The sequence below is a fragment of the Hyla sarda genome, chromosome 6, assembly GCF_029499605.1.
Source record: "Hyla sarda isolate aHylSar1 chromosome 6, aHylSar1.hap1, whole genome shotgun sequence".
In the NCBI taxonomy this organism is placed as follows: Eukaryota; Metazoa; Chordata; class Amphibia; order Anura; family Hylidae; genus Hyla; species Hyla sarda.
The window spans coordinates 127082697-127154785 of NC_079194.1; the positions used below are offsets into that span (position 1 = coordinate 127082697).

The 72089-nt window shown below is 44.3% G+C and overlaps 2 protein-coding genes across 5 annotated transcripts; both read right to left on the reverse strand.

Annotated features, from left to right (window-relative positions):
• Positions 1-5813: 5813 nt before the first annotated feature.
• On the reverse strand, positions 5814-12905 carry VHL (von Hippel-Lindau tumor suppressor). Its single transcript, XM_056524979.1, has 3 exons — positions 12656-12905; positions 11978-12100; positions 5814-9049 (listed from the first exon to the last, which is right to left on the reverse strand). Exons 1-3 carry the CDS (start codon positions 12846-12848, stop codon positions 8868-8870), a joined length of 498 nt encoding a protein of 165 aa, XP_056380954.1. The 5' UTR covers positions 12849-12905; the 3' UTR covers positions 5814-8867.
• Positions 12906-36606: 23701 nt separating this feature from the next.
• On the reverse strand, positions 36607-50860 carry THUMPD3 (THUMP domain containing 3). 4 transcript variants are annotated; one of them, XM_056524981.1, is made up of 10 exons: positions 50568-50860; positions 47538-47792; positions 47071-47148; positions 45771-46220; positions 45216-45346; positions 43669-43738; positions 40121-40236; positions 38681-38788; positions 38478-38601; positions 36607-37325 (listed from the first exon to the last, which is right to left on the reverse strand). In XM_056524981.1, exons 2-10 carry the CDS (start codon positions 47769-47771, stop codon positions 37146-37148), a joined length of 1491 nt encoding a protein of 496 aa, XP_056380956.1. In that variant the 5' UTR covers positions 47772-47792; positions 50568-50860; the 3' UTR covers positions 36607-37145. The 4 variants fall into 4 exon arrangements, with proteins under 4 accessions (XP_056380956.1, XP_056380959.1, XP_056380957.1 ...); XM_056524984.1 differs by lacking the exon at positions 50568-50860 and adding an exon at positions 50430-50532; XM_056524982.1 differs by lacking the exon at positions 50568-50860 and adding an exon at positions 50011-50145.
• Positions 50861-72089: the final 21229 nt, after the last annotated feature.

Below are 72089 nucleotides of genomic sequence, written 5' to 3' on the forward strand. Positions count from 1 at the left end.
CTAGCATAGTAGATTATACTTTTGAGTACTGCATTAAAAAAAATAAAAATAAATAAACATTCGGGAAACAGACCAAACATTGTGGCTAGTAGAGTATGTTTGGCCTATCAAGTTTAAGCCTATGTGCATGTCAATCATTATTCTACAGTATATTTCAGAATACCTTTACTTCTGTATCCCGTCGTATACTGGTGACTGGTAGCCCCAAAACTGTGATGCGAATGGGTCTGCAATGAATCAGTGTTAAGTGAAAGCGGAGTGACAAGCAACAAAGCTTTAGTTACTGCTCCAAATAAGTTGCCACCAAGCATTTCCTAGATAGCACATCTGCATAGCTATGTAGTAGTCTGGAAAAGCTAGGATCATATTACAAATAGGCGTTTCTGGAAAAATCAGGTGCCAGCTATTCCGGCTGGTAGAGATGAGCGAATTTACAGTAAATTCGATTCGTCACGAACTTCTCGGCTCGGCAGTTGATGGCTTATCCTGCATAAATTAGTTCAGCTTTCAGGTGCTCCGGTGGGCTGGAAAAGGTGGATACAGTCCTAGGAGACTCTTTCCTAGGACTGTATCCACCTTTTCCTGCCCAACAGAGCACCTGAAAGCTGAACTAATTTATGCAGGATAAGTCAGCAACTGCCGAGCCGAGAAGTTCGTGACGAATCGAATTTGCTGCAAGTTCGCTCATCTCTAATTCTTACCCTTACAACAATGCAGTTTGTGCTTCACCCATACATTAATATATATATATATATATATATATATATATATCATCAGGAATAACACATAAAATCCCCACAATTGCAAAAAACCTTGTAGGTATGTCCATTTTACAGGGGCGCTCTGTACGTACCTGAAAGTGCTAGAGATCTGACACTGTGAAAAGTTTGTTAATATCCTGTTCCAGAAGTCTCGCACTGTAGTCTGTCACTGCAAAATCCAAGTGATTCATTATTGTGTCTGGTCCATGGTGCTGCAGGAGTCCTGCTTTATGTAATAGGAGGAGGTGAATCATTTAGGGGCCAAGCCTATGCTACCACCCCCAAACTACGCAGACATCCCCCTAGTTCCTTCCTGTTTAGATACCTGCCGGCATATATAAGTCATACAAGGCAGAACAACAAGTAGTCAACACCAAGAACTTCCTTATAGTAACTAGTGTATGTGGGGGAAGGTGAGGTTGAATGTGATACAACCAGTAGAACAGGAAGTGCTGCTTCCAGTAAAATCCCTGAACTGGAGGGAAAGTCAGTGATAAGGTGAGGTAGGTCGCCTACTGACAAGCTTTCCCATAAATATGGCTCCTCTCATCTGATGTTACTAAAGCTTAAAGGGTTACTCCGCTCCCCAGCATAAGATTAAAGGGTTTCTCCACTCCCCAGTGTCCGCATAATTCCACGTCACACCGGAACATTGAGTTTCTGAACGCTGTGTGCGGGCTTCCGTGTTCACGACAGCCCCCTCGTTATGTCACGCCCCGTCATGTGACATCACATCCCGCCCCCTCAATGCAAGTCTACGGGAGGGGGCGTGACGGCCGTCACGCCCCCTTCCCATAGACTTTCATTGATGGGGCAGGCCGTGACATCACAAGGGGGCGGGCCTGAACACGGAAGCCCGCACACAGCGTCCAGGAACTCAATGTTCCGGTGTGACGTGGAATTTTGCGGACACTGGGGAGTGGAGAAACCCTTTAATCTTAATCTTTCTCATTTACTTAGGGCATTTCATATGCTTCAACAAAACTGTCACCCAGCTTTCCCAGTCTCACAAATATGCCTAGTTATGCTGTATTTCTGCCGCAAGACTCTGGCTGATGACCAAAAATGTTTCATAATTCAGCTCCATCTAATACTTTAGCTCAACATCACTGACATTTGACATCTGAACCAGTTTTCATAGATCTATGACTTCCAAACCACATTAGGCGGCACAGCATCAGCGCTTAGTGGTCAGCACTATTGCCCTGCAGTGCTGGGGGCCTAGGTTCAAGTCCCACCAAGGACAATGTCTGCAAGGAGTTTGTAGGTTCTTCCCATTATGTAAAAGCACAGTGAAATATGTTGGTGTTACATAGTATTAAAAAATAAATAAAGAATTGTTTCTGAAAAAGCTAGAGCTGACTCATACATAGGAAATCCTTCATGTTACGGGCTGATAAAGCTGTAATGTATTTCTTTTGGCATGAAAGGTTTGTCATCCACATGATGCCTAGAAATTCTCCTACAAAAGGGGATTTCTGATCATAGCGCATGAGAGATTAACCCTATAGAGAGATGGTTCCTTGTAATGGGCTGGAGAAATCTTGGTAGACACTTTCTCAGTTTTCGGAAAGTTTATGAAGGAAGTTGTGTATTATGTTTTCTTACATCATCCGCTGAGGTTTGAAAAGGCCTGGGAAGGCTACAAGAATGACAAGACCCCCTACAAAACATGCAACACGATTATATCAGACCAGTGGTGCGTAATCTGTGACTACTGGAGACCTGCAAATACCTGCAGCAGCTATTAGGACCTTCTCTGACATGCGGGATCGCGATCATATCCCTGGCAGTGCCTTTTTCCAGTATCTCCAGCTTAGGCATGCAGTTCAGTTTGGCTCCCTGATGGTTACTCCTGTTTTTTTCCCGAGGTGGAGCTTCTCCTGGGTATCATGGACCTCTCTAAGCCCCTCACTCAGGCGTATGCTCTTCTACTAGCCCCTTTGAGTTGGTCTTTGTTAAGAGGGTGGAGAATATTCCTGATTTATCTGAGGACCAGTGGCGGGAGGTTGAGAGGACATACTAGTCTACTGTGGTCAGTGCTAGAGATAAGCTGATCCAGTCTAGGATTGTACTACGCCTTTATTATACTCCAGAGAAATGGAAGCGTATTGCTGTATCTATCTCCGATGTCTGCTTCCGTTGTTCCTCAGAGGTGGGGACTCTGCATGGGGTTTGGACTTGTTCTAGTGTGGCTCCTTTTTGGAGACAGGTAATACGGTTTTTAGCTGATAAGGCTGGGTTCACATCACATTTTTACCAATACAGGACAGCATACGGCTTGGGAGAGCTAAAACCTTGCGCTCCCGTATCCCTGCCATATGCAATTCATTTCAATGAGCCGACCGGAGTGAAACGCTGGCTCCGGTCGGATCATTTTTGCCCCGTATGCGATTTTCCCACCGCACCTAAAACTGTAGTTGACCACAGTTTGAGGTGCGGTGGAAAACCGCATACCGGGCAAAAATGAGCCGCCTGGAGTCAGCGTTTCACTCCGGTCGGCTCATTGAAATGAATTGCATACAGCAGGGATACAGGAGCGCAAGGTTTTAGCTCTCCCAAGCCGTATGCGCTCCCGTATTGGTAAAAATGTGATGTGAACCCAGCCTCACTTGGAATTCCCCTTTCTTTTCACTCCTCAGGTGCCTCTTGGGCATTATTAATGATGTATCTGGTTCCCATAGACGCCTAATGATTCCTTTTCTCCTTTTTTGTGCCCGTGAAGTGTTTGTGATGTTTCGGAAGGATAATTCACCTCCTCCTCTGTCTAGGTGGCTTAGCTTGGTGAATAAATATGTTCCCCTCTGTCATGCCTTGTATGTGAGTCACAAATGCACAAAGAAATTTGATAAGGTGTGGACACCTTGGCTTCTTCTTGATAGTTCTACTGATCCTCCAAATCGTTTGTCCCAGTTGGACTGATTTGATATGGTTATTGCTTCTTCAGTAGCAGTGTGGAGGAGGAGAGTGCTGGGGTGTGTATGGTGTGTGACTGTTTGTGAGTTTTTTTTTTTTTTTCACTCCTGGGGTTCTGGGTATCTGCCCCTTCTGTTCTGTGGGTGGTTCATAGCTGCTGTCTATTACCCTGAGAGAAGTGTCTGATCCCAATTGCTATACTTCCCCTGTTTAAAGGGGTACTCTGGCGCTAAGACATCTTAGGATAGGATAGGGAATAAGATGCCTGATCGCGGGGGTCCTGCCGCTGGGGACCCCCGTGATCTCACACGCAGCACCCGTTATAATCCGTGCCCCCACCCATAGGCTTGCATTGAGGGGACATCCCAATGCTCCGGCCCCGTGATCGCCAGTAATCAGACCCGGAGCAAACATGCTCCGGGGACTGATTATAACAGGGTACAGCGTGCAAGATCGCGGGGATCCCCAGCGGCGGGATCCCCGCGATCAGGCATCTTATCCCCTATCCTTTGGATAGGGGATAAGATGTCTTAGTGCCGGAGTACCCCTTTAATCTGACAAATCCAATCCCAGAGGCTCATGGAGTGAATTGTTTGTTTTTGTATAGTTTTTCTTTTCCTTCTTGTAAAATGTTATAAATAAATACTAAAAAATAAAAAAGCAGCTATTAGGACAATGCTGCAAGTTGTATTTCCCCAACATTAGACAGGTTGCTGGAAGATGTAGCTTCCAGACAGCCGAAGCCTCAGGTTTCAGACTGCTAGGAAGGTACAATTGGGGAAAGTTATCAAAACTTGTGTAGAGGTAGAGTGGTGCAGTTGCCAATAGCAACCAGATTGCTTCACAGTTGTCAACACTATTAGAGATATACTAAGACCAGTGTTTCACACACCAGGTACTTCGGTGTAAAACAATTTTTTATTTTTTTTATCAACTGGTGCCAGAAAGTTATACAGATTTGTAAATTACTTCTATTTAAAATCTTAATCCTTCCAGTACTTATCAGCTGCTGTGTGCTCTCCAGAAAGTTGTATTTCTTTCTGAAGTTCTTTTCTGTTTGACCACAGTGCTCGCTGCTGACACTGCTGTCCATGTCAGGAACTGTCCAGAGCAGGAAAGGTTTGCTATGGGGATTTGCTTTGGATAGGGGATAAGATGTCTAGGTTCAGAGTACCCATTTAAGTTAACCCTTTCCAATGTATTCCTGCACTGGATTTTTTAAGAGGTATACAACTTAACATAAATCCAATTGGCTGTCCCATGCACTCTACAAAATCTATATCAGCTCCGAGCTGGTGTAGATTTCCAATACAATTTATACATATACAAATTAAACTAAAGTAACTTTGCATATATTTACAAATTATAATCTACTAGGTGTGCGGGCAGCTATGTCTAGTGAGTAACAGCTGCGGTGCACATGACTGTATGCTACGCAGGGTATTGTAGTGAAATGCTGTTCTAGCTTCAATTTATAGCACTAAAAGTTTAGCCCTGGTCTTCTAGGGTAGGGTCACACATACAGCATTCACAGTTTATTTTGCTGCTGGTTTTCCTACCCATTGACTTCAGCAACATCTGATGTCTTCGGTTGTCGCTCCGGTGTACAGCAGCGGATGTCTTCGGCTAGTGTTAGGCTATGTTCACACGCCAGAACTTCTGCATGAATTTATAGCCAATACACTTCAATGGGATCCCTGAAGCAGATATTCTGCAGTAGAAATTCTGATGTGTGAATTGGACAGCAGAATCCCATTGAAGTGTATTGGCTATAACTTGCAGAATTTTCACGCAGAATTCAGTGCAGAAATTCTGCCGTGTGAATGCGGCCCTAAGATAGTTCTTTTTAAATGACAGAACACAAATCCATGCACCTGACGCAAAATTTCTCTCATTGCTATGGAGGTATGGGACTGATTTTCTGTGGCAGAAATTTCTGCAATGAGTGAACATGGTAGTGAATCTGCCCTTTAAATGGACATAACATATATAATAACCATTTTCACTTTTATACAGGCTCAGTGACTTCTTAAAAGGATTAAACAATCCATTTTATAAAAAAGAATTTTTTATTTTATTTTATACACACACATTATATATATATATATATATATATATATATATATATATATATATATATATATACACTGGATAGAAATAAATTTCAACATATAAAATGAAGAAATCTGTACAAATAATACAAAATAAATGCATAGAACTAGCAGAGCTAATAGATTCTCATCACCGAATGACGTCCAACCTCACAGTATCGGCCACTGGAATGTATAGAGTTGTATAATGTGTGTATCCCTTAGCGCCAAATTTACAATATACAACAGAACCGAATCATCAAAAGGGGGAGATTTATCATAAGAAAATGAAAGATGGATTTCCCACTCTAACAAAGTTAGTGGTTTAGAACAGCGGTCTTCAAACTGTGGCCCTCCAGATGTTGCAAAAATACAACTCCCAGCATGCCCAGACAGCCAACGGCTGTCCGGGCATGCTGGGAATTGTAGTTTTGCAACATCTGGTGGGCCACAGTTTGAAGACCACTGGTTTAGAAAATGAGAGCAGGAATCCCACTGGTTGCTATGGGCAAATTATCCTCTAGCAGTTTATAATTAGCATTTTAGAATTACTGAGACACTTGCCCACACTTTTTCGATTGGAACTATCCATTGAAATACTGTGCAGGTAGCATGTGACTGCTTACATTCACTGACTAAACAATGTTGTGATATGCTAGCAAAATTGCTGAGCAATCATGGCTTCTTTTGAGCCCTTAACCCCTTAAGGACCCGGGGTTTTTCCGTTTTTGCATTTTTCTTTTTTTCCTCCTTACCTTTAAAAAATCATAACTCTTTCAATTTTGCACCTAAAAATCCATATGATGGCATATTTTTTGCACCACCAATTCTACTTTGTAATGACGTCAGTCATTTTACCCAAAAATCGACGGCGAAACTGAAAAAAAAAAAAAAAAATAATAATTGTGAGACAAATTTGAAAAAAAATAAAACGCCATTTTGTAACTTTTGGGGGCTTCCATTTCTACACAGTACATTTTTCGGTAAAAATTACACCTTATCATTATTCTGTAGGTCCATACGATTAAAATGATACCCTACTTACCGTATTTATCGGGGTATACCATGCACCCTCATTTTACCAAGGATATTTGGGTAAAAAAAAGTTTTTTACTCAAATATCCATGGTAAAATGAGGGTGCGTGTGTGCGCGTGTATACCCCGATACACCCCCAGGAAATTTTAGCCTAAAAAGTGCGTGTTATACGCCGATAAATACGGTATATAGGTTTGATTTTGTCGTACTTCTGAAAAAAATCATGAATACATGCAGGAAAATGTATACGTTTCAAATTGTCATCTTCTGACCCCCATAACTTTTTTTATTTTTCCGTGTATGGGGCGGTATGAGGGCTCATTTTTTGCGCCGTGATCTGAAGTTTTTAGCGGTACCATTTTTGCATTGATAGGACTTATTGATATAAAAAGTGACCAAAAATGCACTATTTTGGACTTTGGAATTTTTTTGCGCGTACGCCATTGACCGTGCGGTTTCATCAACAATATATTTTTATAATTTGGACATTTTCGCACGCGGTGATACCACATGTTTATTTTTATTTTCACAGTTTTCTTTTTTTAATGGGAAAAGGGGGGTGATTCAAACTTTTATTAGGGGAGGTGTTAATCGCCGCGGCGGTCCCGAACAGCTCCCTGAGCTAACGGGCATGGTTTCACTTTGAACGCCGCGTCTAAAGGGTTAATAGCGCGCGGAACCGCGATCACTGCCACGCGCTATTAGCCACGGGTCCCGGCAGTTGTGGCCCCGTGTTATAGAAAGGGAAAGAACTCAGGACGTAACGGTACATCCTTGGTCCTTAACAGGTTAAAGGACTCAGGGTTTTTTCATTTTTTCTCCTCACCTTCTAAAAATCATAACACTTTTAGTTTTCCACCTACAGACCAATATGAGGGCTTGTTTTTTTGCGCTACCAATTTTACTTTGTAATCTAATTATTACGTTTAATTGTCCTATTCTGACCCCCTATAACACTTTTTAAATCTTTCTGTATACAGGGATGTGTGAGGGCTCATTGTAGCGCTGTGATCTGTATTTTTTTTGTACCATTTTTGTTTTTGAGACTTTCGAATTTTTATCATTTTTTTAGGGTATAAAAAGGGACCAAAAATATGCAATTTTGGACTTTGGTATACGCCATTAACAGTGCGGTTTAATGAACGTTATATTTTTAAAGTTCAGACATTTATGCACACTGCAATACCACAAATGTTATATATATATATATTTTTTTTTTGGAATAGGGTGATTCCTTTTATTACGGAAGGGGGTAATTCACATTTGACGTAATGATGCAGGTTTAGAAGAGGAGCGGGCACAGGGCGTACAGGTATGCATCCTTAAGGAGTTAATACAACCAGCTTGTTTTTCTCTTTTCCCAAAAACAATGTACACTTCCTTTTTAAAAGGTCTTAGCGGCAGCTGACTCATGGTAGAGCTACAGCTCTGCTCCTTTCTTAGCGCCCAATCTCACATGATGACAATGTACATTACAAAGGGCCGCTGCCTGTAAAAACCTGGCACTTCTAATGCAACCGTGTTAATAGAGGAGCCGCAGATACCAGTCACAGTTATGTTTGTAGAGGCTCACAGCACAGGAGATATGTAAATGTGACATATCATGGGGGGCAGAAAGGTTTCTCTCCTTGAAATGAAGAAAACAGTTCTATAGTCAGCCACTGGCTGACAACAGGGAGCAATAGAACATATTAAACATATATAGAACATATGAATGGAAAATAGACTTCAAGGTTCAATTCCATTTAAGAAGCAAACATCTGCCGCTGCTTTTAAAAAAACCTGCAGCCAGTCATGGAGTTTTATAGCTACACATGATACTGGGATATATTGCATTTGGATCTTCCTGACCTGTCTCCCCCTCCAACCTCAGTCTCCTGCTCCATGTTACAGGTCAGTAATAGATGGCAGCATCTGTGCACAAGGTTTAGGCTGAGCTTTCACCTCTCCAGCCTCAGTCTTATATTCAGCCAAACGTCTTGGTCTGAGGAGTGGACCAGCGATGGGAAAATCTAGATTAGAAGTCGCCATCCAACTACATAAACCTCTTCGCCTATAAAAAGATTACACATTTTCTGGCATTATCCCATCTCTGAAGTGAATGGCCAGGCGGCGCAAATCCTTCTCGATGTTTGGACGGTTATCTAGATCATCGTAGAGTGAGGCTACGATTTCCAGTTTTCTGTAATCTTCCGGCTTCACCAGGTTCCTGATCACCTGAAGGCAGCAATCTTTCAAGGTAAAAACTATAACAGAAAAAAAACCAATTATTTAAAAGGATTTCTGTTTTATAATAATGTTCAGAGGATGACATGCTACAATAGTCACTTTTGTTTTTCTCCCCTGTTCAACATGAGGTAAACATATAGGTGATCAGCCCCCCCTAAGCTATCTACTGGGTACAGCAACACGAGTGACAACAGATCCTCTTTAATAAGCTCTGGTAAAATAAAGGCTGAGCTGTGATTTTTTTTTTTTTTTTTTTTTTTTATTAAGCCAAATTTTTTTTTATACTATTAAAGTAATAAACCCTTAAAAAAAAAAAGGGAGAGATATCGCCCCCAGCAACCAATCACAGCTTTCCTATTTTCATGAGCTGTGGTAAAGTGAAAGCTGAGCTGTGGTTGGTCGCTATGGATGAAATCTCTCCACTTTTTCGGTCACACATTTAGATAAATCAGAGCCAGGGTGTCACATGTACACCAGAATGGTGCTAATGAAAACATCAACTTGTCTTGCTAAAAGGTCTGGCAATTAGATATGTCGACAAAATATCCTACACAAAAAGAGGTCCCCAAAATTTACAAAGTGCTCCTTTATGTCTGAGGCCTGTCTCTGAGTCAAGTAGCGCACAAGGGCTAGGTATGGAGTGTTTCTAAAAACGTCAGAATTAGGCGGATAAATATTGCATTGCATTTCTCTGTCAACAGCTCAACAGCTGCCCCGACGATACCTGTTCCCTCTGGGTCTGGTCATTGGGCAGGGGTACGTTTGTGTGGTAGCCCTTCTGGCGGTCTAGGGGAGGTGTGTGGCCATTAGGTTCTGCACCTCCCTGCAGGGTACCGACTGTTTAACAGTTCTGTAGCCAGATACTTGGTTAACACCGGGAGCATTTGTGGTCTCTTAGTAGCTTCGGCAAAAAGGGACATTGATCCTGGAACCTCGCAGGTGCCTTCTGGGCCGGAGGGGAAGGGTAAGGTTTGTTGGGGGGCCTCTCTCCTTTCGGAGAAGGGCTTCCGATAGACTGCACCCTCTGTGCACGCTTTTTCAGTGTAACACGTTTGCACTTTTTCTTGCAGTTTGGGTAATTGAGAGAACATTCCTCAGCTCTTAAAGAACAAAAAAAATAAAATAAAAAAAAAAAAGCTGGTTTTAGGGCTTGTTCACATCCATACCACAGCAGTACACCAGGAGATGTGATTAAATGGTACCTAACATATGACATGATATACCCATAGACTTCCATTATGTAAAAGTTGGCAAAAGTATGTCAGTGTGGTCCTGTTTTTGTCCCCAGTACATTTGTGTAAAATTTCTGGGATAGAAAAGTTCTGCATGCACTACTTTTTTGTACCATGTCTTTATCCCCATCGAAGTATATTAGTGACGTTTTGTGTGATTTTGTGAGATTATATATTTATTAATATCTATAGGCATAGCACTGATCAGTATTATCGGCGATCTTCTCTGGTCTGCTCAATGCCAGACCAGAGAAAAAGACCCTGTGATGACGGTCAGAGCCATCTTGGATGATCCCATCCCCGCAGCATCTGAGGGGTTAATGGCGGACATCAGCGCGATAGCTGATGTCTGCCATTACCGTCGGGTCACTTGCTGCTGATAGCACCCGGGATCTACAGTGCATGATGCGAGCACCGTCCCTAAACATTATACATTATATAGTTACTGTACGAGTGTACAGCAGCACACTCCAGTAGGGTGAAAAAATTCAGGTCTTTATTCACACAAAGTGTGAATTGTGTGAATAAAGACCTCAATTTTTAATAACTCCAGACTGGGGAGGGGTTTGTGTGCACTATATAAAGAAAGAATTATACCAGTACAAATGGCCACAGGTGCCATTTAAAGTCCACCTCTACTTTGCGTTTATTTCTGTGAAACACCTAAAAGGTTAATAAACTTCCTAAAAGTCATTTTAAATACTTTGATAGGTGCAGTTTTTAAAATGGAGATTTTTAACAAGCAGGCTCCTCAAATGAACTGGTCCCAAAGAGAAAAAAAATAATATATATATATATATATATATATATATATATATATATAATTCTGGCTGTATGAAATGCTGGGAAAGATCAGAGATAATAGTAAAATAAGAAGAATGGGGGAGATTTAGGGACACCTGGTAAGAGGAAAAGTGGAGCAGTTACCCACAGCAATCAGATGGCTTATTTTTTATTTGGGCCTCTGAAAAATAAAAGTAGCAATCTAATTGGTTGCTATGGACAACTGCTACACTTTTCAGCTAGACAGGTTTTGACAAATCTCCCCCACTTGTACTACAGCACTTCCGGGTGCAGGTCCCGTGCATGAAAACGGAGCAAAGCAGCGCAAGTCGATTAATAGAAGCAGATTACACAGTATTATAACTCAATGGCTAAAGAAAAATTAAATTCTCCAAAACCTCTTTATGAGTATATTCACATGTACAGTATCCTGCACAAATTTGATGCGCCAAATTTGAAGCTGCAGATTTCAATGTAATCTAAATGACTGAACACAGCTTCAAATCCTGCGCAGTATACTGCAAGTGTGAACAGACCCTAGAACTGTAACGTGTAGGGATTTTGAGACCAGACATTACTGGTAGTTTTGTAAAACCTATGGCTCGTTTTACACTGTGTGAATAGTGACATAGTGACATAGGCAACCTTCGGCACTGCAAATGTTTTGGACTATATCTCCAATGATGCTTTGGCAGCAATTTGTCTGTACGTGCATAATGGGAGATGTAGTTCACAACATCTGCAGTGCTGAGGGCTGCCTACCGCTGCTCTAGATCTGTTTCCAGACCAGGGGGCCACCAGCTGTTGCACAACAACTACCAGCATGACAGGACAGTCAACGGTTGTCCTGGAATGCTGGGAATTGTAGTTTTGCAACAACTGGAGGCCCCCTGGTTTGGAAACAGTGATCTGATGTGCACGTGACGTTACCTGGCAGGCAGATCTTTACAATGGCAGGCTGTCCGTTCACATTCGGGGAGGGGATGTAGATCTCTTTCTTGTTGACGTTTAGCGCCACGTCTGTGTCCACTTCCCGAAACAACCAAATATGACCTGTGGGACCGGAGAGAAACAGAAAGAGTCTCAGACCAGATTGTGGAGTGACAAAGGTTCAGATCCCAGGTGACAATACAGAGCGCGGAGGGAAGGAGGCCCTGTTTGCTGTCAGTGAATTGACCCACTCCTGTTACGGGGTTTTATATACACTCTGCTTTGCAAGAAGCCAAAGAAATAGTCTGGGTATGTCAATGGGAAGGTTTTAACTCACTGACAGCAAGCAGAGATCCTGACAATGGTGAAACAAACAACATGAGAAAGTGGCAGAACTTTTCTCTATAAGTGTTTCCCAACCAGGGTGCCTCCAGCTGCTGCAAAACTACAACTCCCAGCATGCCCGGACAGCCAAAGGCTGTCCGGGCATGCTGAGAGTTGTAGTTTTGCAACAGCTGGAGGCACCCTGGCTAGGAAACACTGCTCTATACCATAATGAAGCTTTATTGTATAAAAACTGCAGGTCCCCACTATCAGGACAGGACAGAGCCGCACAGTGTGTACAGCATTCCATGCGTTACCACCAATCAGAACAGGAGAAGCCGAAAGCTCATATACCCAGGTAGGTGTTCATCCTGCGGCCGGTGCCGGGTGCCAGCACGGGATAGGGCTGCGGGTCTCCCTGGAAGTTCACCCAGATGGGCTGCACGGTCCGGGGGCTCCGGTTACAGAACACAACCTGGGTGAGCTGCCGGCTGTTAACGGACCGGAGCTGAGGGACGCCGTTCAGCTGCAGAACTTCTGGATGCATCCCGAGGATTCAAAACTCCAGCCAGGCCTCGACGTGTCACCATAGCAACTAGCAGCGACGTTACGCACGCCACCACGTAAGCCAGCCTGCACGTCGCTGCAAGGTGAACGGCATTGTGGGATTTGTAGTTTAGTGCAGGCGAATATTACAGCTGGCATACATTCATTTCATTCATTCCCCTCAGTCAGAGCTTCTTCTTTTTTATTTTATTTATTTATTTTTTGGGGAGCGAGCTTTGTGATCACTTTTAGAATTACCATGTTCACACACCCGAATACGGGCGGACATTTGGCACATTTGCTTGAGGCTAGGTTTACATAGGAATTTAGAAGGGGGAGATTTATCAAAACTTGTGTAGAAGAAAAGTTGACCAGTTGCCCATAGCAACGAATCAGATCGCTTCTTTCATTTTTCAGAGGCCTTTTAAAAACGAAAGAAGTGACCTGATTGGTTGCTATGAGCAACTTGTCAACTTTTCATCTGCATGGGTTTTGATAAATCTCCCCCTTTGGTTGGAAATTAACCAAAACAACAGACATTGCCATCTATGGGGACTGCAGTGTCCTAGCACTGGCCGCACTTGGAAACAACAGACATTGCCATCTATGGGGACTGCAGTGTCCTAGCGCTGGCCGCACTTGGATTAAACAGACATTGCCATCTATGGGGACTGCAGTGTCCTAGAGCTGGCCGCACTTGGAAACAACAGACATTGCCATCTATGGGGACTGCAGTGTCCTAGCACTGGCTGCATTTGGAAACAACAGACATTGCCATCTATGGGGACTGCAGTGTCCTAGAGCTGGCCGCACTTGGAAACAACAGACATTGCCATCTATGGGGACTGCAGTGTCCTAGCGCTGGCTGCATTTGGAAACAACAGACATTGCCATCTATGGGGACTGCAGTGTCCTAGCACTGGCCGCACTTGGAAACAACAGACATTGCCATCTATGGGGACTGCAGTGTCCTAGCGCTGGCTGCATTTGGAAACAACAGACATTGCCATCTATGGGGACTGCAGTGTCCTAGCACTGGCCGCACTTGGAAACAACAGACATTGCCATCTATGGGGACTGCAGTGTCCTAGAGCTGGCTGCACTTGGATTAAACAGACATTGCCATCTATGGGGACTGCAGTGTCCTAGCGCTGGCCGCACTTGGATTAAACAGACATTGCCATCTATGGGGACTGCAGTGTCCTAGAGCTGGCCGCACTTGGATTAAACAGACATTGCCATCTATGGGGACTGCAGTGTCCTAGCACTGGCTGCATTTGGAAACAACAGACATTGCCATCTATGGGGACTGCAGTGTCCTAGAGCTGGCTGCACTTGGATTAAACAGACATTGCCATCTATGGGGACTGCAGTGTCCTAGAGCTGGCGGCACTTGGATTAAACAGACATTGCCATCTATGGGGACTGCAGTGTCCTAGCACTGGCTGCATTTGGAAACAACAGACATTGCCATCTATGGGGACTGTAGTGTCCTAGAGCTGGCCGCACTTGGATTAAACAGACATTGCCATCTATGGGGACTGCAGTGTCCTAGCACTGGCTGCATTTGGAAACAACAGACATTGCCATCTATGGGGACTGCAGTGTCCTAGCGCTGGCCGCACTTGGAAACAACAGACATTGCCATCTATGGGGACTGCAGTGTCTTAGCGCTGGCCGCACTTGGAAACAACAGACATTGCCATCTATGGGGACTGCAGTGTCCTAGCGCTGGCCGCACTTGGAAACAACAGACATTGCCATCTATGGGGACTGCAGTGTCCTAGCGCTGGCCGCACTTGGAAACAACAGACATTGCCATCTATGGGGACTGCAGTGTCCTAGAGCTGGCTGCACTTGGAAACAACAGACATTGCCATCTATGGGGACTGCAGTGTCCTAGAGCTGGCCGCACTTGGATTAAACAGACATTGCCATCTATGGGGACTGCAGTGTCCTAGAGCTGGCCGCACTTGGAAACAACAGACATTGCCATCTATGGGGACTGCAGTGTCCTAGCGCTGGCCGCACTTGGAAACAACAGACATTGCCATCTATGGGGACTGCAGTGTCCTAGAGCTGGCCGCACTTGGAAACAACAGACATTGCCATCTATGGGGACTGCAGTGTCCTAGCACTGGCTGCATTTGGAAACAACAGACATTGCCATCTATGGGGACTGCAGTGTCCTAGAGCTGGCCGCACTTGGAAACAACAGACATTGCCATCTATGGGGACTGCAGTGTCCTAGCGCTGGCTGCATTTGGAAACAACAGACATTGCCATCTATGGGGACTGCAGTGTCCTAGAGCTGGCCGCACTTGGAAACAACAGACATTGCCATCTATGGGGACTGCAGTGTCCTAGCGCTGGCTGCATTTGGAAACAACAGACATTGCCATCTATGGGGACTGCAGTGTCCTAGCACTGGCCGCACTTGGAAACAACAGACATTGCCATCTATGGGGACTGCAGTGTCCTAGCGCTGGCTGCATTTGGAAACAACAGACATTGCCATCTATGGGGACTGCAGTGTCCTAGCACTGGCCGCACTTGGAAACAACAGACATTGCCATCTATGGGGACTGCAGTGTCCTAGAGCTGGCTGCACTTGGATTAAACAGACATTGCCATCTATGGGGACTGCAGTGTCCTAGCGCTGGCCGCACTTGGATTAAACAGACATTGCCATCTATGGGGACTGCAGTGTCCTAGAGCTGGCCGCACTTGGATTAAACAGACATTGCCATCTATGGGGACTGCAGTGTCCTAGCACTGGCTGCATTTGGAAACAACAGACATTGCCATCTATGGGGACTGCAGTGTCCTAGAGCTGGCTGCACTTGGATTAAACAGACATTGCCATCTATGGGGACTGCAGTGTCCTAGAGCTGGCGGCACTTGGATTAAACAGACATTGCCATCTATGGGGACTGCAGTGTCCTAGCACTGGCTGCATTTGGAAACAACAGACATTGCCATCTATGGGGACTGTAGTGTCCTAGAGCTGGCCGCACTTGGATTAAACAGACATTGCCATCTATGGGGACTGCAGTGTCCTAGCACTGGCTGCATTTGGAAACAACAGACATTGCCATCTATGGGGACTGCAGTGTCCTAGCGCTGGCCGCACTTGGAAACAACAGACATTGCCATCTATGGGGACTGCAGTGTCTTAGCGCTGGCCGCACTTGGAAACAACAGACATTGCCATCTATGGGGACTGCAGTGTCCTAGCGCTGGCCGCACTTGGAAACAACAGACATTGCCATCTATGGGGACTGCAGTGTCCTAGCGCTGGCCGCACTTGGAAACAACAGACATTGCCATCTATGGGGACTGCAGTGTCCTAGAGCTGGCTGCACTTGGAAACAACAGACATTGCCATCTATGGGGACTGCAGTGTCCTAGAGCTGGCCGCACTTGGATTAAACAGACATTGCCATCTATGGGGACTGCAGTGTCCTAGAGCTGGCCGCACTTGGAAACAACAGACATTGCCATCTATGGGGACTGCAGTGTCCTAGCGCTGGCCGCACTTGGAAACAACAGACATTGCCATCTATGGGGACTGCAGTGTCCTAGAGCTGGCCGCACTTGGAAACAACAGACATTGCCATCTATGGGGACTGCAGTGTCCTAGCACTGGCTGCATTTGGAAACAACAGACATTGCCATCTATGGGGACTGCAGTGTCCTAGAGCTGGCCGCACTTGGAAACAACAGACATTGCCATCTATGGGGACTGCAGTGTCCTAGCGCTGGCTGCATTTGGAAACAACAGACATTGCCATCTATGGGGACTGCAGTGTCCTAGCACTGGCCGCACTTGGAAACAACAGACATTGCCATCTATGGGGACTGCAGTGTCCTAGCGCTGGCTGCATTTGGAAACAACAGACATTGCCATCTATGGGGACTGCAGTGTCCTAGCACTGGCCGCACTTGGAAACAACAGACATTGCCATCTATGGGGACTGCAGTGTCCTAGAGCTGGCTGCACTTGGATTAAACAGACATTGCCATCTATGGGGACTGCAGTGTCCTAGCGCTGGCCGCACTTGGATTAAACAGACATTGCCATCTATGGGGACTGCAGTGTCCTAGAGCTGGCCGCACTTGGATTAAACAGACATTGCCATCTATGGGGACTGCAGTGTCCTAGCACTGGCTGCATTTGGAAACAACAGACATTGCCATCTATGGGGACTGCAGTGTCCTAGAGCTGGCTGCACTTGGATTAAACAGACATTGCCATCTATGGGGACTGCAGTGTCCTAGAGCTGGCGGCACTTGGATTAAACAGACATTGCCATCTATGGGGACTGCAGTGTCCTAGCACAGGCTGCATTTGGAAACAACAGACATTGCCATCTATGGGGACTGTAGTGTCCTAGAGCTGGCCGCACTTGGATTAAACAGACATTGCCATCTATGGGGACTGCAGTGTCCTAGCACTGGCTGCATTTGGAAACAACAGACATTGCCATCTATGGGGACTGCAGTGTCCTAGCGCTGGCCGCACTTGGAAACAACAGACATTGCCATCTATGGGGACTGCAGTGTCTTAGCGCTGGCCGCACTTGGAAACAACAGACATTGCCATCTATGGGGACTGCAGTGTCCTAGCGCTGGCCGCACTTGGAAACAACAGACATTGCCATCTATGGGGACTGCAGTGTCCTAGCGCTGGCCGCACTTGGAAACAACAGACATTGCCATCTATGGGGACTGCAGTGTCCTAGAGCTGGCTGCACTTGGAAACAACAGACATTGCCATCTATGGGGACTGCAGTGTCCTAGAGCTGGCCGCACTTGGATTAAACAGACATTGCCATCTATGGGGACTGCAGTGTCCTAGAGCTGGCCGCACTTGGAAACAACAGACATTGCCATCTATGGGGACTGCAGTGTCCTAGCGCTGGCCGCACTTGGAAACAACAGACATTGCCATCTATGGGGACTGCAGTGTCCTAGAGCTGGCTGCACTTGAAAACAACAGACATTGCCATCTATGGGGACTGCAGTGTCCTAGCGCAGGCCGCACTTGGAATCTCCACACGGATTTTGTCCTGTCAGAAATTCCAAAGTGTGAACCTAGGCTAAGGGGAGATATAAGAGGCTTTCTGCAGGGGATCAGTAGGGCAGTTTTCCATAACAACCAATCAGCGTCCAGCTTTTACTTTTCACAGGCCTTTTCAAAAATGAAAACTGGAAACTGATTGGTTGCCAGAGGCATCTGTTTCACTGGTGCTTTGCACAAGGTTTGATGAATCCTCCCCATCTTAGATACTAAAGAGAATGAATCTGATAAGCGATTTTACATTATGTGTTAAGCCTATCAGGCTGTATATGTGCGAGGGGCTGGAGTATTTCCGCCTGTAAACTACTAGGTGGGGCATATAGGTGTTGTGGGTGGGGGGTAGGCGTGACGTTACGTTTTTGTGGATGTGGTGTGGTCTGACGTTCGAATTTCCCACCAGTTTCTCGAGCCGGAGTCTCGCTGTCGCGCAGAGAACTGGCGGTGCAGTCAGCGATCAGGGGGAACATATTTTAACAGGTCAAGACTATGGAAGTAAGGCCATAATAAACCAAGAAGAGAGGAAAACAAGAATAGTCAAAAATAATTGGTCTATAAAAACAAAGGTGCATCGAACAGCAGCTAGTCAAAGGCATCTATCATGAGAGTCTAGGTGAGCTGAGGGGAGTTCAGAGTCCACAGGCACAGCCGGGTGTAAATGTTAAACTTTAAAGGCTATCCATGTCCTCTGAAGGCTTCTAAATTTAGAGTGCTTAAGCTAGGTTAATACTGGGCTTAGTGCCTTCGTCACAGGTATCCATCGGCACCCCGCCAAGGTGCCATTGATTTCAATGGCCCTAGTGACACAGGCCGTATATGCTATTTTAAGTGGACCCAAAAGCATGGTTTGGTGCGTTGTCCACTCTGCTTAAAATAGCCTATATGGCCCGAATGGAGTTCCTAGGGACATTTAAATAACTGTCACCTGCTGCTTTCCGTCACAGTATACATCAGCATTCCATTCTTGTCAGGATGCTGGCAGATACCTGTAATAGAAGCACTAAAACGTAGTATAAACCTACACTTATTGGTACAAATGGAAAGAAGTTCCTCCGCCTGAAAGTTATCAGACTAATATTACAGGTGTAAAACGAAAGTGCACCTGTAATTCTAGATGTAAAATGATTATAGTGCAAGACTGGCCCTACAATCATTTTTCTAAAGTACTTTTATTATCGATTCGGTTTGTAAATAGCTGCATGGACTATCCACAGGCTGTGCTCCTGACTGCTCTTAACTGAGCACTAGGAGTCCTGACCTTCTTCTAGGCATCCATATTTAACATGAAAACTACATAACGTGCTACAGCACTGGGGCTCTCGCTAAATACAGGTGCCTAGGGGCCATAGAAAAATGTAATTTACGTTGTGTTTTCTGAGTGGTTCCTTTTTTCATTAATATGCCACTATAGCTTAGGCAACTCATATTACTTTTCTTTGTTATTGCTTTCTGTGGCCATTTATTGAGCCTACTAGTGGTGAGTTTGGTTTACGTTTCTATGTGTTGTTAATAACATTACCTTTTTTCATTCACTTTATGATGAGTGATATCTCCTTATGTTTTAAACAAGAATCTTTTCAATCAAATGAGCTTTTATGAGCCACAAGAATGTATTCTCTTCTTTTTCTTGGGTGTGATTTAGGTCTAGCTTTGGCCTTTCTTTCTTTGCTATGTGGCCAGTATATATATTGATGGTTTTGAGATCTGGTAGTCATGCACCTGCTTACTTCACCACGATCACCCAGTATGAACCCAGCCTTGCAGAATGACAACCTGCTTTTTCCCAGAAAACATTCCAGTAATGTGTTTGGAATTTTCTACTTCCACACTGCAAAATTACATACAATGAGCAAGGGATGAAAATGTGATATAAGGGGTAATGCGACAGACTCCGAATTACCAGAGGAACCTCTGTGCACTCAATGAACAAGCAGGTAATGCTGGGAGATAAGGCCTGCATAATAGTGAGTGCAGCGCTGAAGTACAGGGTGGGCCATTTATATGGATACACCTTAATAAAATGGGAATGGTTGGTGATATTACCTTTCTGTTTGTGGCACATTAGTATGTGAGGGGGGAAACTTTTCTAGATGGGTGGTGACCATGGTGGCCATTTTGAAGTCGGCCATTTTGAATCCAACTTTTGTTTTTTCAATAGGAAGAGGATCATATGACACATCAAACTTATTGGGAATTTCACAAGAAAAACAATGATGTGCTTGGTTTTAACGTAACTTTATTCTTTTATGAATTATTTACAAGTTTCTGACCACTTATAAAATGTGTTCAATGTGCTGCCCATTGTGTTGGATTGTCAATGCAACCCTCTTCTCCCACTCTTCACACACTGATAGCAACACCGCAGGAGAAATGCTAGCACAGGCTTCCAGTATCCGTAGTTTCAGGTGCTGCAGAACGGGCAAAACAAAAATTGGAACAGGACCCTCAGTTTACGCAGAAGATTTTGTTCAGTGATGAGGCAAACTTTTATGTGAATGGTGAAGTTAACAAACAAAACCACTGCTATTGGTCTGACACTAACCCACATTGGATAGATCCCTCCAAGACTGTTGGAACACAAAAATTGATGGTATGGTGTGGTATATGGGGTACAAAGATAGTGGGGCCATTCTTCATCAATGGAAACCTCAAGGCCACTGGATATGCGAAATTGCTACATGATGATGTGTTTCCCTCCTTAGGCACTGAAGCTGGCACGTTCCCTGAGTTTTTCCAGCAAGATGGCACACCACCACATTATGGGTGTCAGGTCCGAGCATTCCTAGATGAACAGTTTCCTGGAAAGTGGATTGGTCGTCGTGGGCCAGTTGAATGCCCCCCAAGGTCTCCCCATCTGACCCCCTTAGACTTTTATCTTTGGGGTCATCTGAAGGCAATTGTCTATGCTGTGAAGATACGAGATGTGCAGCACCTGAAACTACGGATACTGGAAGCCTGTGCTAGCATTTCTCTGCGGTTTTGCTATCAGTGTGTGAAGAGTGGGAGAAGAGGGTTGCATTGACAATCCAACACAATGGGCAGCACATTGAATACATTTTATAAGTGGTCAGAATCTTGTAAATAACTCATGAAAGAATAAAGTTACGTTAAAACCAACCACATCATTGTTTTTCTTGTGAAATTCCCAATAAGTTTGATGTGTCACATGACCCTCTTCCTATTGAAAAAACTAAAGTTGGATTCAAAATGGCTGACTTCAAAATGGCCACCATGGTCACCACCCATCTTGAAAAGTTTCCCCCCTCACATATTCTAATGTGCCACAAACAGGAAGTTAATATCACCAACCATTCCCATTTTATTAAGGTGTATCCATATAAATGGCCCACCCTGTTTAATCACTTCTATGTTATACAGATCCTGTGTGCAGCTGATATCTACCGTTATATGGTCCTGTATATAATCACTTATATGGCATACAGATCCTGGTATCTACCTCTATATGGTCACTGTATGAAGGGATAATAGTCTGTGTACAGTGGTTTTATTCAGTAACAGTACAGTCACTGTGTGATAAATAGTGTGTTCCTGATGCATCGATATTATTTGGCCCTTGTATTATTTGTATACTGGTATTATTGGTATCGTTAGTCTGTGTATAGTGGTTTTTACTCAGTATGGTGTTGTTATCTAGTCTGTGTGGCTGTATAATTTGTTCCATGTATACTGCTATTGGTAATATTGGTCCTGATATTCTGGATTTGATCAGTATGGCTAGGTTCACACTACGGAATTTCTGCCTGCAATTCAGCTTTGAAATTGTAGGCAGAAATTCTGCTTGCTAAAATGCACAAGCCTAGTGAAGGGGTTTTTCTTTTACCAATTCATACTTCGGAATTTTGTAAGCGGAATTTGTGAAAATCCGCTTTAAAATATCCGCCTGAAGAATGGTGGTGCTCTTTCTTCAGGCGGATATCCTTGCGGAACACATTGCATTCTATTGAGGACTGCAATGTCCACGCGGTCCTAACGCCGACTGATTCAGTCAGCGCTGGTCGCACTTGAAATCTCTGGGCAGAAATTTTCCGTCTGGAGATTCTGCAGTGTGAACCTAGCCTAGTACGATGGTAATATGTATGGTGATAATATTCCCCCTTTTTATACCGGTGTTATTGGTAATATTGGTCTCAGTATACAGGATTTGGTCAGTAACAGTATGATGGTCATATGTATGGTGATAATATTGCTCCTTGTATACTGGAATTATTGGTCTCAGTATACAGGATTTGGTCAGTAACAGTATACTGGTAATATGTATGGTGACAATATTGCTCCTTGTATACTGGTATTATTGGTCTCAGTATACAGGATTTGGTCAGTAACAGTATGATGGTAATACAGTGGGGCAAAAAAGTATTTAGTCAGCCACCATTTGTGCAAGTTTTCCCACTTAAAAAGATGAGAGAGGCCTGTAATTTTCATCATAGGTATACCTCAACTGTGAGAGAAAAAAATCCATAAAATCACATTGTCTGATTCATAACCCCTTGCTGCAAAACACCGTTTATAAAGGGCACTGCAGCACGGGAGGGTTATGAAGCGAGCTCAGGAGCTGAGCTCGCATCATACCCGCACAGTCCTGGCTGCTATCAGGCAGATGTCTGGCATTAACTCTTTAGACGCGGCGATCAAAGTTGATCACCGCGTCTAAAGTAAAAGTGAAAGTTTCCCTGCAGCTCAGTAGGGCTGATCGGGACCATCGCGGTAAAATCGCGATGTCCCGATCAGCAAGAACGCATCAGGAGGGTGCCTTACCTGCCCCCTGCGCATCCAACCGGTGATTGATTGCTCCAAGCCTGAAATCCAGGCTTGAGCAATCAACCACCGATAACACTGATCAATGCATTGCAATGCAATTACATTGATCAGTGTATTGAATCAATGTACTGGATGTTATAGTCCCCTATGTTGGCTATAACATTGCAAAAAAAAGTGGAAAAAAAGTCAATAAAGATGATTTATCTCCTTCCCTATTAAAAGTTTGAATCACCCCCCTTTTCCCATATAAAAAAAACTGTGTAAATAAAGATAAAAAACATATGTGGTATCGCCACGTGCGTAAATGTCCGAACTATAAAAATATATTGTAAATTAAACCGCCCGCTCAATGGCCTACGTGCAAAAAAATTACAAAGTCCAAAATAGCGTATTTTTGGTCACTTTTTATACCATAAAAAAATTAATAAAAAGTGATCAAAAAAGTCTGATAAACAAAAATGGTACCGATAAAAACTTCAGATCATGGCGCAAAAAAATTAGCCCTCTTTTTAAGGAGGAAAAAACGAAAGTGGAAAAATGCTATGTCCTTAAGGGGTTAAAGAATTTATTTGCAAATTATGGTGGAAAATAAGTATTTGGTCACCTACAAACAAGCAAGATTTCTGGCTCTCACAGACATGTAATTTCTTTAAGAGTCTCCGTGGTCCTCCACTCGTTACCTGTATTAATGGCACCTGTTTGAAGACACCTGTCCACAACCTCAAACAGTCACACTCCAAACTCCACTATGGCCAAGACCAAGAGCTGTCAAAGGACACCAGAAACAAAATTGTAGACCTGCACCAGGCTGGGAAGACAGAATCTGCAATAGGCAAGCAGCTTGGTGTGAAGAAATCAACTGTGGGAGAAATTATTAGAAAATGGAAGACATACAAGACCACTGATAATCCGCTTAAATCTCGGGCTCCACGCAAGATCTCACACCGCGGTGTCAAAATGATCACAAGTACGGTGAGCAAATATCCCAGAACCACATGGAGGGACCTAGTGAATGAACTGCAGAGAGCTGGGACCAAAGTAACAAAGGCTACCATCAGTAATACACTACGCCGCCAGGGACTCAAATCATGCAGTGCCAGATGTGTCCCCCTGCTTAAGTCAGTACATGTCTGGGCCCATCTGAAGTTTGCTAGAGAGCATTTGGATGATCCAGAAGAGTATTGGGAGAATGTCATATGGTCATATGAAACCAAAGTAGAACTTTTTGGTAAAAACTCAACTTGCTGTGTTTGGAGGAGAAAGAATGCTGAGTTGCATCCAAATAACACCATATTTACTGTGAAGCATGGGGGTGGAAACATCATGCTTTGGGCTGTTTTTCTGCTAAGGGACCAGGACGACTGATCCGTGTAAAGGAAAGAATGAATGGGGCCATGTATCATGAGATTTTGAGTGAAAACCTCCTTCCATCACCAAGGGCATTGAAGATAAAACGTGGCTGGGTCTTTCAGCATGACAATGATCCCAAACACACCACCCGGGCAACGAAGGAGTTGCTTCGTAAAAAGCATTTCAAGGTCCTGGAGTGGCCTAGCCAGTCTCCAGATCTCAACCCCATAGAAAACCTTTGGAGGGAGTTGAAAGTCTGTGTTGCCCAGCAACAGCACCAAAACATCACTGCTATAGAGGAGATCTGCATGGAGGAATGGGCCAAAATACCAGCAACAGTGTGTGAAAACCTTGTGACGACTTACAGAAAACGTTTGAGATGAACTTTTGTTATTGACCAAATACTTATTTTCCACCATAATTTGCAAATAAATTATTTAAAAATCAGAAAATGTGATTTTATGGATTTTTTTCTCATTATGTTTCTCATGGTTGAGGTATACCTATGATGAAAATTACAGGCCTCTCATCTTTTTAAAGGGGTTCTCCGGTGCTTAAACATCTTATCCCCTATCCAAAGGATATGGGGTAAGGTGCCTGATCGCGGGAGTCCTGCCACTGGGGACTCCCGGGATCATGCACGCGGCACCCCGTTTGTAATCAGTCCCCGGAGCGTGTTCGCTCCGGGTCTGATTACGGGCGACCACAGGGCGGGCGGCGTGTGACGTCACGCTCCGCCCCTCAATGCAAGCCTACGGGAGGGGGCGTGCTAGCTATCACGCCCCCTCCCGTAGGCTTGCATTGAGGGGCGGAGCGTGACGTCGCACGGGGGCGCAGGCGTGACGTCACACGCCGCCCGCCCTGTGGTCGCCGGTAATCAGTCCCGGAGCGAACACGTGACGGGACTCCCGCGATCAGGCATCTTATCCCCTATCCTTTGGATAGGGGATAAGATGTTTAAGCACCGGAGAACCCCTTTAAGTGGGAGAACGTGCACAATTGATTGCTGACTAAATACTTTTTTGCCCCACTGTATGTATGGTGAAAAAATTCCTCCTTGTATACTGGCATTATTGGTTATATTGGTCTCAGTATACAGGATTTAGTCAGTAACAATGTAACGGCAATGTGCATGGCAATAATATTTCTCCTTGTATACTGGTATCATTGGTCATGGAAAATTATCTTAAAGGAGAAGTATCACTTTGAAACACTTGTCTCCTACTCAAAGGACCCCCCCCCCAGAGATTTCCTTTACGGGGCTTCGGATTAGTCCACTTAATGCTCTAAAATAATGGCTATGGGGACATTTTGGTTGGTGTAATTTTATAGCTAGCTAACAACCTACCTAGGTACCTACCTACATCACATTGGGGGAGATTTATCAAAGCCTGTGTAGTGAAAGAGTGGTGCAGTTGCCCATAGCAACCAAATAGATTGCTTCTTTCATTTTTAAAGAGGCCTGGTTTCAATCTGGTTGTTATGGGCAACTGCACCACTTTTCCTCTACACAGGTTTTGATAAACCTGTGTTACACATAATGTAAGTAAATAGAGTTTCACTGTGCCCCACAAATGGCCGCAACCCAGTTGCTGGGTCGCGAGCACTTTTAGGCCCATCAAACTCTTCAGCATCAGGCCCATGGTGCTCTTAATCTGGCTCTGCATATACTCTATGGGTGACTCTACCCATATACACTAATTTTCTGGTAAGTGCATTGATAAATTCCCCCATGTCTCAGGAGGCTGTGGTAGTCTGCAGCTTTCACTAATGGACTGGGATATGTAGTTCCACAGCAGAAAACTATTACATACTGCTATCCTGTTAGATAAAGTTCTTATTTTAAGATTGTTATAATCTACATAATACACAGGTCCTCATGTAAATTCTAATTACACCCCTGATTATGTTTGGATCATCTCCCTGCAGGAAGAGCCTCATTGTCTTGTTACAAAATTTCGATTTGACACTAATTGCAGTGGTGGAGCCAGATCTGCATTAATCTGTGTTAGTAAAGACCTGTGTTCTCTAATTATGTGTTATTTATTTACCGGATGATCCAGAAAATGTTACAAGTAGCAGAAAGGTTCTACCAGAAACCAATGGGCCAACAACAGAAGAATCAGTTCCTTATACCTTATTTATCTACCTGGGCTCTGCTCATCCTGGGCCCCCTGGTTCATGAATACAAAATCAGAACAACAGTAAAGACTGACACTAACAAAAGCAGTCCCACAATTAAAATATACGAATCAGCAGAAGTCTCCACGTGCAGAAGATTTCATTCTGGGCAAAAGCTACATTTGAATCTTGAACTTTTGGAACTTGAGCTATATTGCTGCTACACCGAGAATGTTTATGGACATTGTATCGACTATGCACTGAAATCTACATTATGTATACCATGTTATTTACATGGACTAACAAAAGCAGTGCAATGAAAGAGAATGGCACTGTAACCATTTGGACATATATGGGGAGATTTATCGAAACTGTGTAGAGGAGGAGTGGTGCAGTTGCCCATGGCAATCATCAGATCGCTTCTTTCAAAAAAAAAAATTTTTAAGGCCTCTGGGAAAAGAAATAAGCAATGTAATAGGTTGCTATCGGTAACTGCACCACTTTCACTCTACACAGGGTTTGCTAAATCTCCCCCATTTACTATTAAAGGGGTTCTCCAGGACTAGAAAAAAAAAGGTCTGTTGTTCTTCCATAGACAGTGCCACATTTGTCCATACAGGCCATGTCTGGTAGTGCAGCTGATCCCCATTCAAGTAAATATTGCTGAACTGCAACACAAGATATGGTGCTGATTCTGGAAAAACAGCAGACTGTTTTCTACTTCTAGAGACCCCTTAAGGCAGGGGTCTCAAACTCAAATTATCTGGGGGCCACTGGAGGTAGAGGCTGGGCGGTATGCGCCCCTCACATATAATGTCCCCATCATACGCCCCTCACATATAATGCCCCCATCATGTGCCCCTCACATATAATGCCCCCATCATGCTCCCAGATAGATATGACCCCCATTAGGTTGAGCTCCCCAGTAGGTACACAGGCCCCCATATAGATATGACCCCATGTGGTAGGGCTCTCAAGTAGGTACACAGGCCCCTAGATAGATATGACCTCTATCTGGTAGGGCTCTCAAGTAGGTACACAGGCCCCCATATAGATATGACCCCCATCTGGTAGGGCTCCCAAGTAGGTATACAGGCACCCAGATAGATATTACCCCCATCAGTTAGGGCTCCCAAGAAGGTATAGAGCCTCCAGATAGATACAATCCCCATCACTGATGGGGGTAATATCTATCTGGGGGCCTGTCTACCTACTGGGGAGCCCAACCTGATAATCAGGTAGGGGTTCCCAATAGATGCTATTTAAACAATTATGTCCCCTAAGAAGCTAGGTTAGCCTCTGGTGATAAGCAGGTCCTCCCTTATTAGGCAAGTTAAGTTTCACAGCTACAGTACTTACATCTCCCTGCTGCAGCCTAAAACGAGCCTTCTTTGCGGCGTCCTGCGCTGCGGCTGCAATGACGTCACCAATCGCGCGCATCCCTCCAGGAAGGCTCGTTATAGGCTGCAGCAGGGAGATATAGGTTCAGTAGCAGTGTGTGCCGACGTGTATGAAATCTTCCGGCATTTAGCGCTGCTTGCCCAAAGCAGGGCTAAATGCCTGAAGAAATCACCTGCCCGGCGCTCAGGCCGCAACATTTTGTTCTGCGGGCCGGGAGATTGAGACCCTTGCCTTAAGGGTAAGTTCACACAGGACTGAAATGCTGCAGGTTTGTTGCAGATTTTTACTTTTCTATTAAAGTTAACTGAAGAAATCTGCAACAAATCTGGAGCAGTTAAAGGGGTACTCCGGCGTTTAGACATCTTATCCCCTATCCAAAGGATAGGGGATAAGATGCCTGATTGCGGGGGTCCCGCCGCTGGGGACCCCCGCGATCTTGCATGCCGCACCCCGTTTAAAATCAGTCCCCGCAGCGTGTTCGCTCTGGGTCTGATTACTGTCGATCACGGGGCCGGAGCGTTGTGACGTCAAGGCTCCGCCCCGTGTGACGTCACACCTGTCACGCCCCCTCCCATAGGCTTGCATTCAGGGGGCGGAGCGTGACATCACAACGCTCCGGCCCCGTGATCGACAGTAATCAGACCCGGAGCGAACATGCTCAGGGGACTGATTTTAAATGGGGTGCGGCGTGCAAGATCACGGGGGTCCCCAGCAGCGGGACCCCCGCGATCAGGCATCTTATCCCCTATCCTTTGGCTAGGGGATAAGATGTCTAAGCGCCGGAGTACCCCTTTAAGCCCTATGTGAACATACTCAAGATTTCTGCATAGCTGGTAATGTGGGCTGTCAGGTTGATGTTAATATCTCAACAAAGGTTGTTTAATTAACCCCCTTTGAGAGAGGAGAAGATGAGATAATGGCAGTAACTAAGTATGTAATATTATGTAGTTGGTAACTGGGTTTCCAGAAGTTCCATAGCAGCAAAAAAGGTTTCTTATTCTTGCAACTGTGCATAGAGAACTGTATTTGGCAATATACCATTTCTATAACATTGCAGTTGCCCCATTTGGTTAGGTATTATACGGTAGTTACATACTGTATTGTTTGTTCCAAGAATCTGCTAGAAAACTGTCAACCAATATCTTTGCTTTATTATTGCTCTGAATTTGAGATATTTCATGTAACTTTCTTCATTTACAACTTTACTCAGTAACTCTGGAAATAGGTTTTCCTTAACCCACTATCAACAATGCAGTGCAATCTGGTGGCAGGCAAAAAGCGGTAGTCGTCATTAGGGTCCTCAAGTACTATGGGGGAGATTTATCATTGTGTGGCTGTGTGCAGTCATATTTATCAATATGGTGCAAATCACCTCAAAACTTGCTGTAGGGTGTCACTTTTCTAAGGCACGGCATATGTTGTATGTCCATTTGCACATTATTTTTGCATATTTAAAAAAAATACGCAGTTAATAAATCTTGTCCACTGCAAAGTCGAGAATGAAGCACTGCATTACACAGTCACTTTTGCCAAGGGTGTTTATTTGAAAAAGGAACAATTATTATAATTTTTTTTAACTGGCTGCACGCAGTGACATATTGATAAATCTCCCCTAAGGCTAAGTTTCCACTTGGTTTTTTTCTGGCAGTTTTTGGATATCTGCCACTGCAGTTTTTGAGCGAAAGCCAGAAGTGTATTCAAAAGGAATAGGACATATAAAGGAAGGACTCATACTTCTCCTCCCTTATGGATCCACTTCTGACTTTGGCTCAAAAACTGCAGTGGCAGATATCCAAAAACTGCCAGAAAAAAAACAAGTGGAAACTTAGCCTAAAGGTCCATTCACATGGATCCTGCAGTGAGGAAATTCCTGAGTGGACCCGTGCCGTCCAGAATCAGCGCTTAATGTATGCGGTAATCTGCCACTGAGATAAGTGCCGTCTCAGGGAGAATTGTCACCATGGAATCAGGAGGGCATCTGTGGAGAGAACATGAAAGAGAAGAAAATGGAATGGCTGCAAGAGAGGCAATGGAAAATAAAAGTACCCGTCTACCTAAAAAAGGAGGTTAGGAGGAAGGATACAACACTCAGCCAGCACAGGAATGGAGCAAAAAAAGAAGAAAAAGAAAAGGAAAGGGAGGAGAAGGGATTCCTCCAGAAGGATAAATACTCACCTAGCCATTGTGTAACATGAATTGCCACACTCAGTCCCCAAGAGCTCACAATCTTATATCCATATCTCACACTGGCGCTGATTTCATTAGAAGTCAAATACAGGTGATACTCGAAAAATTTTAATATTTTAGTTAATTTATTTCAGTAATGCAACTTAAAAGGTGAAACTAATATATGAGAGAGACTCATTAGGCTTCTTTCACACTACAAAATTCTCTGTTTTTAAACATCCGTATGAAGTTCCATCTGAAAACGGCAGTAACAAAATCCTATACGTACGTTAGAAAATCCCATTATAGTCTATGGGGTTTTTCTAATAGTCGTTTGAACCCGGACGTTATTTTGTGACGGAAGATAGTAACGGGAGAAATAGTTCATGGACCATTTCTCCCGTTACTATCTTCCGTCACAAAATAACGTCCGTTATCAATAACTGACTATAACGGATTCAAGCGACTATTAGAAAATCCCATAGACTATAATGGGATTTTCTAACGTACGTATAGGATTTTGTTACTGCAGTTTTTAGATGAAACTTCATACGGATGTTTAAAAACGGAGAATTTTGTAAGTGTGAAAGAAGCCTTACATGCAAAGCAAGATAGGTCAAGCCGTGATTTGTCATAATTGTGAGGATTATGGGTTACAGCTCATTAAAACCCCAAATCCACAATCTCAGAAAATTAGAATAGTGTGAAAAGGTGCAACATTCCAGGTTCAAAGGGGGAGATTTATCAAATCCTGTCCAGAGGAAAAGTTGCTGAGTTGCCCATAGCAACCAATCAGATCGCTTCTTTCATTTTTAACAAGGCCTCTGCAAAATGAAAGAAGTGATCTCATTGGTTGCTGTGGGAAACTCAGACACCTTTCCTCTGGATATGTTTTGATAGATCTCCCCCAAAGTGTCCCACTCTAATCAGCTAATTAATTCCATAACCCCTGCAAAGGGTTCCTGAGCATTTCAATGGTCTATCAGTCTGGTTTAGTAGCAATCACAATCATGGGAAAGACTGCTGACCTGACAGTTGTGCAGAAAACCATCGCTGACACCCTCCATAAGGAGGGAAAGCCTCTAAAGGTAATTCCAAACAAAGTAGGATGTTCCCATAGTGCTGTATCAAAGCACATTAATAGAAAGTTATGTGGAAGGGAAAAGTGTGGAAAAAAAATGTGCACAAGCAGCAGGGAAGACCGCAGCCTGGAGAGGATGGTCAGGAAAAGGCCATTCAAAAATGACTTTCACAAGGAGTGGACTGAGGCTGGAGCCACCACACACAGCCGGATCCTGGACATGGGCTTCGTATTCCTCTGGTCAAGCCGCTGCTGAACAACAAGCAATGTCAGAAGAGTCTTACCTGGGCTAAAGAAAAACAGACCTGTCGCTCAGTGCTCCAAAGTCCTCTTTTCTGATGAGAGCACGTTGCATCACATTTGGAAACCAAGGACCCAGAGTATGGAGGAAGAATAGAGATGTGATGTTTCCACAGTCTGTGTTGATTTGAGGAGCCATGTCATCAGTGCATCATTAAGTCTAGGGTCAACACATCCGTCTACCGGGAGATTTTGGAGCCCTTCATGTTTCCTTCCGCAGATGAGCTTTATGGGGATGCGGAGTTCATTTTCCAGCAGGACATGGCACCTGCCTCTGCCTACACTGCCAAACGCACCAAAACCTGGTTCAATGACCATGGGATTACTGTGCTTGATTGGCCAGCAAACTCACCTGACCTGAACCCATTAGAGAATCTATGGGGCAATGCCAAGAGAAAGATGAGAGGCATGAGACAATGCAGAAAAGATGAAGGCCGCTATTGAAGCATCCTGGTCTTCCATAACACCTCAGCAGTGCCATAGGCTGATAGCTTCCATGCCACACCATATTGAGGCAGTAATTGCTGCAAAAGGAGCCCAAACCAAGTACTGAGTACATATGCATGCTTATACTTTTCAGAGGTCGGATACTGTTCTATGTACAATCCTTGTTTTCATGATTTCATGTAATATTCACATTTTCTGAGGTTGTGGATTTGGGGTTTTCATGAGCTGTAAGCCATAATCATCACAATTATGACAAATAACGGCTCGAACTATCTTGCTTTACATGTAATGAGTCTCTCTCATATATTACAATTGACAAGAGCTATGAGTATTGTTCCGGCCTCATGCAACCACACCTAATGAGCAGCAGTAGCCAAGATGGTACGGATCCCTGCACACTTGCAGGTTCTGCTCCGCAGCCTATTTTACAACTGAGTGACCATATCGCACAACAGATTGGAGCATACCGATCTCAGGGAGGCAACACTGACTTTATGATCACATCTCGAGATTGTGCAGGAAACTAGTCCTCAGTATATCATTTGTTACAGGCTATATGTGTTTTCTTGCAGGCTACAATTATTATTTAGCAGGAACAACCATTATTCATTTTATTGTATTATATGAGTCTATAGTCCGCAGCCCTCCTGATGACATCAGTGCCCGCTTACTGACAGAAACGCGTTGAAGGCTGGACTCTTGTGACTGGTCTATATTTTCTTTATGTGTAAATATGGATTACATTATGTAGTGCTTTATCATTATCTACATAATACTTTGTGTAAATCCTGAGTCACAACTCAAGTACTTTGGATAAGCCTGTTAAAGGGGTTATCCAGCATAAGGGGATTTTAGTACATACCTGGCAGGCAGTAATGGAGATGCATAGGAAGGATCTGCACTTGTCTTGGGGCTAAATGGCTGTTGTGAGATTACCAGAACAATGTGGCTAGCTTTTTGTGAACTGGTATTTCCTGTTTGACTTTTCTTTTTTTTACTACAAATCCCATAATTTCATTTTCCTCCCTCCCACACATCAGCCACCCCACCCACTGAAACATAAATGAGCTGCATCCATTCAAAGACCTGTGGTTTTCAATCAGGGTTCCTACAGCTGTACAGAGACAACAGTCATTTTGTATGCTGGTAAAAAATAAATATTGGAGTGAAAATCACAGAATTGTGAGAAAACCATCAAACACAAGTACAGACACTATATTATGAACTAGACTAACTTTACAGCCCCTGTAGCATAGTCAAATAAAAAAAAATCCCTGGAATACCCCTTTAAGTGTGACATTATACACTTGTTTTAATGGCGACTGTCTCCACATTTATTTACTATTGGTGTGTACTATCTTTTACCATTATCGTATTAAAAGTTAAGTTTTAATTAGCACTATCCCTATAATATTTAGTTTTTCTTTTGTTTTCTCTCATATATTAGTTTCACCTTTTAAGTTGCATTACTGAAATAAATGAACTTTTGCAAGATATTTTAATTTTTCAAATATCCCCTGTAACTGTTAACTATCAGAATGTCTTCCAGTAACCAGCACAAAAAACAACATATAAACTCTATGCACATGATTCACCATAGTGTAACCATTGTGATGTGCTGGATTTTATTATTACTACTAGGAATTGACTGATTATCAGCACAGCCGATATTATCGGCCGATATTCAAGTTTTTTCCCTCACATACAATGCCCCCATCATGTGCCCCCACATATAATGCCCCCTGACATGTGCCCCTCATATATAATGCCCCATGTCCTGTGCCCCTGACATATAATGCCCCCTGAGGGGACAGGACATGGGGCATTATATGTGAGGGGCACAGGACAGGGGGTATTATAAGTCAGGGGGGCTTTATACAGGCAGGGGGAGAGAAGCAAGTGGCGGCAGCGGTCTCTGGCACCGCAAAAGCCGCTACAGTTGATTGATTTAAAGCATCCGCATTATATCAATGATCTGCAGCGGCTTCAGGGGGGAGAGAAATAGCCGATAATTTATACCGGAATATCGGTATAAATTATCGGCCTTAACCTCCACAGATTATCGGTATCGGCCCTAAAAAATCGATATCAGTTGATCCCTAATTACTACCTGGAGATTTATTTCCAGGGAAGGCTGAGCAACATCTAGTGACCGCTTTTCCTGTAACACAGTGACCCGAAGAAGTGCCGGGAGCGGCACAAAATAGCTAGCGTCTCCTGACGCCCCACTATTGTATGATTTTATCTACACCGATGAAATAAAGAAGCCTGTTACCTGATCACCAAAACGTGAGTACCCCCGCTTTTCCTTTCTTGCGATTGTATTTGGAAGTTGCTTCTTCTCCGCGGGTAGTAGCACCGGGGTGTGACGGGGAGAGGGCTCGGAACTGAACCGCTACGCTGTACTGCAGATTGAAGTGCTTAACTACACAGGACCAGTGCCAGCCGTCTGCTGCTAAGGTTTGAAATTGGACAGTTACTATAGGAATCATCCACATATCTGCAATGTACTAATTCAGGGCTATTACTAGCTGAGACTTGTACACCACTAGAAAAGACTTCAGAGTAAAACAGGATCCCCCGGCGCTGATCGGTGCAGGACTCTTGTTCCGACCAGCGCCGGGTGATCCTGTTTTACTATGAAGTCTTTTCTGCTAGCCATATCCTCTTGACAGGACGGCTGCAGATGGAATTAGCTTGACACGCGCTTTACATTGCTCATGTTACACAACCAACTTTGCTAAGCGGCTGTCTTTCTCCTCCCCTCACTCCCAGTGGAATGATTTGGATTCCTGCACCTTCTCCCCTTTCTTTTTTTCGCAGTTGTACACCACTAGGCTGGAGATCATGATATGACGTCAGCCGTGTACATATGTAGGTTAACAGCCAGAGGAGATCATAACTAGGCACCAGTAACACATGTCAAAAGGAGTCATTAACTCTGTTCTTTTCCAGTATCTTATCTCCTTACATTATTCTATGCATTATAGCACTCTGGACAGGAGTTATAGAATTGTTCTTTCTGGGCCTCTTGTCTCATAAGTAGAATGCTTGATCTGTAGTAAAGATAGACTTAAAGATGTTACAAGAAGAAGTAAGTGAATCTTTTGGAATTAAAATGCTGTCTGATTGTTATCTCCTTGACAATTATATAAACTAATAAATAAAACAGTCTTGTCATGCCTCTTATTAAGTAAACAATAACCCAGAGAACCTTTTTAAGCAGCAATAACCTCCACAAAATGTGTATTGTAGCTAAAAATAAGATTTGCACAATGTTGAATTCTGGACTATTCTTTCCTACAAATGAGTATCACTTCATGAATATTTCTGGGATGCCTTGCCTATACAGCACTCTGTAGATCATGCCTCATCATCTCAATAGAGTTACAGGGGTACACCGCCCCTAGACATGTTATCCTCTATCCAAAGGACATCCGGGGCGGATGGACCCCCCAATGATCAGACATGTGATCCCATATCTCTTGGATAAGGGATAACATGTCTAGGGGTGGAGTACCCCATTAAGGTCAGGGCTTGGCCATTCCAAAATATACATTTTCTTCCTCAATCATTCTTTTGTGGATGCTCTTTCCAGCGTCCATGTGTTTTGAGTGGATAGGGGAATAGGCCTCTGCCAAACTCCACTGGGAGCAGCTTATCTCCCAGTGAACAAAAGAATGATGAAGTCAACTGTTTCATCCATATCTTACTCTACATCATCTTTTGGGGAAAGTTAGGAAACCAAAATACACATTAGATGGTGGGCCAGTCCCGCCAAAATTAATGGGTTTGGCCTACATGACAAATGTGTATTAGGGCCTTTGTGTGTGTGTCTTATTGTATCACCCAATGTCTCTTCAACTTTAGGTCATGGACTGCTGCCCTTACAATCTCCTGTAAAATGTTTTGATACAACTTTGAATTTATTATTCCCTTAATAGTCGCAAGGTGACCAAGCCCTGAAGCAGCAAAGCAGCCCCAAGCCATGGTGTTCCCTCTACCATGCTTCAGAGTTGGGATAAGGAACGAGCATGTATTACCATTAGAGACGAACGAACTTAGTGATTCGATTCGTCATGAACTTCTCGGCTCGGCAGTTGCTGACTTTAGCCTGCGTAAATTAGTTCAGCTTTCAGGTGCTCTGGTGGGCTGGAAAAAGTGGATACAGTCCTAGGAGAGAGTCTCCTAGGACTGTATCCACCTTTTCCAGCCCACCGGAGCACCTGAAAGCTGAACTCATTTATGCAGGCTAAAGTCAGCAACTGCCGAGCCGAGAAGTTCGTGACGAATCGAATCACTGTAACTTCGCTCATCTCTAATGACCATCATTGGTTGTCACCCAGGATGTGCTACAAGCAAAAGACATCAAGAGAATCTGAATTTCTCACAGGACAAGGACTCGGGGTCTAATATTTCCAGGACAATTATCTTCTACTGAGAACAAAAAGAACCTGAAGGTGTAACAGAAAGAACTTTATTTCAAGTAAGAAACCACTGAAATATCTCCTCTCAGGCAGATTACACTGACAAATGTTTACATATCACAGTCCTAACAATGTAGTAGTGACATCATCCAACCCTGGCACCTCGGTGATGTCATTAATCTAACTGAACTGCAAAATCAACTTACATACAGGGGAATTCCACCTCTACAGAGACATGGCAGGAGGTGAGCTTGGAAATCTCCATGACCCTGGTACCCTGCCAATTCTCAAAACAACAGACTGCTGCACTTGCAGCCAGACTCTACCTCAGTGTTTCCCAACCAGGGTGCCTCCAGCTGTTGCAAAACTACAACTCTCTGCATGCCCGGACAGCCTTTGGCTGTCCGGGCATGCTGGGAGTTGTAGTTTTGCAACAGCTGGAGGCACCCTGGTTGGGAAACACTGCTCTACCTCTATGACATATTCAAAGATGAGTAATGCTGGAATGCCCCTTTAAGGTTTTAAACTATGAATAACTTAAGAAAACTATGAACCATTTAGATTTCTTTATAAATAAAGAACCAGGAAATAATACAGTGTAAGGACTCTGGCCATTGTTGTATTTATATTTCTGACACCATGGAAGTCCTTTACTCTGGTGCTGCAATTTTTTTTTTTATCCAACATCAAAAACTTGTCTAATGTTTGCAAGTTTTCTAAAGGCAAAATAAAACAGTTGGAAACAACACAGAGCATCCCCTTAAAAAACTCAAATGTAGGTCCTGGAGTCTCCTAAATTTTCAAAATTTTATCAATTGTGAAAGACAATATGGCCACCATTACTAGGTTTTTCTACATAACGGGTGTGCCAAGTTATGCAGTCATATGAAAGTGGGGTATCCTATTTCGTAGATGTTTTTGGGAGTGTGAAAAAGCAGTTCAGGAAGCTGGGAACAGCACAAGCTGTAATAGTGGCCATACTGGCACCCAGCTTTCCCATAAATCTAGGATACATGACAACTTGGCAGAAGATCACTTAAGGATTTAGAGCTACAGGGGAGTTTAGTGGGAAAACTGCACAACTTCATCTGGGTTGTTGGGTATTTTGGGGTTCAGCTCGGGGTGCTACTTGTGAGGAAACATTTCTTACTCTTCTTTGGCGGGTGAACTGGGGCTTAAGGGCTGATTCTCTTCTAGTCTCTCACTGGAGCAGTCAGAAAAGTCGAGGGTAGTTCTTTTCAGCAGGTAAACACCGGCATGCAGGCCGCCTATATTTACCCACACCGTATGCATCTTCCTCCACAGATGTCCAGCTTTGGCCAAGGCCTAAAGAAGAAATGTGGAATATTTAAAGAAGTAAATGTCCTTACAGTTATATATAATGAGCTATAATACACTACGGTATATATAATTCAAGCGCCAGTTCAATGCCAGTTTAAAGCATACCTCCACTGTTTTATCCCCTTTTTGATAAAAGACTATAGTGCAAATTTAATGCCAGAATAGCTTTACTGACCCATTCTCCCAGCCGCATATAACTCTGTAAACTTGCCACAAGGATAATTCCCAAATATAATGAATGTGTATGGATACAGAGAGGACATGGGAAGCTGTCTACAAAGACAGAGGGGACAAGGGAGGCTAAGTACAGAGATACAGTGACCCCCCCCCCCGACCTACGATGGCCCCGACATACGATCATTTCAACATACGATGGCCTCTCAGAGGCCATCACATGTTGAAGGCAGCATCAACATACGATGCTTTTGTATGTCGGGGCCATCGCATAAACGGCTATCCGGCAGCGCAGACTGCTTCAGCTGCCACCGGATAGCCATTTACGGTGCCCCGTGTGATCCGCTGACTATCACTTACCTGTCATCGGGGCTCCGGCGCGTCCTCTTCGGGATCCCCTGCATCGTCAGCGCTCTCCATCGTCGTCATCACGTCGCTGCGCACGCCGTCCCATCATCCAATAGGAGCGGTGTGCGTAACGACATGGCGGCGACGGAGAGCGAGGATTCCGGGGAAGCAGAGGCCTTGCCTGTCCCCCGGGGACGCGGAGACCGCGATGGAGGGAGACATCCAGGGCAGCGGTGACGGTCCGGAGCGGCGGGGACACGTGGGTATAACCTCCAATACCGGTGGTCTTCAACCTGTGGACCTCCAGATGTTGCAAAACTACAACTCCCAGCCAACGGCTGTCCGGGCATGCTGGGTGTTGTAGTTTTGCAACATCTGGTCCGCAGGTTGTAGACCACTGTCCTATACTTTACATTGCACGGATCCCTCAACATACGATGGTTTCAACAAACGATGGTCCATTTGGAAAGGATTACCATCGTATGTTGAGGGACCACTGTATAAGGGACAAGGAGGCTGTGTATGGAGTCAAGGGATGAGATAGGGTGTGAATGATGCTAGAGAGAATGCGAAAGGCTGAATATGGAGAAAGAGAAGACTGGAAGGCATATGTACCTTGATGAAGCATTTCCTGTCATGAGTGAGGAGAACGGCCCGTCCTGTTCCGGCCCGGCACACGCGACTCATCTCTCTGAGACAGGCCGGGTACAAGTCCCAGTTCTTCTTTTTTGATCCGATTCTGTGTGGATATAATAAAATTTGATGCAACCGCTGAAAGGAGACACTGGGTTCATCCAGCTCCTGAAGCTGCCTCTTACCTCTTCCCAAATGGCATGTCTGTGATTATAACGTCCACACTCCCACTCCTCAGAGGCAGATGAGAAATGTCCCAGTGAGTGGAGTCAATCGGAAGCCCTTGTGGGACACTGTGCAAACATAAAGCAAGAAAAGTGAAGCCATAGGAACCACTTATGGGGTTTTGTCCAGCCTTCATAAAAGTTAAAGGTTGTCCTCATCTGTGTTGTTGTGAAAAATTCTATAGAGCATTTTTCTAGTTATATCTGTTTCTGGTAAAGCTGCTATTATTCCAGCCCCCAGTTGTCACACAGTTCTCCTTATGAAGGACTAATCTGCACAGTTATGAAATAATACAGTGGTCCCTCAAGTTACAATATTAATTGGTTCTGGGACGACCATTGTATGTTGAAACCATTGTATGTTGAGACCATAACTCTATGGAAACCTGGTAATTGGTTCTGAAGCCACCAAAATGTCATCCAAAAATAGGAAAAAGTGAGGATTAAAGAAAAATAAGTAGATAACTAATATAGATAAAGCAAGTCCTTACATATAAAATAAAGATCTGCTGGGATCTGTAAATCACTGTCTATGTCAGTGTTTCCCAAGCAGGGAGCCTCCAGCTGTTGCAAAACTACAACTCTAAGCATGCCCGGACAGCCAAAGGCTGTCTGGGCATGCTGGGAGTTGTAGTTTTGCAACAGCTGGAGGCACCCTGCTTGGGAAACACGGGTCTATGTAGAGGACAGGAGCTTCTTCGGGGTCCTGTACAGTACACGCAATGTCCTAAAAAGTAACATGGAGCCGTCCTTACCTGGTGTTGAAAGGAGAAGGTAACCCTGTCACAGGTAAAGTGTACAGAACATGTAATACCTCCCTGTACTGTAGGGGGCGCTACCAGACATCAGTCAGTGCATACACTTCAGTAATACAGGTGTTTTACCAGTGAATGCCCATTCTGATTGGTCAGATCTTCCAGCCACTGACATGTTTCACAGATCTGGACCGTCTGTAGCATTGTATGCCGAGTCTGGTTTCAACTTACAATGGTTCAGAAAAGACCATTGCATGTTGAAACTATTGTATGTTGAGGCCATTGTAAGTTGAGGGATCACTGTACATGGGAAGGGGATGCATCTCTACATAACTAAGCAGAATTGCTACAGTATTTACTAGTCTGGGAAAACATGGTGACAGCTCAGGTGGGAGCAATAATGGTGAACCAGCTCTCCTATAAACAAAAAGAATACTCTTTGAGCATCTTCTCAGACTCAAGGAAATCCTTGCATTTAGGGCTTAATGTATAGACCATGTTGGGCAGTATTTAATGAGGCCTATGTATATCAGCACCACCACTGAAGATTTTTTATATGTACATTCTCTCCAGTATTTTTCTAATTTTTTTTCTTCTATAGAATAATTCATTTTGAATAGCTGCTAATATTTATCCCCTTAGTTACCTGTTCTCGTTCTGCTGCTTCCTCAGTAAGGAGCCGATGTTGCTGGCGGTTCTGTTCACTGCGTTCATGTTATTATCACCAGCAATGAAGAAGCAACCAGGCCACTCATTGACACCCTTTAGGGATATAACAAAATAACTTAGTACCCAAAAGGCAAACTTAAAAGGTCAAACATTTCAAAAGAAGTCGCTGTACCAGGACCAGTGATCATAAATAGCTAAAACTTAGCTTTTACAACAATTCTTACTAAAATAACAGTATTTGTTTTATCTATTTATGATCACAGGTCTTGGTACAGTGACCCCTGCAGGATATAAATTCAAAAGGGAAAAAAGGTGTTTCCCCATTGAGCAAGTTCCCTCCCACCTCTCCTCCTATTAGAGTGGCCACGTGAATGTAACATCGGGGTACTGATGATCTAATATCATTTTCTTCTGGTGTCTACCAATGGTCATAAACAGGAAGATAAAGGGACAAGTCAATACCCACAATAATACATCTTTAAATTGGCACTGTCATCAACTTTATTTTTTTATATGTTGTAGTACTTATGTACTACAACATATCTCTAATATACTTCCATTATTTTTTTTTTTTTTTTTCATGGTGAAATTTACGTTTAAAAACTGGCCACTAGGGGTCACCCTCCTAGTGGCCGGCTGCAGCATGGCGTGACGTCACGCCAGAAAAAGGACTGTTTTTGGCTGGGCAAAATCAGTCCTTTTTCTTTTCGGCTGCGCTCGTTCCCTGCCTGTCAATCAGACAGGCGGGAGCGAGCGCATTAAACGCCGGGGCTGCGCGCATTGGCTGGTTATAGTCGCGCGTAGCCCATTCATCCAAGCCCCCGACATGTACACTGCAGAATAAACACACTCTCTGTCCCGGGTCTCGGCAGGTGTCTGTCGCTATGCAGGCTACTCCTATACTCCTCCTCCCCGGGTATCACATGTACAGATAAACAGGCAGGAGGAGACCCCGGAGCAGCCTGCCATGCGATTGGCTGATCATCTATGCGTGCTCCCGACGTGAGCACAGCATAGATGAAGTGAGGGCGGAAGTCTTTGCCTAGCAGGCGTCAGTGACGTGACGCCTGCTGGGAAAGCCGGCTTCCGGGAGAGGAAAGAGCAGCAAGCAAGAAGACCAGAAGATGACCGCTATGTAAATCCCCCAAAAAAATTTTAAAGGCAGGGAGGGGGTTAGGGATAGATTACCTATAGGTAGGGATAGAGTTAAATAAATATGAGATGGTGGGAGCTACTCTTTAAACATATAACCCTTTTTCCTATTATTTCTTACTTCTAGCTCACTGATACATTGTAACAATTCCATCAGCTGTGTGGTAGTCTTAGGTCATGATCAGTTTCAATCTATGGATGTATACAATGTGTGTTTCTATATACTGACAACAACCTAACATCTATGTATTGAAATATGAAGTGATTAAACTTTAAAGGAGTACTCCAGAGAATGGAATAGGATAGGGGATAAGTGCCTAATCAAGGGGAGGGGTCCGACTGCTGGGACCCCCCGTGATCTCCTGTGCAGGGCCCGGCTACTTACCCGTTCTTAGAACACTGCGCCCTCACCTTCCTGGACAAGAGCAAGTGACGCAGTGATGTGCCGCCTCAGCTGATGATTGGCTGAGCAGGCCATCATTTGCTCTCATCCAGGAAGGTGGATGATGAAGCACACCAACGACTGGTAAGTAGCCGGGGCACTGTACAGGTGGCCTAGTGGTCAGACCCCCCCCCCCCCCCCCCCCACGATCAGACACTTATTCCCTATCCTGTAGGGGATAAGTATTCGATAAGTTCAGTTCCCTGGAGTACCAGCCAGGGACCCGCCGGTGATGGCCGACATGCGCAATCGCGCGGATGTCCGCCATTAACTTCTCAAATGCCATGATCAAGATCATGACACCTACAGGAGTGCGGTCACTAAAATGGATGATCGGATTGCCCACAGCGCTGCCGCGGGGATCCGATCATCCATAATGGCGGACGGAGGTCCCCTCACCTGCCTCCGTCCATCTCCCTGCGTCTTCTGCTCTGGTCTGAGATCGAGCAGACCAGAGCAGAAGATCTGCCGATAATACTGATCAGTGCTATGCCCTATGCATTGCACTGAACAGTATTAGCAATCAAAACATTGCAATAAATAGTCCCCTATGGGGACTATTACAGTGTAAAAATAAAAGTAAAAAATAAAAAATTTTGAAATCCCCTCCCCCAATAAAAATGTCAATTGTCCCTTTTTCCGCATTTTACCACCAAAAAGTGTAATTTTTTTCAAATAAAACATATTTGGTATCGCTGCGTGTGTAAATATCCGAACTATTAAAATATGTTAATTATCCCTTACGGTGAATGGCGTGAATGTAAAAAAAAAAAAAAATCAAAAATTGATGCTTTTCTTTCTATAACATTTTATTCATAAAAATGTATTAAACGTTTTATATATTCAAATGTGGTATCAATAAAAAGTACAGATCACGGCGCAAAAAATTAGCCCTCATACCGCCGCTTATACGGAAAAATAAAAAATTTTAGGTCAGCAAAAGAGGGATTTTAAACGCACTAATCTGGTTAAAAAGTTAGCGATTTTTTTAAAGCGGTACAATAATAGGAAAGTATGTAATCATGGGTATCATTTTAATCGTATTGACCCACAGAATAAAAAAAAAAAAACACGTCTATTTAACCGTAAAGTGTACAGTGTGAAAACGAAACCTTCCAAAATTTGCAAAACTGCGGTTTTCTTCTGAATTTCCCCACACAAATAGTATTTTTTTGGTTGCGCCATACATTTTATGATATGAGTTATGTCATTACAAAAGACAACTGGTTGCGCAAAAAACAAGCCCACATTATTAGTCTGTAGATGAAAATATAAAAGAGTTATGATTTTTAGAAGGCGAGGAGGAAAAAACGAAAACGTTAAAATAAAACTGTCTGAATCCTTAAGGCCCAAATGGGCTGAGTCCTTAAAGGGGTATTCCGCCCCTAGACATCTTATCCCCTATCCAAAGGATAGGGGATAAGATGTCAGATCACCGCGGTCCCACTGCTGGGGACCCCAGGATCGCCGCTGCGGCACTGCGCTATCATTACAGCACAGAGCGAGTTCGCTCTGCACGTAATGATGGGCGGTACAGGGGCCGGAGCATTGTTACGTCACGGCTCCGCCCCTCGTGATGTCACGCCCCGCCCCTTTCAATACAAGTCTATGGGAGGGGGCGTGGCGGTCGTCACGCCCCCTCCCATAGACTTGCATTAAGGGGACGGGCCGTGATGTCACGAGGGGCGGAGCCATGACGTCACGCTGCTCCGTCCCCCGTATCGCCCGTCATTACGTGCAGAGCGAACTCGCTCTGTGCTGTAATGATAGCGCGGTGCCGCAGCGGCGATCCCGGGGTCCCCAGCAGTGGGACCGCGGTGATCTGACATCTTATCCCCTATCCTTTGGATAGGGGATAAGATGTCTAGGGGCTGAATACCCCTTTAAGAGGTTAAATACATAAAACACTAGGCAGCTTCATTCTAGTTCACCTCTATAGGGATTGCCCCTGTTCCGCACATCGGATCAATTACGACATCTGATGGTTCCAGGTCACAGAGCCTTAAGAATAAAGAAAAAGGTGTTAAGGTTGTGGTACAAGCTACAGCCATTCCCTTAACCCCTTGTTTTACCCCTTGTTTTTCCTCCTCCCTTTAAAAACCATAACGCTTTCAATTTTGCACCTACAGACCCACATGAGGGCTTGTTTTTTGGCGTCACCAATTGTACTTTGTAATGATATCTCAAAATTTGCAGGGAATAAAAAAAAAAAAAAACTGTAGGGTGAAGTAAAAAAACAAAAACAAAAAAACAACAACACAATTTTACAACTTTTAGGGGCTTCCGTTTCTATGCAGTACACTTTTCGGTGAAAATGATCCCTTATCTTTATTTTGTAGGTCCATATGGTTACAAGGATACCCGAATATATATATATATATATATATATATATATATATAAAAATAAAATATGTGTTTTATTTTTAAAGTTTATTTTTAAATCTACCTGCACCAAAATTAGTATGCTAATTGATTTTAATTTTTTTGTATACAGGGCTATACGAGGGCTCATTTTCTGTGCTGTAGTCGTGGTCTGTAGTTTTTATTGGTACCATTTTTGTTTTGATGGGACTTTTTGATCGCTCTAATCTTTTTATGGTATATGAAGTGACCAAAAATGCGCAATTTAGGACTTTTTGTATTTTTTTTTTTTTTTTAACGTGTACGCCATCAACCATGCAATTTAATTAACATTATATTTTAAATAGTTAGGATATTTCCATTTGCGGCCGTACCATTTTTTTAAAAATTACATTATTATATTTAAAAAAATGGGAAAAGGGGGGTTATTCAAACCTTAATTAGATAAGGGGTTAATTTACTTTTATTAATTTTTTTTTTTTTACTTTTTTATTTCCCTTAGAGGGCTATGACATGCAATCTTGCGATTGCATACAATGTTCAATGCTTAACTTTGGCATTAATCTGTGTTATTGGTGCTCTGCTGCTCTAGCTTGTTATGGCTGGCAGGGACATCAGAGCACTGATCGGATAGCGAGGAGGCAGGTAAGGGCCCTCCCACGAGGCTGCTCGGGACCCGCGATTTCGCCGCGGATGTCACGATCAGCTCCGCTGAGCTATCAGCAAACGTTAGATCCCGCATTTAGACGCCACTATCAACTTTGATTGTGGCGTCTAAAGGGTTAATGCTGGGCACCGGCCGATTAGTGATGTCCGGCATTAACCGTGGGTCCTGGCTGCTGAAAGCATCCGGGACCCACTGGGTATGAAGCATGCTAAGCTCGTGAGCACACTTCAAACTTCGGTAACAGGATTAGTGCATACAGGTACAGCCTTGGTCCTTAAGAGGTTAAAATGTGATGATCTGTCATCAGACTGAAGCAGATCCCATAAAATCTGATAATCTGTCAACTAGCAGGTATAATTTATAGTGGTCAATAAAACCACAAAGGCATTTTTCTGAAGTAAGGGAACATTACTGTTGTTTTCAAACCACAATGATGAAACTGGAGAACACCTGAGCATCCCGTAAGCCAGAGTGGAGCGAAGTGTAGTTGGTCCAAAGTGGGTAATGTTTCTACGGTGCAGACTTTCCTCGGTCAGAGCAATTCCCACCAACATTTCATTATAGCTGATATTCAGAAGAACCTGGTGACAGATCACAGAGATGTGTATATATTTGTCTACAGACTTTTACACACATTTAAAGGGGCATTTAAAGGGGCATTCCAGCCAAATACATCTTATTCCCTATACATGGATAGGAGATAAGATGTCTAAGCGCTGGGGGCCTGCTGCTGGGACCCCCCGCGATCTCCTGCAGCACCTGGATTCTATGCGGGGGCTGCTTCCCCAGTCTCGGAAACTTCTGTCACACCATCACGCCCCCTCCCATAGACATGAATGGAGGGGGCGTAGTGTGACATCATGTCTCCATACCCGGAAACACAGAAGTTTCCGAGACTGGAGAAGCAGCCCTGCATAGAATGCAGGTGCTGCACGGAGATGGTGAGGGGTCCCAGCAGATTCCAGAATACCCTTTTAAGCATTACCCGAAATGGGAAAAACTCACCTCCACATCAAAGTTTGTCATATCTGCCTTCCACTGAAAGTGTTCCTGCACCGCTCCACCAAAGTCCCTGGCAGCATCATTGGATGTGAAGCTGTGTTTGTCTCCAGCCCGGTTGCAGGTCACGCGGAATTTGAGGACATTACTGACATCGGTGGAGGTGTCATTACTCTCTGTGCTGTCGTCACTTGTGTCCTCTGTGTGATTGTCAGTAGTTTTACACTCTTCCTGTCCTGAGGATGCCGCAGGAGACTCCTCTACATCTTTTGCTGCACTGTCTCCTGATGGCACCTCAGAACCTGATGCTGTTGCCTGCTTCTTCTCTTTGCTGCAGCCATTGGTTTTCTTTCTCTTCTTTTTCTTTTTTAGGTTATTGTTTAGTTCCCAGGTCCTTAATGCTTTTTCCCAGGACAGCTTTGCAGCCAGCTCCTGGAAATCCTGAAGTGCAGCTTCCTATAGGGACATAAAAGAATATTTAGAGTAAATGGTAATCGGACCCGAATAACCAGACATATATCACAAATCCTGTGGATAGGTGGTACATGCTGATAGTGGACCAACCCCTTTAAGATTGAAAATGAGTTAGTTACTGGAGGTTAAAGCATATTTGCAATTAATGACAGAAGGCTGAAATCCCCTATTTCATTTGTCTCAAGCTGCTGCTGTTCCTCCCCATACTTTAAACTTCAATATTGTGCACAGTTATGAACACCACGAGTCCAGGATTTTAGTGCAATTTTACCGCATGGTCAACTTAAAGAGGAACTCCGGTACAAAGTTTTCTTATCCCCCTATTCACAACCCCCTCCATGTATCTCTATGGGAAAGGCAGAGATACAGCACTTGTGTATCTTCTTTTCCATAGAGATACATGGAGGGTACGCATCTGCCACCGCTTTGTGCGGTGGTCTACATTAATCCATGCATGGAGTGGAGCTCGCTCCTTGCATAAGGGGAGAGTTGGGGTGCCGGGCAGGAGATCACAGGGGTCCCAGCAGATGGAGATAACAATGTATGCACCAGAGTTCTCCTTTAAGTTATGCCATTGTTACAGAAGACACATCTTTTATCCATGCCACATCCCCTTTGTAAAACTCTGTGAGAAAAGTGTCTAAAACACATAATAAATGTAGTGCACAGCTTGTTAAGCCATTTTTTGGGGTGCAAAATCTACCATAATTCTGGTGCATTTTCAACAGTAAATCTAGCCCACTTGTTTGAGACATCCCGGTGCTCCATCTACAGCAGCTGGAAATCACTGATCTACTGTATGCAGGCAGCTATTTGTTCTATCTGAACTGACCTTTACGTCCTTGAAAGGGAAATCTGTGAATTCTTGTACGACAACGAAGAGATTGTCAACCGACCTAAGTTGATGAACCTAAAAAAAACATTTAACAGCTTCAGGTTAAAGTGTCACCGCCATTTAAAAAAGACTTTTGGGATGTCATAGAGAGATGTCAAAAGTTTTGATTGGTTGGGGTCTAGAAGCTGAGACCCCCACCAATTGCTAAAATAAGTGGGAAGAAGCGCTTGACTGAGCGCTCTCTCTCCCTGCAGGAGACAAGCTTCACAGACTTTCTATAGAATCTGTGTCCTGCAGCAAAGAGGGAGATGAGAAAAGAAAATGTTTACCAAGTGCTTCTCCCAGTTCACTCTAGCAATCAATCTGGCTTTCAGCACCCAGACCCGACTGATCAAAATGCTGACACATCCCTCCGACATGTCAAATCTCTGAGGTGCACTTATCCTGTAGGTTCAGAGCCGCACCTGAGCCAATATGTCCACACTGATTTCAAAGTAGATTTTTCCACGGTCTTTGCTGATCTTGCAGGGACATCCAAGCTTCTCTTCTACTTCCGCAGCCGCTGTGAATTCAAACCCTGTAGGTACAGTGGCTCCAATAGTCACAAGGGAACTTTCGAGGGATGCTGCATTGCTGGGAGTAGGGTCATCCAGCATCACCTCTGTCAAGATGTCCGCCACAACTTCAACCTCAGACATACTGGCAGCTTAGATAACACACTGTATGGTAAAAAAAATCTCAAGTTATCGGATTACAAGAGTAACAGGCCCATCTTTATCACTATGTCACATGACGTATCCCTTCCAACCACCAAACTTGATATCTTTCCTATTCTAAATAAGACCACACTTATTACTTTGGAAATGTTGTGGTATCAGCAGTTGGGAGACCAGGATCATGGGATGTACATCCCACACCCCGTCAGACCTATTCATTTCAATGTGTTTGACTAAATTACTACATTTTGGCACATTTATGAACATATACTGTTCTTTTTATTTTTTATTTATTTTTTTGTGTGTTGTTTTTTTTGTAGGACTCAAAGCGTCCCTGTGAAAAACAAACAAACCTCTTGACATGTCCTGAGCACTCAGACCCCAGCCATGACGTGAACCTGCAGGGAGTATGTGCGTGGTACTCGCCTATTGTTCTTTGTCTTGCATTACAAATATGTCTAGATCAGTGGTCTCAAACTGTGGCCCTCCAGATGTTGCAAAACAGGACAGGAAATGCTGGGAGTTGAAGATTTGCAACATCTGGAGGGCCACAGTTTGAGACCACTGGTCTTCCCTGTCCAGGCATGCTGGAAATTGAAGTTTTGCAACATTTGGAGGGCCACAGTTTGAGACCACTGGTCTAGATCATGTGGCACAGAGCTGGGAGAGAATGCGTTAAGCGCGTAGTTCTCCCTGTTCGTTCACCTCTATGGTCTGGGGTCTAAACACACAGACCGATAAAAATGTTTTGATATGAATTTTAAGGTTAAGAAGTTATCTCCTATCCACAGGGGTGAGGGGTGTCCATCATCTGGGACAGAGGCTGGGATATACCTAGCTATCTGCGACGTGGATCGTCAGTCGCAGACGGACGTATCATGCCTACGGCATTTTGATATGGGGTAACTACACATGGATAATGGCTGGACATTTTTTGGACTATACTGTGGTTATGTGGACATCATAGAGGTTTTCTTTATCTAGGTGGCACTATTATCTGAACTCTTTATCTAATAATCTGGAGGGTCAAACAAGATCCTGGCGATTGGACAATTGTGGTCTGAAGTTATCTATAGTAAGGAAGCAACTATTTTCAGGTCTTTATTCCAGGGGGCCATTTACTAAGCCTATTTCCCCTTCTCTGTGGAGGAGCCCTTATCGTAGGGTCCTCACTTTATCAGTGATCTCGTTCTCTGCTACCTAGAGGTTGTTACATCAGTCGGAGGATATTCAAATGAAGCCACAAATAAACCTTGCTATCTCCTATCTGCATTCACGTGCTTTGTATTGTATTTATGCCTGCTGTTATGTATTATAACATATGTTATGTATAGTTCTAAATGTCCTTTCATATATTGTACATTGAGTTGTGCCTTTGTCCATGTGTTGCACGCTATTTATATATATTGTTCCTCCATATCTCGGTGCCTTTTAGGTATATATTTGTATACTGTTGTTGTCATCCCCTGATGAACCGTTGTATATCACAAGTTACACGGGGAAACGCGTTGGGATATACGGTTGTTCATCATAGGAGAGCCCCTCTTTTTCTTATGTATTGATACTAATTATACTATTGTCATTGGGTTTTTTACGAGGATTAAATAAAATTGTTAATTTTTAGCTACATGGTTTAATGTTACTCCATCATCTGGGACCCCCTACAATCTCAATCTTAGTCTTCCATCATGTGCGCACACCACCACTCCATTGATTCTTTATGGCAGCTGCCAGAGATAGCATAGTACAGCACCTGGCTATTTTTGGTTCTTGAGATCGTGGTGGGACCCCCTTTACAATCAGACAATTATAACACTTATCATTTTGGGGGTCTGAGTGTTCAGACCCCGAGCAATGACGTGAATAAGTCGGGAAAGGCAACCCTTCTTAATAAAATAATGCGCAGTCTACTAGTGACTATGCTCAGTTTGTTTCCTGAACGTATACGTATTGTCTGCAAGAGTCAAAACACAGTTTATGGCAGCGATTCTTAAACCAGGGTGCCTCCAGCTGTTGCAAAACTACAACTCCCAGCATGCCCGGACAGCCGAAGGCTGTCTGGGCATGCTGGGAGTTGTAGTTTTGCAACAGCTGGAGGCACCCTGGTTTAAGAAACACTGATCTATGGGTATGCTGCAACATATCTTTTTTGAAGGAATTCCAATATATACAGGCAATGCAGCACCAAATATCATGTGAATTCGGCCTAACCTGCACATACCTTCCTGCAGACATATAGGGGGAGATTTATAAAAACCTGTCCAGAGGAAAAATTGACCAGTTGGCCATAGCAACCAATCAGATGGCTTCTTTACTTTTATAAAAATGAAAGAAGCCATCCGATTGGTTGCTATTGGCAACTTTTCCTCTGCACAAGTTTTAATAAATCTCCCCCATAGGACCAATCAGAACTGGCCAATCAGAGAGCAGCTTACTAGAAAAGGCAAAATTGAAAGCTGCTCTGTGATTGGTTGCTATCGGCAACATGACCAGCGCTTCTGATAAGGAAGTCAGACAAACTCTAATCACGTGATGCGGTTCTCCGCGCGCACAGAGGTATAGAACTATAAGCGACTATATTCCCCATTTATAATACTAAAGTCTTTAGCGAAGGACTAGAAGTAAAAGCATGAAGTGCACCATCATCCCATTCACACAGCAGCCGGCTCACAGCGCAACCCCCCGGGGACACTGATCCCGGAGTCACCCGTCACCCTGCCCCCTCACAGTCACATCTCACATACAGCAACAGTAATGGGGATAACAGCCGTCTATTACCACACGTAGACTCCGCCTGACCGCTCAACGTGCGAACTAGGGTGCAGACATGACACCCATCGATGATTCGGCGATCTGCTTTCGGACTGGGGAGAACAGATACAGTCGATGAAGAAGCGTTGGGACTCTAGATGGCGCTGTTTGCTATCCTATATTATTAGTGTACACTTGCAAGATGAGGACACTAGGTGGCGCTGAGTTCTTTACTGTCCAGCACCATCCACCCAGTGCTGAGAAGTAGTGTGGTCCTCGTGATGTCCTCACTGCTGCCTCATCCCCGAAACCTATGACCTTTACCATATTATTGTCCGGTGACAGTGAGTCTGCGTATCTAAGCCCATCATGTTTAATCCTGTCTGCTAAACCGCTGTAACCAAGTTTATCACGTGTGACATTGTATGCTGAGATGCTGTTTCTAAGCCTATCGTGTGATACTGACTGCTGAGATGCTGTTTCTAAGCCTATCGTGTGATACTGTCTGCTGAGATGCTGTATCTAAGCCTATCATGTGTGATACTGTCTGCTGAGATGCTGTATCTAAGCCTATCGTGTGATACTGTCTGCTGAGATGCTGTATCTAAGCCTATCATGTGTGATACTGTCTGCTGAGATGCTGTATCTAAGCCTATCGTGTGATACTGTCTGCTGAGATGCTGTATCTAAGCCTATCGTGTGATACTGTCTGCTGAGATGCTGTTTCTAAGCTTATCGTGTGATACTGTCTGCTGAGATGCTGTATCTAAGCCTATCATGTGTGAAACTGTCTGCTGAGATCCTGTTGCTAAGCCTATTGTGTGATACTGTCTGCTGAGATGCTGTATCTAAGCCTATCATGTGTGATACTGTCTGCTGAGATGCTGTTTCTAAGCCTATCGTGTGATACTGTCTGCTGAGATGCTGTATCTAAGCCTATCGTGTGTGATATTGTATGCTGAGATGCTGTATCTAAGCCTATCGTGTGTGATACTGTATGCTGAGATGCTGTTTCTAAGCCTATCGTGTGATACTGACTGCTGAGATGCTGTTTCTAAGCCTATCGTGTGATACTGTCTGCTGAGATGCTGTATCTAAGCCTATCATGTGTGATACTGTCTGCTGAGATGCTGTATCTAAGCCTATCGTGTGATACTGTCTGCTGAGATGCTGTATCTAAGCCTATCATGTGTGATACTGTCTGCTGAGATGCTGTATCTAAGCCTATCGTGTGATACTGTCTGCTGAGATGCTGTATCTAAGCCTATCGTGTGATACTGTCTGCTGAGATGCTGTTTCTAAGCCTATCGTGTGATACTGTCTGCTGAGATGCTGTATCTAAGCCTATCATGTGTGAAACTGTCTGCTGAGATCCTGTTGCTAAGCCTATTGTGTGATACTGTCTGCTGAGATGCTGTATCTAAGCCTATCATGTGTGATACTGTCTGCTGAGATGCTGTTTCTAAGCCTATCGTGTGATACTGTCTGCTGAGATGCTGTATCTAAGCCTATCGTGTGTGATATTGTATGCTGAGATGCTGTATCTAAGCCTATCGTGTGTGATACTGTATGCTGAGATGCTGTTTCTAAGCCTATCGTGTGATACTGACTGCTGAGATGCTGTTTCTAAGCCTATCGTGTGATACTGTCTGCTGAGATGCTGTATCTAAGCCTATCATGTGTGATACTGTCTGCTGAGATGCTGTATCTAAGCCTATCGTGTGATACTGTCTGCTGAGATGCTGTATCTAAGCCTATCGTGTGATACTGTCTGCTGAGATGCTGTTTCTAAGCCTATCGTGTGATACTGTCTGCTGAGATGCTGTATCTACGCCTATCATGTGTGATACTGTCTGCTGAGATGCTGTATCTAAGCCTATCATGTGTGATACTGTCTGCTGAGATGCTGTTTCTAAGCCTATCGTGTGATACTGTCTGCTGAGATGCTGTATCTAAGCCTATCGTGTGTGATATTGTATGCTGAGATGCTGTATCTAAGCCTATCGTGTGTGATACTGTATGCTGAGATGCTGTATCTAAGCCTATCGTGTGATACTGTCTGCGGAGATGCTGAATCTAAGCCTATCATGTGTGATATTGTATGCTGCGATGCTGTATCTAAGCCTATCGTGTGTGATACTGTATGCTGAGATGCTGTATCTAAGCCTATCATGTGTGATACTGTATGCTGAGATGCTGTATCTAAGCCTATCGTGTGATACTGTCTGCTGGGATGCTGTATCTAAGCCTATCGTGTGTGATACTGTATGCTGAGATGCTGTATCTAAGCCTATCGTGTGATACTGTCTGCTGGGATGCTGTATCTAAGCGTATCATGTGTGATACTGTCTGCTGAGATGCTGTATCTAAGCCTATCGTGTGTGATATTGTATGCTGAGATGCTGTATCTAAGCCTATCATGTGTGATATTGTATGCTGCGATGCTGTATCTAAGCCTATCATGTGGGATACTGTCTGCTGAGATGCTGTATCTAAGCCTATCATGTGTTATATTGTATGCTGAGATGCTGTATCTAAGCCTATTGTGTGATACTGTCTGCTGAGATGCTGTATCTAAGCCTATTGTGTGATACTGTCTGCTGAGATGCTGTATCTAAGCCCATCATGTGATACTGTCTGCTGAGATGCTGTATCTAAGCCCATCATGTGGGATACTGTCTGCTGAGATGCTGTATCTAAGCCTATTGTGTGTGATATTGTATGCGGAGATGCTGTATCTAAGCCTATTGTTTGTGATATTGTATGCAGAGATGCTGTATCTAAGCCTATCGTGTGCTACTGTTTGCTGAGATGCTGTATCTAAGCCTATCATGTGGGATACTGTGCTGAGATGCTGTATCTAAGCCTATCGTGTGATATTGTATGCTGAGATGCTGTATCTAAGCCTATCATGTGTGATACTGTCTGCTGAGATGCTGTATCTAAGCCTATCGTGTGATACTGTCTGCTGAGATGCTGTATCTAAGCCTATTGTTTGTGATATTGTATGCAGAGATGCTGTATCTAAGCCTATCGTGTGCTACTGTTTGCTGAGATGCTGTATCTAAGCCTATCATGTGTGATACTGTCTGCTGAGATGCTGTATCTAAGCCTATCGTGTGATACTGTCTGCTGAGATGCTGTATCTAAGCCTATCATGTGTGATTGTCCTTGCTGCTGTATTTAAGTTTATCATCTTAGATTTCTACTGAGCTACTGTATCCAAGCCTTATATACTTGATACTGGCTGCTCAGCCACTGTATCTAAGCCTATTGTGTAATCTTGATCTATGTCTACCATGTGTGATATTGTATATTGAGCCACTACATCGAAACCTATTATGGATGATCCTGCCAGCTGAACCACTGTATCCAAGCCTATAATGTGCAAAACAGTCAGGGGAGACATGGGTATCTAAGTTTATCATGCGTGAACCTGTGTACTGAACCACTGTATCTAAGCCTATCATGTGTGATACTCTCTGTTTAGCTGCTGTATCTAAGCCTTTCACATAACTTTGCTGGCTGTGCTGCTGTATCTAAGTCTATCCTGTGTGATACTGTCTGCTAAGCCACGGTATCTAAGTCTATCATATGTGATTCTGCCTGCTGGCTGCTGTATCTAAACCTATCGAGTTGGATACTGTCTGCTGTGCCGTTGTATCTAAGTATCATTTGTGGATATGTCTGAGCCGCTGTATCCAAGCCTGTCATGTGTGATACTGTTTGCTTAGCTGCTTTATCTAAGCCTTTCACATAACTTTGCCGGCTGTGCTGCTGTATCTAAGTCTATCCTGTGGTATACTGTCTATTAAGCCATTGTATCTAAGTCTATCATATGTGATTCTGCCTGCTAGCTGCTGTATCTAAACCTATCGTGTTGGATACTGTCTGCTGTATCTAAGTCTATCACTTGTGGATATGTCTGAGCCGCTGTATCCAAGCCTATCATGTGTGATACTGTTTTCTTAGCTGCTGTATCTAAGCCTTTCACATAACTTTGCCGGCTGTGCTGCTGTATCTAAGTCTATCCTGTGTTATACTGTCTATTAAGCCTCTGTATCTAAGTCTATCATATGTGATTCTGCCTGCTGGCTGCTGTATCTAAACCTATCGTGTTGGATACTGTCTGCTGTATCTAAGTCTATCACTTGTGGATATGTCTGAGCCGCTGTATCCAAGCCTATCATGTGTGATACTGTTTTCTTAGCTGCTGTATCTAAGCCTTTCACATAACTTTGCCGGCTGTGCTGCTGTATCTAAGTCTATCCTGTGTTATACTGTCTATTAAGCCTCTGTATCTAAGTCTATCATATGTGATTCTGCCTGCTGGCTGCTGTATCTAAACCTATCGTGTTGGATACTGTCTGCTGTATCTAAGTCTATCACTTGTGGATATGTCTGAGCCGCTGTATCCAAGCCTATCATGTGTGATACTGTTTTCTTAGCTGCTGTATCTAAGCCTTTCACATAACTTTGCCGGCTGTGCTGCTGTATCTAAGTCTATCCTGTGTTATACTGTCTATTAAGCCTCTGTATCTAAGTCTATCATATGTGATTCTGCCTGCTGGCTGCTGTATCTAAACCTATCGTGTTGGATACTGTCTGCTGTATCTAAGTCTATCACTTGTGGATATGTCTGAGCCGCTGTATCCAAGCCTATCATGTGAGAGACTATTGTGTATAACATGGTCAGGGATTGCGGACGTTCTAGACGTCATTGTGCCATCCTGTCCGCCATCTTGTTTAGTGATCTTGTATGACGTGGCTCCTGACAGCTTGATGTGCTGCTCTCCCTTAAATATTGTTTACCCTGGTAACATGGCCGCCCCCGCCCTCCGTGCACTGTTGTACGTCTTTGTTGTTGATGGCAGACTCCTCTCGGAATAATCACACTGCTGTTTGTGCTGAAATGATGTCGCAACCGTGTTGGCAGAGATGCTCCCGCCGCGTAATGATCCTCGCTGCAATTGCTTGGCTGGAAGGGCTGTAATTTCTGTTCTGTCAATATTTCCAGGAAACATATTGTCAGTGAGGAGGGGGAGACATGAAACAGGATCAGCGGGATATCATGGTTGGGGGAAAACCCCATCACAGGATACTGCAGACTGGCTGCCATATTGTGTGCTAGAAATGCAGAAACCCTTATATGATTATGATGGGCACTTCTCCTAAAATCCCCCAAAATACCCTTGTTCTCTGCTGCACTCTGCCTACATTATCCAGCTGAAGAACCCCTTTACCTACATGGCCGGTGCCAAATTTTAATGGACTAGAAAAATGGATGCAGTTAAGAGTAAATGTAAAATGTTCTCCGTTGCAGAACATCTTATCCCCTATCCATAGTCCGAACACCGGGCCCAGCTGCGATCTCCTGCCTGGCACCCTGTCTATTTTCGCGCACAGAGCGATCTCCGCTCCGTGCATGGATTACTGTCGACCACCGCCTTGTGCGGTGGTCGACAGTAATCCTTGCACGGAGCAGAGATCGCTCTGTGCACGGAGAAACGGGGTGCCTGGCAGGAGATCGTGGGGGTCCTGTGGATAGAGGATAAAATGTTCTGCCACAGAGTGCCTCTTTAATTATTTAAAGGGGTTCTCCACCATAAGGTGATTTTAGTTTGTACCTGGCAGACAGTAATGGACATGCTTAGGAAGGATCTGCGCTTGTCTTGGGGCTAAATGGCTATGTTGTGAAATTACCATAACACTGTGGCTAACTTTTTGTATTTCCTGTTTGACTTTTCTTTTTTTGACTACAAATCTCACAATTCCATCTTCCTCCCTCCCACACATCAGCCACTCCACCCATTGAAACATAAATGAGCTGCATCCATTCAAAAGACCTGTGGTTTTCAATCAGGGTGCCTGCAGCTGTTGCATTAGTTGCAGATTGATCTCTCTCCCACCAAGCGATCGCTTCACCCACTGAAGCAGACAGGCTCCCTGTCATCAGCTGACTAGTGAGTCAGGTCTCAGCCGCATTGCAAGCTGGGAAAAATCCAAGACAACAGTCATTTTGTATGTTGGTAAAAGTAAATATTGGAGTGAAAATCACAGAAGAATTGTAAGAAAACCGTCACACACAGGTACAGACACTATATTATTAACTACACTAACTTTACAGAAATTCCTGGAGTACCCCTTTAACGAGAAAAGTATGCCAGCAGAGAGGTGACGTAAAGAAAGAAGAAATCTCTAAAGTGTCTAGCAAGTTACGCCAAATTTACAATTGCATCTACATCAATTTGATAACTTTAAAATGGTTTCCACAATTTTTGACATTCCAAGCTTTTGAGAAAGATCAGGCTCTATGTTCAGGAAGATGCATCACTAAAAACCAAGCAGATTGATGATATGGGGTTTTTACTCACTCTTGGGTTCCATTTAAAAGTAGGGAAGAAGTGCAAACCAATAGGAGCAAAATTGACATGTTTATTAAAGGGCTACTTCACTGGAAATGTATTTTTATTTTTTTAAAGGGGTACTCCGGTGCTTACACATTTTATCCCCTATCCAAAGAATAGGATAGGGGATATCCTAGGGGTTAAGATTAGAAATGAGCGAACTTACAGTAAATTCGATTCGTCATGAACTTCTCGGCTTGGCAGTTGATGACTTTTCCTGCATAAATTAGTTCAGCTTTCCGGTGCTCCCGTGGGCTGGAAAAGGTGGATACAGTCCTAGGAGACTCTTTCCTAGGAATGTATCCACCTTTTCCAGCCCACCTGAGCACCTGAAGGCTGAACTAATTTACGCAGGAAAAGTCATCAACTGCCGAGCCGAGAAGTTCGTGACGAATCGAATTTACTGTAAGTTCGCTCATCTCTAGATAAGATGCCTGATCGCGGGAGTCCCGCAGCTGGGGACGCCCGCGATCATGCATGCGGCACCCCGTTTGTAATCAGTCCCCGGAGCGTGTTCGCTCCGGGTCTGATTACGCTGGACACGGGGGCGGGGGCGTGACGTCACACGCTGCCGTCTCTGCGGTCGAGCGTAATCAGACCCGGAGCGAACACGCTCCGGGGACTGATTACAAACGGGGTGCCGCATGCATGATCGCGGGCGTCCCCAGCTGCGGGACTCCCGCGATCAGGCATCTTATCCCCTATCCTTTGGATAGGGGATAAGATGTGTAAGCACCAGAGTACCCCTTTAAATCAACTGGCTCCAGAAAGTTAAACAAATTGTAAATTACTTCTATTAAAAAATCTTAATCCTTTCAGTACTTATGAGCTTCTGAAGTTAAGGTTGTTCTTTTCTGTCTAAGTGCTCTCTGATGACACGTGTCTCAGGAACCACCCAGTTTAGAAGAGGTTTGCTATGGGGATTTGCTTCTAAACTGGACAGTTCCCGAGACAGGTGTCATCAGAAAGCACTTAGACAGAAAAGAACAACCTTAACTTCAGAAGCTCATAAGTACTGAAAGGATTAAGATTTTTTTATAGAAGTAATTTACAAATTTGTTTAAATTTCTGGCACCAGTTGATTTAAAAAGAAACTTTTTCCAGTGGAGTCCCCCTTTAAACTTCTGTGTACATGCAGTGGCACAGCAGTCTTGATAGTTGCAATCTCATGAAAGGCACAATAGCTTAGCAGTTACCTTCTCACTATGTAGTTTTTCTTAAAGGGGTTATCCAGGAATAGTAAAACAGAGCTTATTTCACTCAAACACTGCTCCACGTCTGCCCCTAGGTTGGGTGTGGTATTACAACTTGGCTCCATTCATTTCAATGGAACTGAGCTGCAGAACCACACCCAACCTGGAGACAGACGAGGAGTGGTTTTTGAAATAAATTGGCTCTGTTTTTCTATTCCTGCATAATCCCTTTAAAGGAGTTATCCTGGACTTCCTATATCTGAAAGGAGGAATGCCATAACCCACCACCCCACTCAGAAATTCAGCACTGTGCACAGAGCAGCAAAATCCCATTGGATGTAATGGTGAATGAACATGGGCGAGCCCTAACTAGGGAGGTGTTGCCCCTTGGCCTGGTGGTGCAGTGCACCAATCTCACCACATGCATCTCTTTGCCAGTGCTGGGCCCCTTCTGGGCCTATGCTCACACTGTATCTTCTCTTGTGGTTGGCAATGGAGGATTTAATCTCTAAACAGCGTAACCAAACATGGTGGCACTGCAGCTCACTGCCTTACGTAACTATAGTAGTAGAACACATAAACTGTTCAGCATGACATTAATAGCTGTACAATAGTCCTTTAAAGGGGTACTCTGGCCCTAAGACATCTTATCCCCTAACCAAAGGATAGGGGATAAGATGTCTGACCGCGGGGGTCCCGCCGCTGTGGACCCCCGCAATCTTGCATCCACCTCTCTGAGCTGCACGTCGCACTGCCAGCTCACAAACTGCCAGGTGCCAACCACGGGGCCGGAGTATCGTGACATCACAACTCCGCCCCTGCTATGCAAGTCTATGGGAGGGGGCCTGACGGCGCGCCGTGCAGCTTAGAGAGGTGGGTGCCGAATGCAAGATTGCGGGGGTCCACAGCGGCGGGACCCCGGCGGTCAGACATCTTATCCCCTATCCTTTGGATTGGGGATACAATGTCTTAGGGCTGGAGTACCCCTTTAAAGGCAAGGGCAACTATTTATAAGTATATAGTAGTGAGGATACCCATGACCCCCATTATAGCTCCAGAGACTGTCATCGAGTTTTCCTACACTTCTCAGTGTTTAGCTCCTGCACGAGACCTTAAAGCTGTAGTCCGGTGGAAATGTATTTATTTTTTTAAATCAACTAGTGCTAGAAAGTTAGAAACAGATTTATAAATTACTTCTATTTAAAAAATCTTAATCCTTCCAGTACTTATCAGCTGCTGTATGCAGAAGAGCTTTTTTTAATTTCTTTTCCGTCTGACCACAGTGCTCTCTGCTGACACCTCTGTCCATTTTAGGAACTGTCCAGAGCAGGAGAGGTGGCCGCAGAGAGCACTGTGGTCAGACAGAAAGAAAAGAACTTCCTCTAGAACATACAGCAGCTAATAAGTACTGGAAGGGTTAAGATTTGTAAATAGAAGTAATTTACAAATCTGTTTAAGTTTCTGGCACCAGTTGATTTAAAAAAAAAATGTTTTCCACCGGAGTACCCCTTTAAAAGTATCTATCTTTTAGTTAAATCAAATTTGCCTTTCAGGAGTTTGGGAAAGCTTAATGATGTCCTTCTTTAAGTTGGCTCTCAACAGATTAAGAAACAGAATTTTGAACAGCTTGAAAGATGAGGATGAATAAAGGAGTTTTAGAAAGGAAATGAAGAGATCAGAAATCAAAGACACTGGAAGCCAGAACAGCCGAGGAAGGTGAAATCTGACATGTTTTCTGGTCTTTGAAGCATCTCTCGGTTGCCATGACAATAAAGTGCTTGCACTGCTTCCCACTGCTCCCAGAGATCCGCTTGGAGTTTCTTCCATAAAAAGTGATGCATTAATAATGGTTGGTAGGTTATGATGTGTTAACATATCCTGTGAGCTACAGCAGCCAGGCCAGGGGTTCCCAGTCCTGAAAGACCCTGTTCACACTATGGATTCTGCCTTGCAGAACACACCATTTGATTTCAGTGGGGGAGATTTCTCAAAACCTGTGGGGCAGTTGCCCATAGCAACCAGTCAGATTGCTTCTTTCATTTTTCCCAGGCCTTCTCCCCCAATGGGTTTTGAGAGACAGAGTTTCCGACAAGAAATTGGATTCTGGTGGAATCCAGTTGGAAAATGTTCACATTGGAAGGCAAACAATCATTTGGCATAAATAGTGAGGTCCCCTTGTCAGCTATAACCTGAGTGATATAGAAGCCATTTTATTCTATGCAACAATGGTCGTCCCATGATGGTGCATTACATGCCAGGCAGCTACTGCAGACATTTGTGTGGGACGACAGACCCTCTCTGCATGACGATAGTTTTCTTTCCCACCCAGCTGGAATGTGGTAATGAGCGGTGGTCACAATGCCGCCATTATCCCAGATGTCACTGGTAGAAGACTACGGCCGTCATCAAGCACTGGAGGGGCAGAGTATGGAAGGAATGCTGTAACCACTAATAACCACACTTGTCTTCAGACCCACATACAGTCCCATGTCATACACCCTGTTCTATGGGGTTAGCCTGGGATATCAGTCTGTAGGAGTTGTCTGCTTCAATATGTCCCTATTCATTTACCAATGGAGTAAACCTTTTAATTTGCAGTTCCTCAGGTATGGTCATGAGGACCTCACTGCTGGTACTCACCCTTTCTCTATCACCTGTTATTAACATGGGGACTTTATTGTAAATGTAAGAAAAGATAAAGAGGATAGAAATGCATTGCAAAGAATCCTGGTCAGCGAACTCCCACTCCTTTTCCAAATATTAAAGGGGTACACCACTGGCTAGAGTTCTGAAGTAAATGTTCCGAATGCTGTTTTCACGCTGCGGGGTCAGCCATGCCCATTGTGACATAATGACTACGCCCCCTCAATGCAAGTCTATGGGAGGGGGCGTGACTGCCATCACGCCCCCTCCCATTGACTTGTACTGAGGGGGCGTGACATGACGTGGCAAGGGGGTGGCCCACCCCCAGCAGCCTGAAAACAGCATTCGGAACATTCACTTCCCAACGCTGGCCAGTGGAGTGCCCCCTTTTTTTTTTTTTTTTTAAATCAACTGGTGCCAGAAAGTTAAACAGATTTGTAAATTAATTCTATTAAAAAATCTTAATCTTTCTAGTACTTATTAGCTGCTGAATACTGGTGCCTGTGTTTACTACCCCTTTAGATGCACTCTACCTGCTCTGCTGAGGACATTCCTGCAGTGTGTCCAGAATATTATCACCAAAACGAGACAGATCATCATAAAAGTAAGAAAATACAGGCACCAAGGAAGAAAAAAGTAGCCTTAAAAGGGTTATCCAGTCAAAAATATTCATAGGAAAGGGCATAAGCCAGTGATTCCCAACCTTTTTCGGCTCAGGATACTCCTCCCAAATTTTTTTTCCGCGGAGCATCACTAGCGAAGTTGACGAGCAAAAAAAGAAAAAGGGAAAGCACCACAATGCACAAAATGCACAATATCTATTTATCTGTGGGTATGTAGATTACAGTGCTGCTTTATACAACAATTCACAAATTATGTCTTCTCTAATCAGGGTCGTTCCCTTTTCTTCTCCATCTGGTCTGCGCCATCATGACAATTTCTTCCAGCCACAATTCTTCACCGTTAAACCTTCAATACAAACCTATTAGGCTCCGCACTTTTTTTTTTACATAGGTGACAGAAAGATGTACATTGGTGACAGAGGGGTGTAGAAGAGTGTACATGGGTTAAAGGGGGTGATAAAGGGGTGTACATTGGTGACAGAGGGGTGTTGGAGGTGGACAGGAGTGTACATGGTTAACAGGAGTGTAGAGAGGTGTACATGGGTGTTGAGGGGTGTACATGGGTGACAGAGGGGTGAAGAAGAGAGTACATGGGTGGCAGAGGGGTGTAGAGGAGTGTACCTGGGTGACAGGGGGGGGGGGGGAGGGGTTACATGGGTGTCAGATGGGTGTAGAAGAGTGTACATGGGTGGCAGAGTGGTGTAGAGGAGTGGGCATGGGTGACAGGGTGTAGGGGGTAACAGAGGGGTGTAGAAGAGTGTACATGGGTGACAGAGGGGGGTAGGGGTGACAGATGGGTGTAGAAGAGTGTACATGGGAGACAAATGGGTGTAGAGAAGTGTACATGGGTGGCAGAGGGATGAAGAGGAGTGTGCATGGGTGATAGGGGTGTAGGAGGTGACAGATGGGTGTAGAGAAGTGTACATGGGTGGCAGAGGGGTGTAGAGGAGTGTACATGGGTGGCAGAGGGGTATAGAGGAGTGTACATGGGAGACAGATGGGTGTAGAGTGTACATGGGTGGCAGAGGGATGTAGAGGAGTGTGCATGGGTGATAGGGACGTAGGGGGTGACAGATGGGTGTAGAGGAGTGTACATGGGTGGCAGAGGGGTGTAGAGTAGTGTACATGGGTGACAGGGGGGCATAGGGGTGACAGAGGGGTGGACAGGCGTGACAAGGTGGGGACAGGGGGGGCAGAGGGGTTAATAGGGGGTGAACATGGGTGACAAGGATGTGGTCAGAGGGGTGGACAATTAAGAGTGAACATGGGTGATGGAGAGGTGGATAGGGTAGTGGCCAAGGTGGGGTAAAAGAGGATGACAGAGGGGTGTAGAGGAGTGTACATGGGTGACAGAGGGGCATAGGGGGTGACAGAGGGGTGTACATGGGTGACAGATGGGTGTAGAAGAGTGTACATAGGTGATGGGGCGTAGGGGGTGTACATGGGTGGCAGAGGGTTGTAGAGGAGTGTACATGGATGACAGAGGGGTTTAGAGGAGTGTACATGGCTGGCAGAGGGGTGTAGAAGAGTGTACATGGGTGACAGAGGGGTGTAGAAGAATGTACATGGGTGACAGAGGGGTGTAGAGGAATGTACATGGGTGACAGAGGGGTGTAGAGTAGTGTACATTGGTGACAGGGGTGGACAGGCATGACAAGGTGGGGACAGAGGGGTTAATAGGGGGTGGACATTGGTGACAAGGATGTGGTCAGTGGCGTGGACAATTAAGAGTGAACATGGGTGATAGAGAGGTGGATATGGCGTTGGCCAAGGTGGGGTAAAAGAAGATGACAGAGGGGTGTAGAGGAGTATACATGGGTTGTAGAGGTGTGTACATGAGTGACAGGGGAGTGTACAGAAGTGTACATGGGTGACGGGGGTGTAGAGGAGTGTTCATGGGTGACAGTTGACAGATGGGTGTAGAAGAGTGTACATGGGTGGCAGAGGGGTGTAGAGGAGTGTGCATGGGTGACAGAGGGTTGTAGAGGAGTGTACATGTGAGAGAGGGGTGTAGGGGGTGACAGATGAGTGTAGAAGAGTGTACATGGGTGGCAGAGGGGTGTAGAGGAGTGTGCATGGGTGTCAGAGGGGCATAGGGGGTGACAGGGGTGTAGGGGGTGACAGAGGGGTGTACATGGGTGGCAGAGGGTTGTAGAGGAGTGTACATGGATGACAGACGGGTGTAGAGGAGTGTACATGGGTGAAAGAGGGATGTAGAGGAGTGTACATGGTTAACAGAGGGGTGTAGAAGAGTGTACATTGGTGACAGAGGGGTGTACATGGGTGGCAGAGGGGTGTAGAGGAGTGTGCATGGGTGACAGAGGGTTGTAGAGGAGTTTACATGTGAGAGAGGGGTGTAGGGGGTGACAGAGGGTGTACATGGGTGACAGATGAGTGTAGAAGAGTGTACATGGGTGGCAGAGGGGTGTAGAGGAGTGTACATGGTTAACAGGGGTGTAGAAGAGTGTACATTGGTGACAGAGGGGTGTAGAAGAGTACATGGGTGGCAGAGGTGTGTAGAGTAGTGTACATGGTTAACAGAGGGGTGTAGAGGAGTGTACATGGGTGACAGAGGGGTGTAGAGGATTGTACATGGGTGACAGAGGGGTGTAGAGGAGTGTACATGGGTGACAGAGGGGTGTAGAGGATTGTACATGGGTGACAGGGGTGTACATGGGTGGCAGAGGGGTTTAGAGGAGTGTACATGGGTGACAGAGGGGTGTAGAGGAGTGTACATGGTTAACAGAGGGGTGTAGAAGAGTGTACATTGGTGACAGAGGGGCATAAATGGTGATAGAGGGGTGTACATGGGTGGCAGAGGGGTGTACAGGGTCACAGAGGGGTGTAGAGAGGTGTACATGGGTGACAGATTTGTGTCGAAGAGTTTACATGGGTGACAGGGGGGCTTAGGGGGTGACAGAGGGGTGGACAGGCGTGACAAGGTGGTAACAGAGGGGTGAATAGGGGTGGACATGGGTGACAGAGAGGTGGATAGGGGGTTGGCCAAGGTGGACATGGATGACAGGAGGGTGACAAGGGGTAAAAGAGGGGTGGACAGGAGTGACAGAGAGGGGTGGACTGGGGTGACAGAGGGGTGGATAGGTGGGTGGTCAGAGGTGGTGGACTGGGGGGGTGAACATTCGTGACAGAGGGGTGGATAGGTAGGGGGTGGCCAAGGTGGACATGGATGACAGGGTGGTGGACATGGGTGAAGGGGGTGGGGAACATGGTTGACGGGGGGGGCGGGACATGGGTGATGGGGGGATGTGGACGGGGTTGGGTGACGGGGGGGGGGTTGAACAGGGTTGAAAAGGGGTAACAGAGGTGTGAAAAGGGTACAGTACTTTAAGCAAGTCGGCACGGGAATATGGCGCAGCTTGCAGTTCCACGGCATCTTCCCCTCTTCGGTGTAGCAGGGCACCATTTTCGTCTCACTGCGCTGCAGGGGGGAGGGGGACGCTGAGTGCGCAGTGCGCACGCAGGCTTTCTTCCCCTCTGCGGCACCGTGAATCACAGACATGACGGGAAATTAAAAAAAAAATAATAATAAATTCACGGCAAATTCGTGTTGGGAATCACTGGCATAAGCCCTGAGATGGGGCACCAGCTCTCTCAGCTGTATAGAGGGATAGACAGCTCCGTGCATTGTTTATGGGAGTGCTGGAGATATCCGAGTACAGCCCTGTAGATAAAGTAAAATTATTTTTGGCTGAACAACCCCTTTAAGCACTACCCATTTAAAAAAAAAAAAAAAGTGCAAAGCGTTGCATACAAATTCCAAAAGTCATACATTTTTGTGGAAGTTAGTTTTTCACAAAAATGTGCAATTTATTTAAAGTCCGTTCTGGTGGACATACATTAGTTAATACCCCTCGTTGTTTTATTCCTCATCATTTCTTAATGGAGAGAATCTTTTTCATAAACCTAATAGTTCTCACAGCTAAGGGTTTGTTACAGTTGCATCCAGTCTAGACAATCCTCTGTGAGCTGAACCCATCGCAGCACAAATCTCTTTCCTGCCCTGATAGATGGCTATATATTTACTGTATACAATCCTATAATGTCATACTGTCTAGCCCACATTCCGATATCTGCAGCTATATGTAAAACAAGTGGGTAACATTCATCTCTAGACGTTGTAAAACTGAGCAGATGGGAAGCAGATGTGTCTCCCCATGACAGGACGGCTATGCTCAGGTACAATCTGCACTAGAACGGGGCCTGCTCTCATTTTCTCAGGACTGTGCTTGGATAGGTCTCAGATATCCAATCATGAGAATTCTTTCATTCTTTCAATTTTTTATAAGGGATTATGGGGGGTATTTATCAAAGGATTTGTGTTTTTTTTAACGTAACTTTGGCGCAGTCTTTTTGCGCCAAAGTTTGGCGCATGTTCTCCACTGTCATTTTTACAACTTTCTCAAAATCACAGAGTCCTGTGTGTGATTTTAACTAGAGATGAGCAAACTTACAGTAAATTCGATTCGTCACGAACTTCTCGGCTCGGCAGTTACTGACTTATCCTGCATAAATTAGTTCAGCTTTCAGGTGCTCCCGTGGGCTGGAAAAGGTGGATATAGTCCTAGGAGACTCTTTTCTAGGAATGTATCCACCTTTTCCAGCCCACCGAAGCAGCTGAAAGCTGAACTCATTTATGCAGGATAAGTCATCAACTGCCGAGCCGAGAAGTTCGTGACAAATCGAATTTACTGTAAGTTCGCTCATCTCTAATTTTAACTTTAGTCAGTAATTCATCATTTGCGCCAATCTATCTTTGGCGCAAATCCCCACCAAGAAATTTTGCACATGGAAAGCACACTTACCAATGTCAGAAAATGTAAAGGCGTCAAAATACATAAAAAATTTTTTTGGGTGAAAGCAGCGACTCCTCCAGGGCTGCTCAATACTATCCTGCGACATAGTTGTCTCTGAGGAACCTTCACCCTCCGTTGAGCCAGCATTGGACATGGCCGCACAGGTTCAGGAAAGGTAAGCACTAAAGCAGTGGTCTCCAACCTGCGGACCTCCAGATGTTGCAAAACTACAACTCCCAGCATGCCCGGACAGCCAACGGCTGTCCGGGCATGCTGGGAATTGTAGTTTTGCAACATCTGGAGGTCCGCAGGTTGAAGACCACTGCACTAAAGTAAAAAAAAAAAAAAAAAAATTAAATACCCAAGTTGAAAATAAAATCCATTTCACATGGTGGCTATAAACCCCACAAAAGAAAATAACTCACGTCGCTTGCTGATATACTGCAGGAGGGACCCCGAAATGGCTGCTCTACAGGGTAAAATACGCCTCCTCTGTGGTGGTTCTGTGTAGAAGGCGCTGTGAACAGCTGATTTCAACATTTGAGCCAAAATTACTAACAACTTGCACCAAATGATAAATTGTTCATTTTGGCATTTTTTTTAATCCTTTTGCCGTTTTATTCTCTCTTTTTTGGCGTTTTTCAGCTCCTTGGCGGTTTTCCAAAGTCACAGCATGTTGAGCCACTGGCGTTTGTTTAGTCAAAATCGGGGCATTTTTCTACCATAGAAGGCGCATTTAGCGTTTTTCTTTGGGGTTTTTTCACCTGTGAAAAAAAGGGACTGTTCCCAGGAAGAGGAACAGCAGCAATTTTCTCTGGAGTCAGCCAAAAAGTTAAAAAAAGAACATCCAACTTGGAAAGGCTTGAAAAACTGCTAAGGTGCCAAAAATGCAATTTCCACACAAATGAAAAAACGCCTGAAATTGCATTGGCGTTTAAAAAAAAAAAAAAAACGCAAGACAAAAAATCAAGTGGAAACTTAGCCTCAGGGTGCGTTCACAAGCTATTACTAGCAGCGGGTTTCACGCTTCGGGAAACCTGCTGCGAGTTAAGCCACCATTGATTTGAATGGGTCCACAGACAGTCCACAATAGTGTCAGATTTGCGGACTGTCCGCGGACCTATTCAAATGAATGGTAGCGTGACTCGAAGCGGGTTTCCTGCAGCGTGAAACCCGTTGCTAGTTACTAGCGTGTGAAAGCACGCTCAAACTGGAATTCCACTTGTGTTTTTTTGGGGGGAAAATGCCAAGAAAAACGCCAATTCTGCCGCATGGTGTTTTTTTGGCCAAAAAACGCTGCAGCCAGATGTTAGCTGTAGATCAATGAAAAAACGCTAAATTCTTTTTCCACTTTGCGTTTTTCAGTTTGGCGTTTTTTAAATCCTTTTGGTGTTTTTTCACTTTTTTTCAGTTCCTTGGTGGTTTTACAAAATTGCAGCATGTTGAGTCTATGGCGTTTTTTTCCCTGAAATTGTGGTGTTTTTCTCCCATAGAAGTCTATGGGAGTAAAAAAAAAAAACGCAAAAGAAAACGCCATGTGGGTTTTAACTTTGGCTTTTTTGCCGGCGGTTTTTATTATTTTTTGGACTTTAGCGATCCAAAAAAGTGATGGAGATACCTTTTTTAGTAACATTTTGTAGGGTACCATTAAAAAATACAGTAGTGATGGAAAAATGTGTATCTAACAAAATGTATCCTTTTTATGAGGAAATCTTTATTAATTTTTAAACAGGGATCAATTTATGTGGGTGGGGTAGGGCACTAAAAATGTAGCCGACAATAAGGCTGGGTTCACATCACGTTTTTCAACTACGGTTCCCGCATACGTTTTCATTAGTGAAAACGTATGGAACGGTATTGAAAACCGTATACATAGGCAAAGCATTGCAAACCGTATGCACCCTGATGCATACGGTTGCGTACAGTTTGCTTGCAATACGGTTTATAACAGTACTCCAAACCGTGTTCAACCACGGTTTTGACTCGTATTGCAACCTAATACCTTTTTTTTTTTTTTTAACATGGATATCAATGGGAAACGCACATGTATACGGTTCCATACGGCAAAACCGTATGCGTTTTTTCCTTGCACATGCGCATCCTAAAGTCCCCACCCAAGACCCCTCCCATTAAAAATGGACAGAATTTTCAAAAACGTATGAATTTTTTAAAAATAAAAACGGACGGAACTGTATGCACTTTTAAAAACATTATACTGTTTTAAAACGCATACGGTTTACTTTTTCCCATACTGTTCCATCCGTTTTTTTCCCATACGGTTTTTGATAAAAAAAACGTATGCAGGAACCGTAGTTCAAAAACGTGATGTGAACCCAGCCTAATAAAAATGTAGTGTGTGTGTTTTTCACTTTTTTTTATTCTTTATATTTTTAGGTAGTACTACTACTCCCAGCATGGAATACACTGTTCCATGATGGGAGGAGTAGTACCTGTACTAATTGACAGATCGCCCTGGGTCCGTTGCGATCCTTCTGTATAATTTATAGCCGGCCGCTCTTCTATGGTCCCCTGCACTGACGTATATATACACCTATTCATATTTCCCAGAGCTGTTATGGGCCAGATGGTTCCAGCCAATCACAGCTTTCTGTGGGAAAAGGAATATGTGTATATATACATCAGTGCAGGGGACCATAGGAGAGCAGCCAGCCGCATCTATACATTATACAGGAGGATCACAGCGAGTGTCAGGAGTGACATCCGCTGTGATCTTTCCTTAACTGCAGGTACTAGTACTCCCAACATGGAGCACACTCTTTTCCATGCAGGAAGCTGTAGTACCTGCATTAATAGACAGATCGCAGCAGGTTTCAGAAGTTACACTTGCTGCGATCTGTCTATTAATGCAGGTACTACAGCTCCCAGCATGGAGCAGAGTGTGCTCCATGTTGGGAGTAGTAGTACCCACTGTGGGTGTCACACCTGACATCCGCTGTGATCGTCCTATCTATTTCAGAGATGTGGAGCGGCTTTCTCCTGCGCTCGCATCTCTGCACTATACTCCGGCCGGCCACCCGCTCATTCATATCTCCCGCAGAGAGCTGTGATTGGCTGCAACCATCCGGCCAATCCCTACTCTGGGTGGAAAATATGAATGAGTGATGTTCTATTCACATCACTGGCTGGAGTACAGAGCAGAGATGTGAGCGCTGTATACAGCCGCTCTGCTATATTATGGACGATCGCATCAGGTGTCAGGAGTGACACCCGGGGCGATCTGTCTATTAGTACAGGTACTACTACTCCCATCTTGGAACAGTTTTAGTACTACCTAAAAAAAATTTGAGAAAAAAAAGTGAAACACACATACACACTTTATTAAAAAATAATTTTTCTCCCCATCCCTACTGCATCTTTTTTTTTTTTTTTTTGGTACCCAAAAATTATAGTTATACAGGCTGTGCACTCACTACTTTACATTGTTACATTGTAGCAGAGGGTCATTTCTTCAGTGTTGTCACATGAAAAGATATAATAAAATATTTACAAAAAATGTCAGGGTTATATTCACTTATGAGATACTGTATATATGTCTTACTATGTAATATAAGGCTGGGTCCACACTACGTTTTGTCCCATACGGGAGCGCATACGGCAGGGGGGAGCTAAAAGCTCGCTCTCCCGTATGTCACCGTATGCGCTCCCGTATGTCATTCATTTCAATGAGCCGGCCGGAGTGAAACGTTCGGTCCGGTCGGCTCATTTTTGCGCCGTATGCGCTTTTACAACCGGACCTAAAACCGTGGTTGACCACAGTTTTAGGTCCGGTTGTAAAAGCGCATACGGCGCAAAAATGAGCCGACCGGACCGAACGTTTCACTCCGGTCGGCTCATTGAAATGAATGACATACGGGAGCGCATACGGTGACATACGGGAGAGCGAGCTTTTAGCTCCCCCCTGCCGTATGCGCTCCCGTATGGGACAAAACGTAGTGTGAACCCAGCCTTATTAAGCCAGTGTCTCCCGCAGAAAGGCATGTGAAAGGTTCAGATATATTAATGTTATCTTACCCTGGTGCAGTGTTTCCCAACCAGTGTTCCTCCAGCTGTTGAAAAACTACAACTCCCAGCAGCCGTTGGCTGTCCGAGCATGCTGGGTGTTGTAGTTTTGCAACAGCCTGAGGCACGCTGGTTGGGAAACACTGCCCTTTGACTGAGGGGGACAATCTGGTACATAAGAATCACCCGTATTATAAGTGTCACATGTAAGGGCCCTGTTTATAGGTTTTTCAATGGGTTCCAGGAGCTTTAAAGGGGTACTCCCATGAAAAACTTTTTTTTTTTTTTTTAAATTAACTGGTGCCAGAAAGTTAAACAGATTTGTAAATTACTTCTATTAATAAATCTTAATCCTTCCAGTACTTTTTAGGGGCTAAATACTACAGAGGAAATGCTATTTATTTTTGGATTTCTCTGATGTCATGACCACAGTGCTTTCTGCTGACCCCTGCTGTCCATTTTAGGAACTGTCCAGAACAGGAGAAAATCCCCATAGCAAACATATGCTGCTCTGGACAGTTCCTAAAATGGTCAGCAGAGAGCACTGTGGTCGTGACATCAGAGAAATCCAAAAAGATAAGCATTTCCTCTGTTGTATACAGCCCCTAAAAAGTACTGGAAGGTTTAAGATTTTTTTAATAGAAGTAATTTGCAAATCTGTTTAACTTTCTGGCACCAGTTGATTTAGGGAGTACCCCTTTAAGCTATGCTTTCACCTCATGCACTAGCTGAAGATATACTGTACGCCATAATATATATCACTGCTCTTCACGGTGAGCCTGTTAGACATAGATTTTAGCCTTTTATTTGTAATGTCCTCTTTCAAGGATAAATCCTAGGCAGCCACATATTGCTCAGAAAAGATCACATGCAATTCTTCTGCACCCTCAAGAAATGCTTCCTATTAACTTTTACATCCCACAGCTGCTATTTACTTTAAAATCATGGGCAACAACCAAACACCACTGTAAAGCTTCCATCAAACACAAACTCCATCTTTTTTCTGATCCATAATGCAATCTTGTGGCGATTTTCCCCAACTATTATCTATGGGTATAAATGTTTTTTAATATGACATTTTTTCCACCTGCCTTTTCCGAATTACAAGTCACATGATAAATTGACTTGATTGGGGAAAGGGGCAGTTTAGCCCTGATCTCCACTAGCCTAGAGTAGAGTCAGACAAACCAGGTCAGAACCATAAAGGCTCAACAAGGGCAAAATCAGAACCAAAGTAAGTCTGTATGGAAACCAGGGCTCAGAACCAGGAGAGATAGTCAGTGGCGAAATCAGAAGTCAGGCAAAGGGCCAGCTATCTGGGAAACCAATACAGTGGTCCCTCAAGTTACAATATTAATTGGTTCCAGGACAACCATTGTATGTTGAAACCATTGTATGTTGAGACCAGAACTCTATGGAAACCTTGTAATTGGTTCTAAAGGCACCAAAATGTCATCCAAAAATAGGAAAAAGTGAGGATTAAAGAAAAATAAGTAGATAACTAATAGAGATAAAGCAAGTTCTTACATATAAAAGTAATAAAGATCTGCTGGGAGCTGTAAATCACTGTCTATGTCAGTGTTTCCCAAGCAGGGAGCCTCCAGCTGTTGCAAAACTATAACTTCCAGCATGCCCGGACAGCCAAAGGCTGTCCGGGCATGCTGGGAGTTGTAGTTTTGCAACAGCTGGGGGCACGATGCTTGGGAAACACTGGTCTATGTAGAGGACAGGAGCTTCTTCAGGGTCCTGTACAGTACAGGCAATGTCCTAAAAAGTAACATGGAGCCGTCCTTACCTGGTGTCTAAAGGAGCAGGTAACCCTGGTACAGGTAAAGTGTACAGAACATGT

Coding starts and splice junctions, on each gene's coding strand:
- VHL (XM_056524979.1), bottom strand. CDS start 12,848: ATGCATCCAGAAGTTCTGCAGCTGAACGGCGTCCCTCAGCTCCGGTCC. Junction 12,101..12,655: donor CAGGATGAACACCTACCTGG/GTATATGAGCTT, acceptor CCGGTCCCACAG/GTCATATTTGGTTGTTTCGG. Junction 9,050..11,977: donor TGTAAAGATCTGCCTGCCAG/GTAACGTCACGT, acceptor TTTCTGTTATAG/TTTTTACCTTGAAAGATTGC.
- THUMPD3 (XM_056524981.1), bottom strand. CDS start 47,771: ATGTCTGAGGTTGAAGTTGTGGCGGACATCTTGACAGAGGTGATGCTG. Junction 38,789..40,120: donor AAGCAGCAGAACGAGAACAG/GTAACTAAGGGG, acceptor ATGTTTGCACAG/TGTCCCACAAGGGCTTCCGA. Junction 37,326..38,477: donor ACAGGAAATGCTTCATCAAG/GTACATATGCCT, acceptor TTTCTTCTTTAG/GCCTTGGCCAAAGCTGGACA.